Below are 69,325 nucleotides of genomic sequence, written 5' to 3'. Positions count from 1 at the left end.
CTTGTCAGCCAGCAGGTCAGAAGGGTTCTACAGCCAGGGCTTGAAAGTATGGAGAACAGAAGGAGCATTCCACTTCTTCACGGCCTCTGTCGGCCGTAGAGGCCAGCGGTGAGCCGTCTTCCCCTCACCATGCCATTTACAGCTAGAATGAGGCCTGTGGTCATGGGAAGAGCAGAGAACTGGCTGCCAGGAAAAGTACTGATGTCTTCTCAGTCAGTAATATGTCATAAAACCTTAGGCAACTGCCTTCTTTGGGGGACTCTTACAGTGTGAAGCAGGGTTAGGGAAGGGGCTTTAATATTCGATTATTTCAAGTCTGACCCTGATGCTCTAATAATTCCCTCACCGAATATCCCCCACTGTTAACCATGGTAAGCACTTGGACATCTGTCTCATCTGTTTCATTTTCAGTTACTTACCTAAGTGTACCTTACCTTACTCCACAAGAAAAAATAAGACGGCTTGCACTGAAAACATACACAGTGAAAAAATGTGACAGATGAGAATTAGGAAGAATATTGTTGAGTAGGAAATCAGGATCATCGAAAACAAGAACAAATATTCTGGCTGCAAAGACCTACAGAGTTCTTAAAATTAGGTTTCACGTTCGATCCCGAGCTTCCTGACCACCAGGGCAAAAAGAGAGATGGGACCAGGTAAGAGATTCATATCTAAAACAAAGAAAGATAACATTCTTTAGCAAAAGCAAAGATGTTCCTTGCTGTAAGGTTTTGGATACATGGTACCCCTCCAGTGTCATCAAGGTAGATGAAGCAGGTGATACCGTCACCATGAGAAGTCAGGTCTGCCCCCTTCGTTCTAGCCCTGGACTTTTCTCTGAAGGCGATCATCTGGCCTTTCCCACTGTCCTGTACCCAAACACGTCTCAGTGAGACATGCAGGAATTCACTGACAGCACGTGCCCAGCCCCACGTGGAGAGGATTCAAGAGAGCGCTTGTGAATGAGAAGCACCCAGAAGGGAGGCTGGGCTCAGAAAAGGCAGGAGCTCAGCTCTTTTCGTTTCCTGGCTAACCTCTCATTTTGAGGTCACTGCACAGTCCCACCTTGCTGCTCTTCCTCCCATTCATGAAAACCCAAGCATAACTGAAATTTCAGACCAGTCAATGGGTCCCCATTTTCCTGCAGACTTCCATTCTTATTTTGGAAATGTTTCGATCAGTTGCCTTACTGAGCACGTTCCCTTTAAATTTCCCCGCCAGCAGGGCCCATGCGGGTGTAAACAAACACTTTGGTGCTGCCCAAGAGAGCCCCTATCTAATACCCAGCACGATCCCCTTACATCCGGAGCACTCTTAAACATTTTTCCTAGCACTTGCAGCATCTGTCCTCCCAATGATCTTCACAATGACCCTGCAAGGGGAGACAGGAAGAGGGATGGTGATCCCTGTGTTACAGATGGAGACATAGGAGGCCCAGTGAAGTGCAGTGACTTGCCCAAGGTCATGCCATGAATAGGGGTAGAGCTGAAACCAAAACATTGGTCTCCTGACCCCCTGTGCATACATAGTTGCTTTCTGGCCAAAGGTGGTGTGTGTGTGTGTGTGTGTGAGAGAGAGAGACAGGGCTTTATAAATATGAACTGTCTCCTTTCGCTCTGCCTCCCCAGACCCACTGGCCCAGCCTTGAGTATACGTGGAATAAGTAGAGCAGTTAGGTCTGGTCTGTTGACAGCTGGTGGTTGGGATAACTTTCCCAGAAGGCGATGCTGGGGGCTGGAGGCCCCTGGGATTATGAACAGACCACCTGGCCAGCCTCCTTACTGCTTAATTCTGCTGAGGCCACAAGGGGGCAGCATGTAGCACTCGCCCAAATCTGGGAGGTGCCCTGTCCCACCCTTATCCCAACTTCAGACAACTCTAGGAACTATGGGGTATGACTGTCCCCTTTCTCAGTGGGTACTAGATCTTTGGTACTAGATCTTTAACCCCTTTCCTGATAAGACCCTTAACTTTTGAAGGGAGGGGCCTTCCTGGGGCAACAGTGAGGGCTGGAAACACTATCCTCTCCAGAGTATTACATCAGGGTAGGTGGTTAGATTTTAATAAGGAGACTTTTTGACAGCCCTTCTTATCTCCCCAGCTTTGTGTCTTTCCACTCTTCCTCCCCCCTGAAGTCTACATTCTTGTCACACTCAATTACTCACTGGTCCCTGAACTCACCTCCATGTTTTCAACTGGCCCCAACGCCTGGATGTCCTTTTACTTCCTTTTCCACTTATTGATCTCCTATACATACATCAAGGCCCAGTTTAAATGGCCCTTGCTGAGAAACTTCTAACTCCTAGGACAGAGTTAGCAAAGACTTCTTTGATGCTCTCACAGCAACTTCTACAGCCTCTATTATTAGTGCTCATATACACAGTCGTTCAACAAATGTTTCTTTGGCACTTTCTGTGTTTCAGACATTGTTTTGGACATTGTGAAGACAGCTGAAAACCATCCAGATGAGGTTTGTGCTATCATGGAGCTTATACTGGGTTGGGGGCCGGGGGAGAGGTGGGAGTGGGGAGGGGAAAGATAGACAACAAACACAAGACGAGTTAGGCTCTGAACAGTCTGTTAGAACTTTCTGGTTTTGGCTGTCTTCCTCACCGATGGTCCTCCAGTTCAGGGTCATCTCCATGCTTCCAGAGCCCAGCTCAGGGCCTGGCACCAAGAGAATGACAGTGACTGATGACTGAGTTCACAAACACGAACTCTTCCCTGAAGATGGGGCCTCCGACACTGCACACATTCCTACCGCTGCTCATTGGCTGTCGCTGTCACTTTTTTGTTGGGAACAGTTTTCTGCTGAGCACTGACTGATGATATGCTAGGCAGGAGTATTCGATGGAGATGATTCTTTCAAGAAATTTCTGTGTAGGAAAATACATCTAAAGCTAGATGGATTCTCTCATTTCATCTTCACATCTTCATTAGGTAGGTATCCTGCTCATTAATGAGAAACTGAGGCTCAAAGAGTTTAAGAAATTACCCAAGGGCACCAGCTGGTTGAGTGGAGCCAGGTGCTCCAAGAAGTCTCCCGTCCCAGGCGGCTCAGCCCCACTGGTCTCGTCCCCTCTGATAAGTGATTCTTTTCCTACAGAGAATGAAAGTCCTCGCCCCCCAACTCCTGCATAGGGACCTAGCTTTTGTCCCATTGCTCACTGACCTCCCAGGAGGAGAGGGCCCCAGGGCAGAGGGCCAGGCAAAACCTGGTCACATGAGAAACTTGGGCCTGGCCTCCTCAAGGAGGCCTCTGAGCCAGACTGGCAGTGGTACTCCCCAGCTTGGGTGCTGGGCCACTACCATGAGGGGATAAGAGGATAGCAAGGCTGGCACTCAGGAGGGGAGAACCTGAGCTGGGCCCTGGCTGAGCCAGGCTGGGCTGAGCTCCTCAGGCTGGCTGGTGCTGAAGACAGGTCCAAAACAGAGCCCAGCCTCCCTCCGCAGCCCTGAGCCACATTGCCTCTCCAGCTCCCAAGCCCTTGTGCCTCTCTCTTTCAGCGAAGGTCCATGGGACAGAAGTTTCTAAGATATTGAATGTGCCAAAATGTCTTTATTTTGCCCTTTATTTAAATGACAGTTTGGCAATGTGTGGGATCCTACGTTCACAGTTATTTGCCTTCAGCACCCTGAAGATACTATTCCACTGTCTTTTGGCATCTGTTGTTGCTGATGAGACGCTTACTGTCAATTCAATTATTGGACCTTTGTAGATAAGCTATTTTTTCTTTCTGGTGGCTTTTAAATTTCCTCATTATTCTTGTCTTTCTACACTTTGGCTACAGGGTGTCTAGATGTAGTTTTGATTTGTTTTTAAAGCTATCTTACTAGGCACTCTGTGGGCCTTTTAAATCTAGAAATTCATGTCTTCTTTCTGGAAAGAGCTTCGTCTTTCCAGTATCTTTTTCTGGAAGTAACAATATGTATGCTGGAGTTTCTCATTCAATCTTCTTTGTCTCTTTTCTTTCATATGTTTAACTGTTGTATTGTTCTATGCTTCATTCTGGAGGATTTTCTCAGTTATAGCTTCTAATTAACTTATTCTCTCTTCACCTGTATTTACTAACCCATCTACTGATTTTTTTTAAATGTCAGTGACGTTAGTTTTCATTTCCAAAATTTCTAGATAGTTCTGTTCATATCTGTTACATGTTTCTGTCTGATATCTTTCTGTTTTTGTTCTATAGATGTTATTCCTTCCTCTTCTTGAAGATTTTAACTAAAACTTCTTTTCAGATTGGTCCATTATCTCTAGATCTTTAAATATGAATTCTTCCTTGCGAGAGGCGCCTCTTAAATATTGTATTTCTTATATGTTGTGAAGTTTATCCTTGAGATGGTTAGCTTCAGCACAGTTTCCTGCTGTACCCTGGGATATGGAGGCCACCCTTTGGGGCGATTTCTCAGCTGTATCTGCCCAAGCCTTGTAGAAAAGCACCAGCCCCAAACTAGCTCTTATATAAGTGTCTTTTGGGATTTTTATATGTCGTGAATATCAGATTCTGAGTCCGCATTCCATGTGAACGGGCTTAAGGTGTCCTAATCCTATGGGTACTCTTTCTACCCAAAGCCAGGACCAGGCGGCTAGCAGGCAGATATTTTAGTCCTGTTTATGGCAGGCAGCACTTTCCCAGGCCCAGCTTTAAGCAGGGAGCCTACCACAGCCCTTGCCACTAGTGGGGTCTGCAAGTGTACTTCCCATCCTGCTGGAATGCTGAATCCTTCCTCAGAGGTACAGCTGCAACTCCTGCTCACCACCGGAATTTCTGGCCCTTAGAGATTTCTCATTCTTGCCTTTGAACTTGGATAGGTGTTTTTGTTTATGTTTTTAATTATCCAGCATTTATATTGTGTATCTACTATTTTAAGGAGGAGGGACCTTAATAGGTGTTCAATCAAGTTTGACCTGGCAGGGCTTCCCTGGTGGCGCAGTGGTTAAGAATCCACCTGCCAGTGGAGGGGACACGGGTTTGAGACCTGGTCGGGGAAGATCCCACACGCTGCGGAGCAACTAAGCCCATGCACCACAACTACTGAGCCTGCGCTTTAGAGCCTGCGAGCCACAACTACTGAGCCCGTGTGCCACAACTACTGAAGCCCGCGTGCCTAGAGCCCGTGCTCTGCAACAAGAGAAGCCACCACAATGAGAAGCCCATGCACTGCAACGAAGAGTAGCCCCCGCTCTCCACAACTAGAGAAAGCCCGCGCACGGCAACAAAGACCCAACGCAGCCATAAATAAATAAATAAATAAGTAAATTTTATTTTTTAAAAAAGTTTGACCTGGCAGTCCTGCTCACTGGGCCTCCTATCCCTGTCATTGAGCCCCTAGCCTCCCTTCTGAGCCCCCATTCTCCTTTCTGAACCTCTATGTCCCTTACCAAGTCTCATCCCTTTTCAGAGTCCCCTTCCCTGACACTCAATCTGCCATCCCTCCTACTCACGTCCTCTCCCTCCCTGAATCCTCCTCCAGGTTTCTCTGATCATGGGACCAGAGAGAAGGGAAGCTTTTTCCCATTGTACTCTCAGCAACTCAGAAAAGGCCTTCCTCCTCATTTTCCAAGGAACTCCACTGTCCCAGTGGCTCTCACTGAGAACGCGGAGCCCGCCAGCAGAGCTGCAGTAGTATTGTCTTCTACATGGTCTTCCAGGAGTTGGGGTCATAGAGGAAGAATCCTGAAGGCGGAGGAGAAGCGGTGCAAGAAGGGATGGCTTTGACCTTCATTTCCACACCCCCTTCTCCCTCTGTGTCTCCTCCTTGTGGGCCCCCCTCCAGCCCTGAAGATCAATGGGGGTTCACTTTCACTGAGATCAGCGACACTGCTCCCTCCGCTTCCTGTGGCTCTGAGCTGACTGGCCCAGAAGGGTAGCAGGGGCTGGGCTAGGGACAGGTCAGGGGCACACCCAGATATGGGGGAGAAACTCCTTGGGACCCTCTAGCACCTCTACCTGCCAGGTGGCCTCAGTCTCTTGTCCTCTCTGGCCTCATTGGGAAAATGAAGCAGGTTCGATCCTTCTCTCATAATTCCTCCTGCTCTCAGTGGAGGTGGATCTCTGGAGGCAATAACGCACATGATGCCGACACCCATGAGAACCCTCCCTTCCAATCCCCTCCTGCTAGGAAGACGCTCCCAGGGAGAAGAGGTGCTAGGACCAGGGAGTTCTCACAGCATCTCCCAGCGCCATCCGAACGCACACCTGAAGGGCGACAAGATCAATGGGACACATTTGCACCGCTCCCTGCACGCTCGTGACGTTCTCATGTATTATTGCATTTAGTCCTCCCGATAGCCAGGGAAGTTGGGGCAGAGGTGGAGCGGCCAAGGTCACCAACTAGTCCAAAGGTAGAGCCAGGAAGCCCAGGCATAACCTGTGGTTCAGTGATCTTTCTGTCCCCGCCCCCCAACTGCCGACCTCCCTGGGTACTGGCACCTCCAAATCTTCCCGTCCTGAGCTGTCTCGTACAGAGCCCGAGCCTCTGTGGCATGCTCAGTCAGCCCCGGCCAGTCTCCCTGTTTCCCATCAGGCCGAACTGGACCCTCAGCACAGCATTCAAGGTCCCTTTTGTCCCCCTTGTCAAACTGGTTTTTCCTCCCCCATGTTCTGTAACATCCTCCCTATCCCCACACCCCACCTACACACACACACACACACTCACTATAGCACAGGGGTAAAGAGCTACACTAGGCAAGTCTCTTCACTGAGTCTCAGCCTTCTTGTCTGTAAAATGGGGGTGTGAATAGGATTACCTCAGAGGGCTGTTGGGATGCTGAAATAGAAGATGCAGTTAAAGCATCCTACACAAGGTTCTGGGCCTCATTCATGGTAGCTGCAGGCATTATTGGTTGCACTTCTCTGCACCTCTCCAAGTCCTCCCTACTCCTGTCCCCAAGAAGGCTTCCTCCGCCATTGCCAGTGGAGACTTTCCCTCATCTGACTTCTAGCAACACTTAGAGCTATAAGAACACCAAAACAGGGGCTTCCCTGGTGGGGCAGTGGTTAAGAATCCGCCTGCCGGGCTTCCCTGGTGGCGCAGTGGTTGAGAATATTCCTGCCAATGCAGGGGACATGGGTTCGAGCCCTGGTCTCGGAAGATCCCACGTGCCGTGGAGCAACTAGGCCCGTGAGCCACAACTACCGAGCCTATGCATCTGGAGCCTGTGCTCCGCAACAAGAGAGGCCACAACAGTGAGAGGCCCGCGCACCGCGATGAAGAGTGGCCTCCGCTCGCCGCAACTAGAGAAAGCCCTCACACAGAAACTGAGACCCAACACAGCCAAAAATAAATAAATAAATTTATAAAAAAAGGAATCCGCCTGCCAATGCAGGGGACATAGATTCGAGCCCTGGTCCGGGAAGATCCCACATGCCACAGAGCAACTAAGCCCATGCGCCACAACTACTGAGCCTGTGCTCTAGAGCCCGAGAGCCACAACTACTGAAGCCCGCATGCCTAGAGCCTGTGCTCTGCAACAAGAGAATCCACTGCAATGAGAAGCCCGCGTACCGCAGCGAAGAGTAGCCCCAGCTCGCCACAACTAGTGAAAGCCCGCGTGCAGCAATGAAGACCCAACGCAGCCAAAAATAAATAAATAAATTTAAAAGAAAATAAAAAGAGAGAGAAAGTCCAAATAGTTTCTGGGGTGTGGAGAGAAAGGAGGAGGAGGTCTGGTGGGTGGAACCTTGACCTCCTCACCTCAATTCAACCAGAACACCTCTGCTTGAATGCTCTTTACATATTGGGGTGCTACCTTAAGATTCTGTCTGTAGAAAGGATTCCATTGCTAATAAAGTCTGAAAACCACTGACGTAAAACCCCCTTCCCACTCCAAGAAATCTGCATCCTTGGTTGACCTGAAGTCACACTAGCAGGCCGTCAGTCGATGACAGGCTTGAACCTGGCCGCAAGGTCCCCACAGCTTCTAGACCTCAACCCTTTCAGACCTAGGAGTCTCCACCCCTGGCAGGAATAAGTCCTAGAGAACAAAGATTGGGCCATCTGTGGTTCCCCTCAGTACTGATCCCAGTACCCTGTGCACAGTGGGTAGGCACCAGCCAGGGGAGAGGACAGGTCACAGGCAGTTCTGGATACTGGCTGTGTATCCTTAGGTGAGTCCCCACGTGTCTCTGAGCCTCAGTTGGTGCTCAGCAAATGGGAGCTCTCTCCCTCCCCACTCTTCCTCTCAATCAATACTTGCTTCATTGATGGATGAAAGCAACAGTGATGAATTACAGAAGATCTTGGAGCCCCACCCCCTCCTTATGGGCAGATGGGGAAACTGAAGCCCAGAGCCAGGAATGGACTTGCCCAGGTGGGACAGAGTGAGTGAGTCAGGGCAGAGCGGGATGTTTTTTTGGCAATGTTACCTGGGAGAGGTGTGGCGGTGGGGGTGGGTGGGAAGGAAGCTGCTGAGGGTGGGGTGAAGGGAACAGGTGGGAGAGAGGGAAGGAGGGTGGGAAACCATAGCTCCACCCCCCCTCCCCCCAGCAGGGAGAGAGCTGAGACAGCTGTGTGCTCAGAAAAGTGTCTTAGTCACTAAAGGCTATGGTGGGGAAAGGCCTTCCTCCTGGTCACGCTCATGTCCCGGGAATCCGGACGGGACAGGAAGGCCGCCAGATGACCCTCAGAGTGGCCACCTGTCCTCTTGGAACTGGACTTTCTCCTCTGCCTCCTCCACTTTCCCATGCACACACGTACACACACCAACCTAACTTTGCTTACATCCTCCTAGAACCATCCCCCATCCCCCCACCCCTTAGGAAGAGTTCCATGACTCTCCACTTTATTATTTATTTATTTTTGACCGCACCGCGCAGCTTGTGGGATCTCAGTTCCCTGACCAGGGACTGAACCCGGACCACGGCAGTGAAAAACCCAGAATCCTAACCACTAGGCCACCAGGGAACTCCCACAACTCCCCACTTTAAAAAGTGGTGGGCCTGTCCCATTACACATACACCTACAGGAGAAACACGCCTCTGTGCCCCATGAAACTCCCTCCTGAGATCTAACTTCCCTCCCTCTAGCTGCAGCCAGTCTCTTTCTTCCTCTTGCTGCCTTTGAGGGGTGCATCCGGAGCTGGAGTTGGGAAAGGTGAGGAAAGACCCTCTCCTCGCAGCGAGGGCTCCTCACAAGGAGAGGAAGGGACTTTCGCAGCCCCCTAAGTGGGAAGAGAGGCGTGGCATCCGGGGGTGATGCTGAGCCCGATGATCCTCTTTCCCAGAACAGACCCCATTTCCGATATTCTGAGTGTTGATAAAGGGCAACCTGTGTTCAAGTGCCATTTCTGCGCATAAGAAGAGCCTCAAAAAGACCCCCAAGAGGGCTTCCCTGGTGGCGCAGTGGTTGAGAGTCCGCCTGCCGATGCAGGGGACACGGGTTCGTGCCCCGGTCCGGGAAGATCCCACGTGCCGTGGAGCGGCTGGGCCCGTGAGCCATGGCCGCTGAGCCTGCGCGTCCGGAGCCTGTGCTCCGCAACGGGAGAGGCCACAACAGTGAGAGGCCCACGTACCGCAAAAAAAAAAAAAAAAAGAAGACCCCCAAGAAACACCCCCCAGATCCCTTACAACTGCTTTCCTTCCCACCATTTCAAGTCCCCAGGCCTTAGTCCACCCCCCAGGACCCCTGACTGAGGAAGCCCAGTCAGGCAGTCCCATAGCGTCTGGGAGGGCAGTGCTGCCTATCTAGGGAGTGCTAGCTGCAGCTCATGGGGAGACGATGGGTTGACACAGCCGGGGCAGTGCATTCATAGCTGAGCCCCGGGGTCCAGAAACCTTCCCCAGCTACCAGTGAGGACGGGACATAAACTGCCCAGGGGCACCAGGCTCTGGCCCTCCGCACACCTGGGGCCAGGAGCAGCCAGAGGGATTCAGGTCGGACCCCAAAGGCAGCCTCTGCTACGCAGAGGGAAAAGGGTCATTGTTGGGGTAGGGGTGTAAACGGCTGTCAAGCCCAGTTTGGGGTCCCCCAGGTCCCTGCAGCCCCCTCCCAGCACGCCGGCAGCTCTGCCTCCTTCCCTCCCCCACTGGCGCTCAGCAGATCAATGCTGCCTTTGCTGACAGCTGAGAATCGAGCTCGCCTTCCCACCCCGTCCCCCGCCCCTCCCGCTCTGCTTCGTCCCCCGAGATCCTCCCGGAGGAACCGGGAAGAGTTCGCTGCGGAAGCGCTTCACCCTGGGGCAGGGCCTGCGGGGGGAGCGGCTGGTGTGGCCGAAGCTTTCGTCAGGGGACGAGGGAAGGAGGATCGGGAAACCCATATGACCACCGTGGGCTGGGCCAAGAGGGCTAAAGGGAACGAAAAGGCCTCCCCCAAAGCTAGAGAGAGTAGGTCAGGCACCAGGAACTTTCCGGCTGGAGAGGGAGTGCCGTGGGGGAAAGTCTCGCCGCTTTTGGGTGCGATTCTGTGAGCCTTTGGGGAGGAGGCTGTCCGGCCTCCGCGCTGGTTCAGAGCTCACCTCCCAACACCTGTGTGCCCTGAACCTTGCCCTGCCCTGGAAGCGAGGCAAGGGCGCGCTTCAGACTGGGCTGTTGCGGAGCAGGCCCCTCTGATCAGAGGAGACTCTTCTCTGGGGCAGAGTGGCCTAAGCGGAGGCTCTTCCCTCATCCTAAAGAAGGGACGCTCAGAGGCGGGGGTGGGGTGGGCAGAAAAGAAGACACACCTGAGGCCCACGGTGCTGCACACACAGGCCTTTCAGGCACGAGCGCACCCCGCCCCACGCGCACGGGGCACGGCCAGACGGGGCACACCTCCCTGACGCCGCCACCGCCAGAGGCCCGGACCCTGCACGCCCATCCACACCGCACCTCCTCACTCAATCTCACCATCACAGCCACCCACTGCGCCCACACAGCAGGCACTTCTGCATCCACTCACACTTAAACTCCGCGGGACCCGCGTCCCATCCGTGACGGCGGCCGTGACTCCTCGCCCCACTCCCCACAACCGCACATGAGGCATCCCGCCCCCAGCCCGGCCTTCGGGTCCACGCAGCCCCGCGCAGCCCGGCGCTCCGCTCGCACCAGCCGGGGGCCGCCGCCACGCGGTCCGGTCCCCGCCCCGACTCGGCGGCCCGCGCGGCGGGGGCGCCCTCCCGCCGCCTCTCCGCACGTCCCCTCCCTCCGCCCGGCCTCGCCGGCTCGCTCGCTCCCTCCCGATTTGGGAAGGCGGCCGCGGGACGGGCGGGGGCGGCGGGGGAGGGGCGGGGCGGGGGAGGCTGACATGTGAGCGGCGCGCCGGCGGCAGGTGGAAAGGCGAGCGGCATGGAGCGCGTAATAAGAGAGTTGGAGTCGGAAAGAGCCGCCCCAGTCGCCGGGGAAGAGGGCGGTCAGCGCGGGCTCCGGCGGCCCCCCGGCTCTGAGCGCCCGCCCCCGGCCCCGGAGCGGCCCCGGCCCGGCCCCTAGCCCCCGCCGACCGCGCCCGCCTCGGGCCGCCCCGCCGGCCCTGGGTCCGAGACATGCGCCGCTGAGCGCCCCTCGCGCGCCCCAGCCCCGGACCGGACCCGGGCCCCGGCCCCCCCGCCTGGCGCCGCCCATGGCCGAGGCCCCCCCGCGCCGCCTCGGCCTAGCCCCCCTGCCCGCGGACGCCCCCCGCGCCGAGCTGGTGGCGCTCACGGCGGTGCAGAGCGAGCGGGGCGAGGCGGGCGGGGGCGGCTCCCCGCGCCGCCTGGGCCTCCTGGGCAGCCCCCTGCCGCCGGGCGCGCCCCTCCCAGGGCCGGGCTCGGGCTCGGGCTCCGCCTGCGGCCAGCGCTCCTCGGTCGCGTACAAGCGCTACCGACGCCTGCAGAACTGGGTCTACAACGTGCTGGAGCGACCCCGCGGCTGGGCCTTCGTCTACCACGTCTTCATGTGAGTTTGCTACCCCGAGCTCCCGACCGTGCCCTCGCGCTGCCGCCCCGCGTGGCCCCTGCCGGAGCCTGGGCTCCCGGGGGACTGCTGCCCCGCCTTGGCTCCGCCTCCTGCCCCCCAGCCCCCCGGTCGGCCGACCCTCATAGCTCTGCCCCCAGGCCTGAACCCGATTTCCGATCCCCCCTCCCCCCCACAGCCTGCCCCTAAACCCCCCCGCTCTCCAAGTCCTGACCCCAGCTTGACCTGGCTTCTGACCTCCCCCACCTCAACTCCTGATTTCCATCCTGATCTCCAACCCCTGCTTCTCTGTCCCCTGTACGCCCCACGTCCAGCTTCTTGTCCCCCATCTCTCTCCAATCGGCAGCCACTAAAGTGCGGCTCCCTTTTCCTCTTCCTCACTTCTGTCTCCCTGTGTCCCAGACACAGAGGGCCCTTTGGCCCCCGCACACTTTCCGTCACCTTCTCCCCAGCTCTGTAGCTACAGTGGCCTCCCACCTGGACTCCCCTCGGAGATGTCCCTCTCCAGGGACGATCTCCCCCGCAGCCGAGGGCTGGTCCCCAATTATAGGTGTTTGGGGTCCCCTTGAGCCACCAGAGTTCAGACACTGGCGTGTGCTGTCTGACTTTGAGTTTTCACTCAGTCTTGCCATCCACCCTCAACTTCCCAGTGGCAGCAGTGGGCCCTGCCGCCTGCCCTGCAGGCTTGGCCAGCTAGCCTGCCCAGCTTGCTGGCCGCTGCACCAGGCCTGGCTCTGGGCACCCTGGGGAAAAAGAAAGAGGAGAGGAGTAAGTTTGGAAACACTCACGCTGCGGGCCCCCTCCTCCCCCTCGCCAGGCTCCTACAACTTTCAAAAACACTGACCCTTCTTGGATGTAAAGAGCGAATTTTGGCAGCTCAGAGCTCAGTCTTGGGGGACGGCCTGGCCCAGCCGGGAACATGAGAGGCCCCGCAGATATCAGTTGAAGGGCTGGGCCTGGCTCTCAGACGCTCGAAGGTGCCCGGAAGAGAGACCTCTCTGGTCCCTGGGAAATGTGCCGATATTAATCCCTTATTGCTGCCCCCAGAGAGGGCCCTCTAGTCTTGGGGTCTCCTGGGTGGTCCCCTTGCCTGTCCACCTGACTGTCCCACAGTCCTTTTGCCTGTCTGGCTGTCCCTCTGCCGGAGTGAGTTTCTGCCGGTGTGTGAGTTGTCCTGTCTCTGTCTCTCCAGCTATCCAACAGTCTTTCTGCTTGTCTGTTTCCATCCCTCTGTTGGCCTGTCCAGTTATCTGGGTGCCTGTCTGTCCATCTGTCTATCCACCTGTCCACCTGAATCTTACTCTTCTACTTGTCTGCTTCCACCTGTCTTTTGGTCTGTCTTCCTGCCTGACCCTCTGCTGTCTGCTTGCCTGCCTCTGCCCCATCCTAGCTGGCCCACAGAATTTCAGAGCGGAGGGGAGGAAAATGCTGGCAAAGGAGCCCCCTGACCACAGGGAGGGTAGCGGAAGGGAACTCTTTCAGCCTGTTTGCTCCTGAAGGTAGCAGCCACGATTCGGTGCAGAGACCTCCTGTGGCGGGCCGGGGGGGGGCGCGGGGGCAGAGAGTTGAGATGCTCTGGACGTGAGGTCGCACTTAGGGTCAGGGTCAATGGTTAGGAGTAGCCCAACCCCCAATGCCCATTGGCAGGGCCTGGATGAATCTTTTTCTCTGCAGAGAGGGCTGCTGGAGTGCTGCGGGTTCTCTGCTGGGGTAGCAGGGACGGTGGAGTTGGGGATGAGGGGCAGGGGAGTGCTAATGAAGAGCCGCTGCGTTGAGGCGCCCTTGCCCACCCTGCAGCCTGGGTGCCCGTGGAGGCTGAGACACTTCGCAGGGAGCAGCTGCATCCTCCGCGGGCTCCTCTTGGGAGATGACTTTTCCGCGGCAAGGCTGGGCCTGGGGAAGCAATAGAGCTCTGAGGTGGAGGTCCTTAGTCCCCAGGCCTGGCCTCTCAGCCCCTATGAGGGTGAAGGACTTGCCTCGTGTCCTCTGGCCAGCACTGTCTTCACCTCCTCTGGAGGGGCCTCTCCTTCCTCTCCAGGAGCTAAATCCGCTAGTACCTTTGCCCCACATCCTGCCCTTTCTGGATGCCAGGAATGCCCTGGCCAGGGACATGGTTGTTCTGACCACTTGTCACCAGGATCCCAGGGCTGAGGCATCTCTCAGGAACTCTGGGAGAGGAAATGTGGTGTGAAAACGTCCGGACATTTGGGGATCTCGGGTCATTCATCTTAGAGGTCAGAGTGGGCTGAGGGGTCAGGAACCCCACCTCTTGCATGCTGTGCGATCTTGGGTTGATCACTGCGCCTCTCTGAGCTTTAGATCTCTAGGCCATCCAAGTGGGTAGAAACCCCAGCCTTGCGGGCCTCCCTTTTGGACGAGGTAATGGGTGGGAAAGAACTCAGTGAGCCGCAAGGGCCTGTGGGAGTGTGAGGGGTTGGTGTTATGATTGGACCTGGGGGAGGGGGCCGCACAGGAGGCCTCTCCTGTTCGTGAGGAGCTCCAGATGTGGGGCTCTGCAGTCACTCACTGCAGGGTCTTGGGCGAGCCAGGAAGTTCTTCCTGCTGCTGGAATTCTAGCCTGATTATTGCACTTTTGGTCAAATCCTTCCCCAGCCCCAATGACTCTCACAGGCAGCCCAAGTGAGGGGAGTCCAGTGTGCACAGGTAGCTAGGACCCCCTTCCCAGAGACTCAGGCCCTGGTGGGAGGGGCCCCAGAAGAAAAGCCTGCCAGAGAAGGACTCAGCAAGGAGGGAATTGAGGTGAGCCGGGTCCATTCACCCCAGGGGACACCTCCCTCACACCTGCCAGCCATGTCCCTCTGAGCCCCACCCAGAACCTGCACCTTCTCTGGCCCCGAGGTGTGGAACATCACCCAGAGGACCAGCCCCAGTTCTAGCGCTTTTGCCAGCAGCCGCAGGCCTCTGGGAAGTGGGAACCGCTGACTCCTGTCTTCTTCTCATTGAGACCCAGAAGGAAGGATTGCTGTCCCCTCTCCAAGCTCTCCCTCATCTCTTTAGGCCCTTGGTCCTGTCACCAAGCCCCTACTACACCCCCTGTGCCCCAGTTCCTGATTTCAGCCCTCAGCCCTTCACAGTCCCTGCTCCCTGAATTTTGAGAAACACCACATCACTGCCCATCCTGCTTCTGAGCCTTTGGAAGGGATGTTCGCCTCCTTGCTGCACCCTGTCAAAGGCCACCCTGGCCTCCCTTTTGAAGTCAGAGGGCTGAAAGGGGCAGGTACAGACCAAAGCCCCACCTCCCCTCATCTTCCCCACGCTGCCTGCCGCTGCTGTGAGACTCTTGCAGCTCCCAGCCCCCAGCTGCCCCGCGAACTTTCTCTAAGTGAAGGTTTATGCTCTGTAAACATCCTTCGTCAGCCTTGTCCCTGGGGTCAGAAGCTGTGGGAATGGGGAGGGGAGGAGGTAGCAGCAGCTCCTGGGCCCCTCAGGCTCCCAACCCCGGTGCCTCCCACCAAGCTCCCACCCTGACTGTCAGAAAGAACATCACCTGCGTTGGAAATAATCCCAGCAGAAGGTGCCCAGAGCCCCCGGGCAGGCACCCCTGCTAGGTGAGTCCTCACATTTTGACAGCCCCATTTTGTTTACGGGAAAACTGAGGCTCTGGAGACTGACATCACACAGTGGATCAGTGGCAGATGCAGGCTCAGGCCGGAGACTCGTGATGCTCTGTCCAGGGCCTCCCCGCTGCTCCCTGAGGCTGCCTGGGTTGGCCCTTGGAGTTTGAACTGAAATTGCTGGTCACACGTGGAGCATCAGCCATGTGCCGGGCACCGTGCTGATGCCCTTTATAAACCACTCTCACTGTGTCCTTTAGCAGCGTGGTAAGGCAGGTGCTGGGGTCCTCCTCATTTGCAGGTGAGGAAACTGAGGCTCAAGAGAGGTCCCCCCGGTCAGCGTGGAGGAGCCTCAGCCCAGAGCTGGTGCTGCCTCGGTGCTGTCTTCCTCTTGCACCTCAGCTCCGGCCGGCACCCCAACCCTGGGCTGCTCAGGAGCCACACTCCTGCGTCATTGTCCCCCTGTCCCCCCAGGACACGGGCTGTTGGGGGAGTGGGCAGCGGCAGAATTTTGTGGAATCGGGTGGAAACTGCCTAGCCTCACCCAGTGCAGTCACACTTTTGTTGTGCACGGCTTTGCACACGCACATATCCCTGCTACATGCCCATTGGTCTGTCTCATGCACGCACTCCTGGCCACTTGGAAACACCTGCCCAGGGGTGTCACAAGCGCACACACAGCATACATCCAATGCAAAGAAATCTAATGCACAGCTGCTCCCACCTTTTCTCTGCCTTCACAGACGCACACCTGGGCCTGCGCCCCAGGCTAGACCTCTAGGACGGAGCTGAGTCGGCCCCATCTCTTGCGTTTTCTGCCTCCACCTGTTCACAGCTACAGGTCTGCCCTTATGGATCTGTGTGTGTTTGTGCATCCGCCTTGGAGGGCAGCCCTAGACCCTCGTGGGAGTGTGTGGCTGGCTTCCTAGGACTTTGCTGGCCTTTGCTTCTCCTGAAGCTCCCTCCGAGGTCCTCTGTCCAGCCCTGCGGTGCACTGCTGGGTTCACCAAGGCACAGAAAGGGGGCAGATACTCGTCCGAGGTCACATCTGATGAGTCGGTGGTAGAACTATGCCAGTAACCCAGGCCTTCTGCCTCCCAGATCAGGACTTTAGATAGTATTTTTCCTTGCCCAGCCAATAGGGGAGACTGCTCCAAGAACTTGGCTTTGCGATGGAGAAAGTCTTAAGGTGTGACCCAAATTTTTCGTGCCGCTATTTTTCAGTCCTGGTCCTTCTGTTTGGTCTTTGTAAGAAGGGCATAATGGAGAGACCATCCTGCCGGGCTTCTAGCCCTTATTCTATCTCTCTCCCTACCCCTTACACCCCCTTTGCTCCCTCCTTTCCACGTTCTCCTTTGGGGTCACTAGAGCAGGTTGGATTTCTCACTGTCTGCTACCCCACCCCAACTCCATGGTACATTCATTCCTTCCATCGATGAAGCCCTGCTGGTTGTCTAACTTCAATCCCTATTGCTGCAGAAGCCTATATTTTCAGAATGCCGGAGCCAGGAGAGTTTCAAGCGGTGATTATTCTTGGGCTGATGGCAGCAGTTTGAATGGGTGATTAATTTAAGGTTCTCTGAGCCAGTCAGGGGAGCCGAAATTGTCTGGGGAACAAGGAGAGAGGAAGGCTCTGCAGAGCGGGCCAAGGCCGTGTCCCCAGAGGAGGCTGTGCAGGGAACTTCCCCAGACTTGGAGAAGCCAGCTGGAGGTTTTCTCATCCCCCTTCCTCCCCTGCACCCATGTGGGTCTTTGGCCAGGGCCGACCCTCTTGTGGGCTAGGGGGCCCAGAGGGGAATTCTGAGTGTCTGACCTGTAGGCGGCCCCTTTGTTAAAGGCCCCTGTATGGGAGTTGTGGGGCTGAGGTGGAGGAAGAGGGGCTACTTTTCATTCCTCCAGAGGCTGCCTCGCAGGGGGTTAAGAACATGGGATCTGAGTCTGACAGATGTGGGTTCATCTCTGGTTCCACTCTTAGCAGTTATGTGTCCTTGGGCAAGTTATTTAACCTCTCTGAGCTTCCATTTTCTCATCTGAAAAGTAGGACTAATAATACCCGCCTCTGGAATTGTCAGGGCCGAGTTAAAGCACCTGACACCATGCTGGGCGCAAATAGTAGCCGTTATCTTATCACCGTTATTATTATATCGTTATTATCGTTGTTGTGCTCCTTCCTGGAGAGAGGTTTGACGGATGTCCTTGTCAGCACGGTGAGTGTGTCTGGGTGTACCTGGGAGTGACCAAGAGCTGCGTTCGCCTGGGTTACGGGGTGAGCGGCTCTGCGCCGGGAGCCTGAGGACGCGTTTCTGTGGACATCCGAGGAGCGCCTAGGATGCGCCGTGCCCTGCCTCTTCCCGGCATCCTCTCACTTAACCCTCACAGCCATTACATCAGGTGGGCACACAATAGTGGCACATATCCTCACTTCACACTTGAGGAAAGCGGGGCTGCTGAGGGGACATCACCCACTTGCCCGAGGTCACACAGCGAGCGTAATGGTGGCACCGGGACGTCAGCCTGGGTGCCTAGGATCTCACTGACTGTTCCTTCCTTCCCTTGACAAACAGAGTTAAAGAGCATCAACTCCGTACCAGGTCTGGGGAGGCAGAGGGAGAGACAGACCACGCCTGCGCCCCGCCGGGAGTCCGGGGGGGGGGCGGGGGGGGAGGGATGCCCAGTGAGGAGGCTGTAGAGGCTGCCTGGACCACTGGGCTCTCCTGCCTCCTCTCCCAGGGACTCGCAGAGACGGAGTAGGTGTGAGCGTGTCTGTGTGTGTACAGGGAGGATGGCGTATGTGAGGCTGTTGCTGTACGGCTGAGATGTGGGCCTCGTTATCACACTCTGCAGCTAGTCTGGCCCCAGGCAGGTGGAAGTGAAGCCGTGGTGCCCAGGTGGACAGCCAGGGACTCCTGGGAGGGGAGGGCCATCCCCCACTCTCTCCTGAGCTTGTCGTTCTGGGGAATAGGGACGGGGAATCCCACAGGAGACTTAGAGGTCCCAGTCCCGACACTTACTGGGAAGGTGCCCACCCCTGCTCTACCCCAGTCCCTGAGCCTCACTCTCCCCCTCTGTAAAATGGGGCTGAGCAGGAAAGTGGATCCTAAGGGCTGCCTGGCACAGAGGGACTCTGGATGCATGGGAGGAGCCGCTGTCTCAGACCTTGAGTTTTGTAGGGTGGGGGTAGGGGTAGGGTGCGGGGTGGTGGCAGTTCTCCTCCAGTACCTTCTTCCTGAGCTCCTCAGAGGACTGGGCAGCACTTAGAAGGGCACCGGGAAGGCTGCCTGCCCCCAGCGGGGACTCTGAGGGGCCGGGGAGAGGGTGCTGGTCACACTTCTGGGGCATCCGTAAAGCACTCCCCCCAGGACTCTAGGCTTTCTGGGCGACTTGTCCCTAGGGCAGGATCTGCGTGCCCTGGGGGTTGGCACCTGGGGAGGTGAGACGGGGAGGGGCAGCCCCAGGCAGCAGACTAATTGGGCAGTGCCTGAGGGAGGGAGGCAAGGGAGCAGGGAGCTCAGCGATTCCTTCCTCTCAAAGATTTGGGGAACAGTGGGTGGAGCGGGGTCTCCTGCCCAGGGCCCCTCCACAGTCCCTGCAGGGAAGTCTGGGGAACGCTTTCTCCTGAGACTCCTCAGACATCTAGGCCAGGCAGGTGAGACGGGGAGAGCAGCTTGCTGGAGATAAATGGGCCCACTGAAGCAGGCGAGATAGAGGTCAGACAGGAGGAAGGACTGACTGCCCCAAACCAGGAGGTAGAGTGAGATTCCCTGGGGTACTTTTTCCAAAACTTGGGAACCCATGTCTAGCTGGCCTGGACAAGATTTACTCTGCCCATTGTGCCTATCAAGCAGGTGGCACCCAACCCTCCCAGCGTGATGGAAGGAGAGTGGATGGAGCTGCTCCCTTTGAGCCCCTCTGTTGGTGGGGGGGGGCAGGGGGGATCCGATCAGGCACCCTTTCGCTTTTTGTGGGGTGTGTGGTCATCTCCTCCGTCCTTGCTTCCCTGCCACTCCGCCCTGGGAGCCTCGGGCCCGTCCAGGTCACTGCCTTTGGGTTTATTTTTTGCCGGGCTCGGCTGTCCCCTTGGAGGGGAGGGGTAGGTAGGGAGAGAGGAGGGGAGAAGGAACAGCTGTGTCAGCACAATCCTGGCACCTCTGCTTCTGCCCTCCTTGGTCCGGCTGCCACCCTCTTCTGGAGGGACCAGTCCCTGGGGACAATGGGGACCCAGACCCCTGTGGGACCTCCTCCCCTGGGGCAGGACCAGTAGGTCTGGATTAGGTCTTTCTCCCCTCACCCTTCCTCCGTTCGTCCTGCCGCAGAGCATCAGAGGCGGAAGGGCCTCCGAGCTCAGGCAGATTCATGGCTTTGTTTCCCACGTGGGGAAACTGAGGCCAAGAGGAAGGACACAGCACACCTGGGGCCTTCTCCACCTCCCTTCCGCGATAGATGAGACTGGTGCTGGAGCTGCCGAGGACCGAGGAAAGCTGCCTCCCATTCTGCCCTCTACTCTGAGGGCGGGGGGCAGCCCCTGATTTCATTCGCTCATCTATTCTTCTGGCCTCCGGGGACTGGTGCCAGTCTGGTGGGAGAGACCTAGGATGGGGGCCGGGGGAACCTGTGACCCAAGCCTCCCTCCATGCCCTTTATCTTCCTTTTTGTCGAAAAGTAAATTAGCCCCAGGTTACACATAGGGAAATTAAGGCCCAAAGTCAACATAGCTGATAAGTTGTAGAGACAGGATTTGAACCCAGACTGTGGCTCCTGGGATGCTGCTGGGCTGCCTCCCGAGGGGCCCTTCCTTGCTTGCACACACCCTTCCCTTGACTCCTCAACCCGCCCCTGGCTCTTCCCTGGGTTCTGTCAGCAGCTCTGCCCCCTCCTTCTCCCCTTGAATGTTGGGTCTCCTGGGGACTCTGTCCTGGGCCCTCCTCTCCATGCACAGTTTCCATGTGTGTGCACATACTCCTGTGACTTTGGGGGGTCACCTCTGTGATGACAGCCTCCCCCTCTGCAGTTTCATCCCTGAGCTTCCTGTGGACGCCTCACCTGCTCATCCCCTGGGCACCTCAACCTCAGCATCTGTCTCCAAACGTATCCACCTCCCCCCAACAGTGACCCCTTCACCGGCAGTGCCCAAGTCAGGAACCCCTCTCTCGAGCATCCTTTGCTCCTCGCCTAAGAAACAACCTAGAGCGTCCCCAGGTGTGCTTTTAATAGTCCAGATGCTTCTCCTTCCACCCCACCATCCGTCCCCTCTCCCGCCCACCCCATCATCTAGCGACCTCCTATTGATCCTTCAGATCCCAGTTTGAGCACCACCTCTTCTTGGAATCGCTCCCTGCGCCCCCCACCCCTGGCTTGACTGGGGGCCCTTTGGAGCCCCCATATCTCTACTCACCCTCCCTTGTGTATTCTGCGCTCTTCTGTATGGTGGGGTTGAGCACAGTGCGTGGTTGGTAATTAGTGAATGTTTGCCGAGCCAGGGAATGAAGGTGACATTGAGGCTGGTTGTTAGGATGAGAAGGGTTTTGCCGACTAGAGAGAGAAGTGGAAAAATGACCCCTGGGTCCTCTGGGTGCAGGCAGTGAGCTGGAAGCCCTTGTGATTTTTGTCCTGAGTGCGCTCCACGTGGAGGCCACAGCTAGAGCAAAGGCTTTGAGGCAGGACTCTGTTATTCTACTCTCTTTGCCCCAGGATCTGCAGAGTCTGGTGTGTCCAGAGGGTCTGGCTACAGAGGTGGGCTTTACCCTGTGGACGACGGGGAGCCATAGGCAGCGTCAGGACAGGGAGGCGCCGCTGGCTGGGAGCCTGGGCTTGATTGATCTCGTCTCAGAACCAGTGCTCTGCAAACTCTAGACCACTTAGCTCTCCAGGTACCACTGTGTGGCAGCACTATTCATGTTCCCATTTTGTAGATTGGAAACTGAGGCTCAGAAAGGGGAAATAATGTTCACCAAATGACACAACTTGCCCGTGGTGGAATCAGGATTCAAACCCATGTCTGTGTGACTCCCAAACCGAAGCTGCAAAATGGTTCTCACACGCGTCAGCAGACCCGGGCTTTCTTCAGTGGCCTAAGGCAAAACTGAGAGAAATAAGGACAACGTGGTGACTTGGCCACAAAGCTAAATTTATTTCATTTAAAGGACTGTCTTTTAGTCTGAGATTATGTCCTTTCTTTTATGAAATGACGGGCCTGGGAATTTTTTAAAAATGTCCTTACTTGGCGAAATAAAAAGCTGACAACTTCATGCAGTCCCTAAATTGTTTTTGAAAATTTTACCGGTGCGTGAAATCCCTGAGTCTGGGCGCCATCCTGCCTTCTCCCTCCTGAGCTCTGGGGCCAGAGCTGGGAGGAGTCCGGGTGGGGATGAAAGGATTAGAGGGCTGGGGCAGCCATCAGTCTCCCCGGTCTATTCCTCCTGGGCCTCAGGGCCTGCCTGCCCTGGAGTGCGGTGAGGACCAGCCCAGGGCTCTTGCCAAGATTGTTCTCGGGGCAGGGGTTGGGGGTTAGGTCACCCAGAATCAGGGCTTACCCCGCAGTTAAAGGAACATTGAACCAGATGTCAGCAGGCTGGGGTTTGGCTCCCGCCTCTGTTTCTTAAAGGCTGTGTAACCCCAGGCAGGCGACTCAACCTCTCTGAGGCTCCAGCTTCCATTCATGTACAATGACAATTATCATCTCCACCTGCCCACCTCCCAGGGCCGCTGCCTGCATCAGGTGCTTCATGAACTACAAAGTGCTTTGACGAGAAGAGGGCCTGTGGTGCGTTTACTCTCCCTGCTCCCCGGCGCGTGCTCCCTCTTCTCTTGGGTCCTGGACCCCTCATCTCGCCCTGGCCTGCACTGGTTTCAGCCCTGAGGAAGGGATATTGTGGGGGAGGGTGGTTGGTATACAGGTCCTGTAAGAGCATATCGGCCAGACTGGCATTTGCTTTCCTCAGGAGCCCCCTGCACAGCAGCCGGGGCTCTGTGACCACCTTACTGGGGGCTCAGAAGCTCAAGGGTTCTAACGGTTTTCACATAGTAATAAGTTTCATAGTCTAACCTATACGGGGTATGGTGCCAGATCTGGGGTGTTTTCCACATGGTACTTCATCTAATCCTTCTCAGAACCCTAGGAGGTAGGCACTGTCATTACCCCATTGTACAGAAGAGGACACTGAAGTTTAAATGGTCAGCATAAGCCCTGTCCTGCAGCCACTAAGCAGTGAATGTCCAGGAGGATGGAACTGAAGCCTGAGTGTGCAGGGACTCCGTGGAGTGAGCGGGTGGGAGCAGGTTTGCCGGGCCACCGTGGGCGGGCTGGCGTGGGGGGCACTTATAGTGTATGTGGGGTGTGTGGGTTAGGGTGGGAAAGCAAGAGACACCTTCCTGCTGGGTGGCCTTGGGCAGTCACCTCCGTCTCGGACGCTCAGCGTCCCCCGCTGCTATGGCTCTCAATAATAATAAAACAATAACAGGGCTTCCCTGGTGGCGCAGTGGTTGAGAGTCCGCCTGCCGATGCAGGGGACACGGGTTCGTGCCCCGGTCCGAGAAGATCCCACATGCCGCGGAGCAGCTGGGCCCGTGAGCCATGGCCGCTGAGCCTGCGCGTCCGGAGCCTGTGCTCCGTGACGGGAGAGGCCACAGCAGTGAGAGGCACGCGTACCGCAAAAAAAGAAAAATATATAATAATAATAAAGACAATAACAGACGATGCTTATAGAGTGCCTGCCATACGCCAGATGCTGCTCTGAGGACTTGCCCTTTTTCGCTCACTTTTTCCTCTCAACAGCCAGAGGAGGTAGCTACTACGGTTGTGCCCATTTTTCAGATGAGGAGGCTGAGGCACAGAGAGGTTGAGTAATTTGCCTGGGTGTAGGTAGTGGGGCCAGGATTCAAACCCCAGAAGTCCAGCTCTGGAGGCTGTCATCTTTTCCACCATATTATGCCTAACTGGCCCTGATGGGCCTGCCTGCTGGGAGGCTGCTGTGAGGACGAGTTGAGCCTTAAAGTTCAGGTCCTATCTCCACCCCAGTTCTACACTGAGGATTCATTCCTTCTTTCTTCCTCTCTCATTTGGGAAGCCTTGACTGGCAGTCCCTGGGGGCCAGGGCCTATCCCACGTGCTGGGGACAGAGCAATGAATCAGACCCTGCTGTGCTCCCCGGGGTGGGTTGGGGGGGGAGATGCACCAGGAGGCTGGCAGCTGTCTGGGTGGAGTCCTGTGGGGGCCGGCCCAGTCCCAAACTGGCGGTGGCTGGGAAGGCTTCCCAGAGGAAGAGGTTTCAGCTGAGACCTGAAACGTGAGTAGGAGTCAAGGCAAATAGGAGGAGGGAATAGCATTCCGGGCAGAGGGACTAGCATGGGCAGAGCCCAGAGGTGGGTCTGAACATGACATTTGTAAAGAACTGAAAGATGGCAGGAGAGTGGGAGCCTAGACGGGGCAGGAGGTGTGCAGAGAAGGGGCTGGAACGTGAGCAAGGCCAGGCTGAGAACTCCAGGCTGAGGAGCTGTGGCTTCCTGGAGGAGGCTAGAGTTCAGGAAGGAACTGAGGACGGGAGTGCCATGGGCAGATTGGTAATTTAGAAACACCTCTCTGGGTCTGGCAAGGAGGATGGTTGTGGGGAGGCTCTAGCAGGGTGCCCTGGGGATGCCAGCCATTTGGCCTCTTTTTCCCTCCGCCTTCCCCTCACGGCCCAGCCCCCTGAGCGTCTCCTCTGGAGCTGCCCACGAACCCTGCCAGGGCCTGGCCAGACCTGGCCTGAAGCCCTCGGATTTTGCCTGTATGGAAAGTTCAGCTGCTTATGCAAAGCCTGGCTTGGGGGAAGGTGTGTGTGAATGAGCTGAGGGAGGCCTTGGAGGCAGAGGGGGTGGATGCAGGCCCTGAGGCTACCTGCAAAGGGGGTCTGGGGTCTAAGGGGGTCCCCAGAACAGTGACCTTAGAGCAGCCCCATGGAAGCACCGGGTTAGGCCCAGTGGATGGCGGGAGCGCCCTGGGGAGGGGGCAGAGCCCAGGAGGCCCAGCCTGCCAAGCTCCTTGCTCCCTCCCTGTCTGCCAGCTCAATAGGGTGTGCAAATCACCGATCCCACCCGGCCCCCTCACTCTACCGATGGGGAAACTGAGGCCCAGAACAGGGCATAGACCAAACTTAGGTCAGTGGCAGAGCCTAGGCTCAGCCCAAGAGTCTCAATTGTCCCCAACAACAATAAATAACAGTGAAAACCTCTCTGCAGAGCTGGCCTGGGCTCAGGTCCCCTGTGTGTTGTCTTGGGTAGGTCTCTTCACATCCCTGGGCCTCAGCCTCTGGGTCCAAAATGCTGCCTCATACTGGGAAGAACATCGCCTCTCCCACTTGATGCTTTAAGGCATACCTGGCCCATTGTGGGGCTTAATTAATGTTTACTCAATGAATCCCATTGAATTCTCATAACCTGGAGGAAGATATTTATTACACTATTTTATACTGAGGCTCAGAAAGGAGAAATGACTTGCCCAAGGGCATTCAGCTGAGAAGTGGCTGATATGGGACTGGAGCCCAGGTATCTGGGCACCTGTCTAGGACCCCTGATGGACACAGCTCCTATTTTGAGCTCTCAGTGAAAAGCAGCTGGTGTCCCACGCAGGATCCATCAGTCGGTTGGGGGTGTGTGTGTGTGTGTGTGTGTGTGTGTGTGTGTGTGTGTGTGTGTGTGTGTGTGTGTTTTAGGCTGGGCTGGCCTGCAGGCTGGAACTCAGCTCACATCAACCCCTGTGCTTCCGTGCTTGGGCCAGGCTGCAGCTGCTGCCCCATGGGGAAGGGGACCTTTCCACTTGCCCTCCTGCACTGAGGTTTTTTTCTCTTGGCCTGGCTAGCTGGGGAGAGGAGCTGGTCGTGGGATGACCAACAGGCACCTGCCAGCCCCTCCCACGATGGAGTCTGGCCATCTAATGCCCTGCACATGACAGGCATGGCGTGGTCACTGGGCTGGGGAAAGGGATTTGCACTTTCCTAATCTGGGGGCTGCAGCCCTCCTCTGTCTTGGCCAGGGCCGTGGGAGAGGTTTGTCTCTGCCCCCGTGCCCAGTGGCCCCAGCTCAGATCCCTGGCACACACCCAGCTACTCTGCTTGGGGCCTTCCCTTGCCCTGTTCACGCTCCCGCCACCCTCCATCCCCCACACTGATTTAGGCAGAGTTGGGACTTATGGGGCCAAATGCTGGGGCATTTGTGGCTGGTGGAGATGCAGTGCCATGCAGGATTTGGGGCTGAAGGATGGGGGCAATGTCAGGGAGGTTTTGGGCCCATGTTGGGGCAGAGTGAGGGGGAAGACCTCATAGGGGTACAGAGCTGGAGTGTTTGGGGCTAATCCTGGGCCACCCCTTCCTGGAGAAATTTGGCTACAAGTCAGGGAGGCAAATGTGTGGGCTATGCCCCCCCTCGCTGGGCGGTAAACACAGCCGTCGCCCAGGAGACGAGCCCAAACATCTCAGCCCCCCACGGTTATTTATACCAGGACTCCCTCTCCTTCTTGGGCCTGGTCTGGCCTCTCAATCCACTCCTGAGCTGAGCGTCCTGAGTGGAGGGTCCAGCCCCCGTCAAGGCAGGAGTCCCCAGCAGCAGGCCTGCTTAAACCCCACTAGGGACTGGGCACTCACCACCTCCCAATGGCATGTCCATTGGAGGCACTGGGTCTTAGTGATCAGAAATGTGCCCACGGAGGCCAGGGCCTGGCCAGGAAGCGGGAGCCCTGGGATCGAGCACTGGATTTGCTCTAAACTGCTGCATGACTGTGGTCCCTGTAACCTCAGCTTCCCCGTTGTTCAGTAGGAGGGAAGGATCCTGACTGCTGTTTTGCAAGCTTTTAAGCAGTAGATCTGGTTCTCTAAATGAAACGTGACACAGGAGCACAGGAGTGACACAGTATATAAAATACATTAAAGCAGGGCTGCTCCAAGTGAGTCAAAGGTGGGGTTCCAGAATTCTGCCCACTCACTCTATGGCCCTGCATACCACCAACCTGGAGCCTGTGCGCGGCCCTCCTTGTTCTAGAACACCTTCCAGGGGACCCTGGAGTTCCCACCCCATGGCTTGCACAGACCTCTTTGATGGTTCGCCATCCCAAGGGCCACTGTTGTGTGAGTGCTCCTAGGTCGAAGGGCAGCTGTTTGCAGCCAGTGTGGATGAGAGCAGGCTGGGGGCAGCCACAGGAATGTACCCAAGGCCCCCTCTGGTGACGGACGATCCCAGTGTGGGAAGAGAAGAGGGCACACCATGGGCCAGGGACTGGAGGGTAGCAGGGGCTGGCTGTCCCCTCCCTGCCAGATTCCAACATGGGACTCCAAGGGATCCAAGATTTTAAATTCAGGCCTAGCCTTCCAGATCCTTATGAAGCTATATGTGTCAGGAAGGATAGATCATATTTTATTTAACAGCTTGTTAGCTTGATTTAAGCTTTTAAATATTCAGACTTATAGTGTGTGCGTCTCCATTTGTACTCTTTCCCAGCCCCACCAGGTAGGCTTGCATTGGCCCCCCCTCCACCCACCCACCCACCCACCCACCTCTGTAGCAACCCCAAGATGCCCTTGCTGAGAACTCTTGGGCTTCAGAGGACAGTGGGACATTCCTGACTCACTGATGCTTAAGGCCCTGGAGACCTGGACCTTCTTGTTGCCTCCCAGATACTGTCTGAGCATGTACTGGCCAGCCTGCGGGAAGTAGAGGAGTCAGAACTGGCTTTGCCCTTGACGGATGGATCCTAATGAGCTGGTGGGGGGTGGGGAGTGGACAGAGGTAGGAACTGTCTCAGCACAAAGAGGTCCTGGGGTGCCCAGAGAGGGCCAGGAATCCCAGCCAGGGGCTGGGGGAGCACTTCTCCTCAAAGCAGATCAGGGATTCTTGGGGAGGAAGGGGGAACATCCCAAGGAGAGGAGAGAGCACAAAAGTCACCAGGGTGGAAATAGACGGAGTATGGAGGGGTGGAGTGTGGCTGATGCCTAGTGTGTGCACAGCCTCAAGCTCTGGGCTGAGGACCTCAGGTTGTGAGCCATGAGAAGCCACTGTAGGATTGTAAATGGGGGAGGGGTGCACAGACTGCAAGGTAAGTGGGCTGCGGGTGAGGGTGAGGATGGTGCTGGAATCGTGGTGGTCAGTGAAGAGGTGCTGGAGGGAGGAGGAATGGGGCGAGTGCTTGACCGGGCAGGAGTGGGGGGCTGGGAAGAAAGAGCTGCTCTCAACTTTGCCTTTTGGAGCCTCTTCGCTATGTCCTCCTTCGCTCTGTCTTGGTTCCTGCCTCTGTCTCCCACCATTCTGCTGCCCTGGGTCTCCATGCTGGCGAGAGGAGTTCCTCTTCCCAAACCCCCCTCCCCATCTAGGTGGGGAGTGTGAGGCCACTGTATAAGCTGTATAAGAGGGGACCTGCTCATTCATTCATTCACTCAACAAATATTTATTGATAATCTGCTCTTGCACCAAGCCCTGTTTCACGTGTAGGAGGGATAGTGGTGAACAAGATAGATAAGTCACTGCATTCATGGAGCTTACATTATGGGGGGCCAGGGGCCCAGAAACTGTATCTTTCCCTGGTGTCCACCCTCAGGCCCATACCTCTGGATACCCGGGAGCAGGGACTCTCTCCATTACCCACTCGTTCATCCCAGCTGCCCTGATATCAGCACCCATCTTCAGAACATTGAGGAAGGGGGTCCAGTGCTCAGGGTCCCGACCCCAGGGACCACCCATCTCCATAAGACGAGCCCGGGCTTGGGCGCAGGACCTGGGCTCAGGCCCTAGCCCTTTTCATTTCCGTGTGACTCTGAGCCCCTTACAAGAACCTTCCTGGCCTCAGTTTCTTTATCTGTCAAGTGGGGCTTTGGGGAAGCCCAGAGGAAGTGAGGGGAGGGAAAGACCTGTCAACTCCAGTATTCCCCATTGGTAGACAGCTCCTTTGGCTGTGGGTGGAGGTGGAGGTGTGCCCAGGGCTCAATATCATCGTCATTATCAACCCAAGATAATAATAGCTACTATCTATTGTGTTCACTGTGGCCAGCCGCATGCATCTTCTCATTTAATTTATTCCCCACAACCAGCTCTGTGTGGTCGCTGTAGCTTCCCTCCCCATATGCCAGGTGGGGAAACTGAGTCTCAGTAAGGTGAAATGACTTGTTTGAGTTCACATGCGAACCTACCTGACTCTGGGAGCCCTTAAGGACTGTGCAATGAGGGTGTTGCCTGGCACCTGCCCCTCCTGGGCACTCAGCCTCGAGAGTAGTAACCCAGCCCTAGTGCCTCCCCCCGCCTCCCTCGGGGACTGGCACCACCCCGAGTCTGGGCACTGGGTCCTACAACACTGGCCAGGGCAGTACCAGGGGCCGGATCAGGCCAGGACCCGATTTAGGGCCCTTGGCACCTCTGGGTCCGGGAGCGCTCAGTCCCCAGCACGCAGCGTTGATGGGTGGGCGAGCCGCGGGCAGTCGGGGTGTCGCGCCCCCATCTCCGCCCCCGTCCTCGGGGACGCGGCGGCACCTTCACACTTTCCGCTTGGCCCGCTGCTCGCCTTTCAGGCCGCCGCGTTTTCAATTGTTAATTTGGAAACGGAAAAAGAAGCCGGCGGGGCGGGGGAGGCAGCAGGGAGGTAACTGGAGCCGCAGCGCCGCCCGCGCCCCTCCCGCGAGCGGTGCCGGGTGTCGGCGACGCTCCGCCCCTCCCAGGGACAGCCCGGGGCCCCGCCCACCACCGCGTCCCGCCCCTTCCAGTATGTCCCTCCCCTTGCTGACAAGGCGGGGTCAGCCCCGAGGACCCCTGAGCGGGAAGGGGCCCCTGAGGGGGAAGGGGCAGAGGCCGTGCCGGGGGAGGAGTCCCCCAGGAGCCCTCCTCCCCAGGAACGTCTCCCTCTCCCCGAGGAACCCCGACTGGTGTCCACCTCCTCTGCGTCCCGAAGTGAACCCAAGCCTTTCTGCAACCCCTCAGCTCGGGGTTCATCGGGGCCAGACCCCTGCCTCCAGGCTGCCGCACTAGGGATCATTGGCCCCATTGGACAGATGGAGAAACTGAGTCTCAGAGAGGGACAGTTCCCTTGCTCAAGGTCATGCAGCCAAGGCTGAATTCTTGAGCCTGGCAGGGGTCAGGATCGGAGCTGAATTCAAGCCCTGTTCCTTTCGCTCTCAAACGTGTAGGGTTCTGTCTTCCTCAGAAGAGGAGGGGGCGTCAGGACCAGAGGTGCAATTTGTCCCCTTCCCCCGACTTCCAGCACTGTTTCTGTGGTTAATGAGCTATTGGAAGTCCCTCTTTGGTCTACCCTGACTCCTCCTTGCTATGATTATTCAATTATAGGGGAGTTTTGGAGGTAGAAGGAGGTCGCTCTAGACTTTCCACGCACAGGAGTGCCATGCAAATGAAATGTAAAAGACCGTCCACCTCCGGGAGACCCTAGAAGTCCCTCAGGACTGGCAGCTTCAGGAGCTGCCTCCTTCATTTCCCACTGGGAAGTCAAAATCATCAGTCCCAGATGGATCAGCAAAACATGGGGCTCTTGGAGACCCTTACTCAACCCCTTCCTCTCCCTGAGAAGTAAACTGTAACTCAGAGACAGCTTTCCAACCCCTCCTGAGTGGTGGCAGAGTCAGGATAGAGAGCCTGTTGATCCAGGTTCCTAGCTGTGTCCACATCCTGTGCCTCCCCGTCTGCTGCCCCCAACCCTGACACCTTTCTCAGAGCCATGAAGCAGGGCCTTGCCTTTCAAGGGACTCTGAATCAGGCGGAACCTCTCCCCCTAAAGGCCGAGGAAACTTGCGGGCGGAGATGTCTGCAGATGTGCTTCCAGCTTCCAGCCTAAGACCCTCCTCACCACCCCTCCACCTTGGCTGTGGAGCAGGCCAAGGTCACTCAGCAAGCCTTTCCCAGCTGTCAGGGCCCATTGGAGACAGTCTTGCTGAATTCAGTCTGGCTGGTCCTGGATTTGGAATTCCCATGGTGAGCAATGCTCTCAGGGCAGCTGTAGCCAACTGCCCCAGGTGTGGCCTGTGAGTTTGCATGATGCTTTGCTTGTTAATAGCAAATGCATCCAAACGCTCCTCCCCTGTCAATCCCCCTAAACCTCCCCCTGGGTGAGATCCTCAATGGCTGAGTCTGCAGGACTCCCAGGGTGTCCTCCCTAGGGGGCCCGGCCCTCCCCAAGCTCCTGTTCCACCCTGCCAGCTCTTGGTGCCCTCTCTGCTCTGGGAGAACCAAGCTCTTTCCCCTCTTTTGACTCTTCCCTCCCTTCCCCCTTCCCCCTTTGCACAAGTTCTGCTTATTCAGAGGACAGAAGGCTTCTAAGAGGTGACCCTGACCCCTGCCAGGCTCAAGTAGCTGGAGGCCTGGGTAATCCTCGAACCCAGTGCCACCCTGACACATACAGCGAGAAGGGCAGGGGCGGGCCCCATTCTGCCGCCAGGATGAAGGAATTTTCAAGGTGGGCATGAGGGACAGGTGCCTGGGTCCTTCTACAGAAAGAGGAGAAGTCAAAAAACATTACCTTAGGAATAGGGAAATCTGGGTGTCAGTCCCAGCTCTGCCACTGATCTCCTGTATCATCACAGGTAGGTCATGCCCCTCTCTGGGACTCAGTTTCCCAACTATAAAGAGAGGATTCATTGACCCTAAGGGATCTTTCAGTGCCAAAATATAGTCAGTATCTGCTCACCTCTTGCCACCTCTATTCCCGTTGTTCAAGTCACCATCACCTGTCGCTTGGATTAACCATTAGCGTGTCAACTCAAGACAGGGGTGAATGCCACTGCTTTCCCCATCCCCTCTCCGTGCCATAGTCTGTTCTCCACTCAACCTCCTGTGTGATCTTCTGCAAACATAAGTCGGATCGTGTTACTTTCTGCTCAAAACTCCCCATCTCACTTGGACTAAAAGCCCAAATCCTCACGCTAGCCAGTAGACACTCTGCTTCCCACCTCCCTCCACTGCCTACTACTGTCCCCCTTCCTCACTCCGCTCTGGGAGCACTCCTTTCTTTGTTTGTTTGTTGTTTGTTTGTTTGTTTGTTTTTGCGATACGTGGGCCTCTCACTGCTGTGGCCTCTCCCGCCGCGGAGCACAGGCTCCGGACACACAGGCCCAGCGGCCATGACTCACGGGCCCAGCCGCTCTGCGGCATGTGGGACCCTCCCGGACTGGGGCACGAACCCGCGTCCCCTGCATCAGCAGGCGGACTCCCAACCACTGCGCCACCAGGGAAGCCCCGAGCACTCCTTTCTTGCTGGTTCTGGAACACACCAGGCACCCTCTGGCTCAGGTCTCAGGCACCTCTCTCATACCTCATTTCCTTCTGCCCAAATGTCACTTTCTCAATGCTGCTTTCCCTGACCACCCTCTATAGAATAGCTCCCGACTCCCATACCAGTGTTCTTTGTTCCCTTTTCCTGCTTTATTTTTCTCCATCATCATCTGACATTTTGAACATTGTCTTATTTATTGTCCATCTCCCCCCATGAGAACGTAAGCTCCATGAAGGCAGGGATGTTGTCGGTCTTTGTGCCTGGCTCACGGTGAGCACTCAGTAAATACGTACTTACTGAATGAGTGAGTGAATGCTCTGTGGCTCTGGACTGTGGGGTTCCTGGGTGTTGCTGCCCACCCCAGTTCCCTCATAATCCCGTCTGCTGCGGGAAGGGTTGAGGTGTGGAGCTGGGAGCGGCCAGCAGGGTGTGGGCACCCTGGGTACCAGTACCAGTCAGAGGTCCAGTGCTCGGTCGTCCCCTCTTTCAGGAAACTTTTACCCAGCTCCCATCCTGAGTTGGGAACAGGGCATTCCAGGTGAAAAGGACAGGACCTCAAGGAGCTCTTGGTCTGGGGGAGGAGACTGGTACGCAAGCAGTGCTTTTCACATGTTGAGGCAAATGCCATGATGGAGGTGAGTGTAAAGCTGGAGATGAGGGATTAAGGGAGCATCGAGTGGGGCTCCACCTAACCCAGCCATATTGGAGGAGGGGCAGATACAGCGTGAGCAAAGGTGAGGAGCAAAAAACAGAGCAAAAAAGCGCTGTTGGCTTTTTTTGGGGGGAACAGAGCTGTGACAATGGAGTATTTTGTGCCAGGTGGGGCACTGAGTGGTGGAGAGTCAGGTGGCGGGGTGAGTAAGGGCCTGCCTTGCAACCATGCTTAAGGTGCTTGGGCCTGAGCCTGCAAGTCGGTGGATTTCACACTTTAAACAAACAAACAAAAAGCAGCAGAGCTCTTTGTTCAAATGAAATCTTATGCCAAGCTCAGCATGTAAAACTGAGTCACCCAAATCCACACAAGCTGCTCAGGTAGAACCAGGGGGAAGTTTCCACTGGCCATCTTGTTTCAGTCTCCAAAATTCAGGCTGCCTGAATTCCACCCCTTAGTTTGCTTTCACTTTGCTGGCCTCCTGCTTGGGAGGCCACGCTCCCTGTTTATTTGAGGAGTCGGCGCTGCCTGGCCAGCCCTGGACAGATGGATAGCCCCTGCCCCCTCCTCGTTGCCACCCTTGACATGTTGTTCAGCCCACTTACCTGGTGCACCAGGTAGTCTAGCTGTCATGGTACAGGGAAGCAGCAAGAACAAGTAGGAGGGTTTGGAGCTGGTTCAGGTGGGAGAGGACGAGGCTGTGACTCATAAAGCACCTTGTCGAGAAGACACCGCCTTCCGTACCATACTGGGACCAAGACCGTTCACACGGGCTCAAGAAAAATGGGCATGTGGAGGTGGAGAACACCTACCGGAAGGAGAGGGAAGAATTTGTAAGGCTTCGTAGCAGGAAGCACATCTGGGCTTTGTGGAGTCGAGAGGGGGAGATGAGATTCTGGAGCGACAGTCTCATCTCCACTTCTCTCTGCACCTCCGCCAACGTGCTTCTATGGTTCTTTTTCTTCCCTAAGTCATACATAATCTTTTGTTCTTTTTTTTCATTCATTCATGTATTATTTCTTTAAAAAAATTTTTTTTAACTTAAAAAAAATATTTATTTATTTATTTTCGGCCGTGTTGGGTCCTCGTTGCTGCGTGCAGGCTTTCTCTAGTTGCGGCGAGCGGGGGCCACTCTTCGTTGCGGTGCGGGGGCTTCTCATTGCGGTGGCTTCTCTTGTTGCGGAGCACGGGCTCTAGGCATGAGGGCTTCAGTAGTTGTGGCTCGTGGGCTCCAGAGCGTAGGCTCAGTAGTTGTGCCGTGCGGGCTTAGTTGCTCCACGGACTGTGGGGTCTTCCCAGACCAGGGCTTGAACCCGTGTCCTCTGCACTGGCAGGCAGATTCTTAACCACTGCGCCCCCAGGGAAGCCCTAAAAATTTTTAGTGGAATCTAGTTGATTTACAATGCTGTGTTAGTTTCAGGTGTACAGCAAAAGGAATCAGTCCTACATCTACAGATATCCACTGTTTTTTAGATTCTTTCCCTATATAGGCCATTACAGAATATTGAGTAGGTCTCTATGGTAGGCCTTAATTCCATGCCTAAGACAAAGAATCTGATTGTCTCAGCCCAACCTATGTGTGTGTGTGGGTGCTTTCTTGGGTCAGCGTCCATCTCCCGGCAGCCAGGAGAGGGGCACGGAGACACGTGGTACCACAAGGGGTTGGCCCTTCCAGGGCTGTGCTGGCTGTCAGGGCCATCTCCAGGGCTGCCTCATGTCCTGTGTGCCCTGTATGATGCAAAGGGCTGGGCCGAGAGGGTGAGTGGTGCCAAATGCAGCCTGTGCTTGAGGGTGGGTCAGCCCAGGGCAAGGGTTACCTGGTTCTAATGGGGTCATTTGGAAGGGTCAGTTTCTATCATTTTTCATGCTAAAGGGAATGCCTTTTCTAATTGGTCCTCCAGGAGGGCGCATTTTTTTCATAGTTTGTACTATGTACTGGCAGCTGCTGTCCCTCCAGGGACATCCTCAAAGAATCTGGAACTGAGCTGAAGGCCAGCCCTTTCCCTTCTGCCCCACGGCTGGAGAGCTGTAAGGCTAAAGGGACTTTAGCCGTTGCTGAGTTGTCCCCTACCTTCATGTTGCAGATGGGGAAACTGGGACTCCACTGAGACCTCACTCCTAGCCCTGAGCCCCAGCACAGGCCTCTGGCCCAGAGAAACGGCGGCCGCAGCAGCAGCAGCCCTGGTGCGGGGCCCTGGGTCACGTGCTTTTGCTCCCTTTGCCATATTTAGAATCGCTGGATCAGGGGAAACTTCTCATCTCAGCCCCTGAGGATTCTTGGAAAGAGCCTCACTCTGAGGCCTGGCTGAGTGCCCCTACCCTTTATCCCCCTGCAAGAGAAAGTTCGAGCCTGTTCTCCCCAGAGGAGCCTGGGACCCTCTGGGCCACACTGCACCTCTGTCAGGAAGTGCCTCTCAGGTCTAGTTGAAGTTCCTTCGTCAGTATCAGCTCGGGTTTGGGGTTTAAGAAGCCCTTTTCTGCTGGAAGGTGGTGGGGGTCATGGCCTCTGCCCTCCAGGAACCTTGGCTGAATGGGGACAGACTGGCCCCAGGGTTCCATACAAGGGAAGATAGAACCTTGCATTTGGGGTCCTGGTCTGGGAGGCAAAGAAAGAGTCACTCTCCCAAGGCCAGATGCAGAAATGAGAGAGCCGGCTGGTGGCCAGGCCGGGAGCAGACCCTGGCAGGGCTCAGTGTGGGAGGAGGGACACTGGAGAGAAGGAAGGAAGGATGGAGACCCAGTGGGAAGGAAGGGGCAGGGCCTGGAACTGCATTTGCTTTGGCCTTGTGGGGAGCGGGGAGGTCCCCTCATCCCACACAGGCTCCTTCCTCCCTCAGAATCATCATGCTTTAAAAAGCAAAAAAAGCCCAACCCAGCCCAAGCCAAACCAAAAATGCGTGTGTGGAGCACCTGCGATGTCCTAGGTCTTTTCTCCCATCCTCCCCTATGGGGATAACGGTCCTGTGTTCCCATTGGACCCCTCTCCAGGGCCTGGTCAGCTCACTTTCCCATTCTCCACACCTGCGGTTTCAAACCTCTTCAGACCCCCACCCACTCTGCTCCCTACTGAAAAGTAGATCTGGCCTCCTCTTCCCAGAGAAAGTCGAGTCCCCTGATGGGGACTCTCTAGGCTTCTCCCATCTGTCCCCCAATCTCCTCTCCCACCTGGTCTCTCCCTCTTCCCGCCTGTCACCATGGAAACTGCCGGGGTCCTCTCTGCTCAGCACAAGCGCTTCCCCTGCTCTGGATCCCAGCCTCCCAGCTGCCCTGGGGACTTCACTCCACTGATCGCTCTGTCTCTCTCTCACATCTTCAACTTCTCCTTCTCTCCTGGCTCCTTCCACTCTGGCTCTCTCATCTTAAAACAACAACCACAACCACAAAAAGAACAATGGCTTATTCCTTGTGCTCCGTATCCTTCTCCAGCTACGGATCTCAGCCTCTACACTTTAAACTTCTTTAAATAGTTATACCTCCACTCAACTGTCTCCACTTCCTCACGGCCCCTCTCCCTTTCTCATCCCATCTAGACCTGCTCCAGCCCCCTCACCCCCCGTGGCTGGCCTTGCCAAGGTACCCAGTGACCAACGTGTCACCAAATCCAGTGGACATTTTTCAGGCCTTGCTTGACCTCTCGGCAGCATTTGACACTGTCGTCCACACTCCCTCCTTGAAACACTTTCTGCTCCTGGCCTGGCACCTCTCTCTTCTGGTTTCTATCCCATCTCACTGGCTGCTCCTTCCCAGTCTGGGTAGAGGGTCTCTCCACCCTCTGCACCTCTGGGGTTCCATTGGTTCCTCCTCTAAATTTGCCTCATGCTCTCTGGACTGTCTCAGCCGCATCCATGGCCTCAGTCACCACCTCTCCCTCGATGTCCCCCAGATCCACATTTCCGGCTCAGGTTTCTATCTTCATACCCAGAGTGTTTGCCCAGCCCTCTCCATCTCAACACGTCCAAAACGGAGCTCATCACCCCCACACCCGCTCCTCCCCTGGGCTCTCCCATCTCAGTTCAGTCATGGCACCTTCATCCATCCAGTCCCCACACCAGAAATATGAGTTATTCTCTCTCATTGTCCCCATTTCCAATTAACCATCAAGTCCTACTTCCTAACACTTTCTAACACTTTCTCCAGTCCATTCACTTCTCTTTCGCTTTGCACTGTCATCTCTCATCTGAACTATTGTGAAGCTTCCTACTTGCTTTTCCTGATCAGTCTCTAATCCATGGTCCCCACTGCCCCTGAGTTGTGGTCGTGAAACACAAATCAGACCATATCATTCCCTCTGTTAAAACTCTTCAATGGCTCTCCATTGCCTTTAGGTAACGTTCGTAAGGTCTGAGGGTGCCTGATCTGGCCGTCTCTGGTTTCTCCTCTGCCCCTTCATTTTAGGCCCACACTTGCTAGAACTACCGGCTGCCCTGTGCTGCCTCCAGGCTCCCACATCTCTGTTGCTTGCACACACATCCTGCTTCCTCTGCTTGGGGCACCCCACCCCTGTCCTCGTCACCTCCACCTCTTCACTGATCCCTCTACTTTGACTCTGCTAAAGCCATCTTGGGGTTCCCCCCAGCCTCTGGGTACACTGTTATCACTTCAGCCATCATATCACCACTGTGTTACACTTGTTAGTTTCTTGGGGACCTGTATGATTAATTGCTGGCTTTACAATAAAACTGGCTGAGTGTGGATGGCAATGAACAATTTCTTTTTTTATTATTATTATTTATTTATTTTTGGCTGTGTTGGGTCTTCATTGCTGCCCACGGGCTTTCTCTAGTTGCGGTGAGTGGGGGCCACTCTTCCTTGTGGTGTGCGGGCGTCTCATTGCGGTGGCTTCTATTGTTGTGGAGCACGGGTGCTATGCACGCCGGCTTCAGTAGTTGTGGCGTGTGGGCTCAGTAGTTGTGGCTCGCGGGCTCTAGAGCACAGGCTTAGTAGTTGTGGCACACGGGCTTAGTTGTTCCACGGTATGTGGGATCTTCCCGGGCCAGGGATCGAACCCGTACCCCCTGCATTGGCAGGCGGATTCTCAACCACTGCGCCACCAGGGAAGTCCCTGCAATGAACATTTCTTAAGTAAATGTGGCTCAGAGAGGTTAGACGATAACCTCTTTTCTGCTGCCTAATCCACCTTACCCCAGCCCTCTTGTCTTTCATATCCCCATCTCTCCAGCCTTCAAGCATCTGTCTCTCCAGGGACATCCCCAAAGAGTGTGGAGCTGAGCTCATGGCTCACCCTTCCCTTCTACCCCACTGCTGGGTAGTCGTAAGGCTGACACTCCCCACCTCATATTGCAGACAGGGAAACTGAGGCCCAGAGAGGCACTATGCCTTGGTGGTCCAGGTGGACTTGGGTTCAGGTCCTGGCTCTATGGCTTTGGACAACCTAGTATGCCTTTCTTTCTATCTTTTTTTTTTCCGTTTTTTTTTTTTTTTTTTTTTTTGCGGTACGCAGGCCTCTCACTGTTGTGGCCTCTCCCGTTGCGGAGCACAGGCTCTGGACTCGCAGCCCCAGCGGCCATGGCTCACGGGCCCAGCCGCTCCACGGCATGTGGGATCTTCCCGGACCGGGGCACGAACCCGTGTCCCCTGCATCGGCAGGCGAACTCTCAACCACTGCGCCACCAGGGAAGCCCTGGAGTGATTTTAGAGGGCCCAAGCCAGCCAGCTCCTGTGTACCATCTATACTTTGTAGATGGGGAAACTGAAGCCTCAGAAGGGGCCAGAGACAATCCTTAGACAATCCTTATTTGTTGTATGAATGAAGTCACACACTGGTTCTGGCAGACATGACCAGATCCCAGCTCAGGGCTCCTTCTCCCTGTCCCCTCCATCCCTAAGCTCCAGACATGATCTCTCTCTGCTGTCCCAAGAATGGGTGTCTGTGTGAGGACCTCTCAGGAGGGCCAAGGCAGCTTGGGCCCTAGCTCTGCCATGGATTCACTGAGTGATCTGGAGCAAGTCTGCCCCTCCCTGGGCCCATTTCCTCAACTGGAAGATGGGGATAATTATTCAGCTGCCTGGAACACAAGATGTTCTCTGACAAACTAAGTATATCTGTTCAACTGTATTGAGCATCTAACCCCTAGCCAGTGTATGAAGGCTGGAGGAGGCGAAGTTCAGGCGTTTTTTAAACAGTGTCTACCAAATAGAGCTGGTCAGGGTTGGAGACTTGCCTTCTCTTCGCTTCTCAGAAAGGCTGCTGGGGGGCCCAACGGGTCAGGGATGGATGTGCTTGGAACTTTGGGAGCCTCTGCAGTGGGTAAACTGGGGGCTTTGGTGACATGATGTTTTGAGGTTTGTTTAAGGTGAATTTCTGCTCTTCGTTTACTCAGTCTATGAAAAAATAAATAAAGCAGATTCAGGGGAGAGAGAGCGGGGATGGGGCCATTACTTTGGAGAGGGGGTGGCTGGGGAAGGCCTCTCCAAGGAAGTGATGTTTGAACGGAGTTCTGGATGAGTACGGGAGCAATAAATAGGCAGAGGAAACAGCAAAGCAAGTGCAAAGCCTGGAGATGGAAAAACTTTTGATGTGTTCCAGGAATGGCAGGGAGGTAGAATGGCTGGAGCACAATGATGGAGGGGCTGGAGAGAAGCAGATCAAGTTCAAGGGCTGGGTGGGACCGGATCTCACAGGGCCTTGCTGGACATGCTGAGGAATTTGACTGCCGCTCTCTAAGTGCCATAGGAAATCAGAGGAGAGTTCTGTGGAGAGTCCTGGTTTCCAGCTTTGCTTTGTAGGAAAATCACACTGATTGCTTTGAAGAGGGTTCCTGTTGGGCCAGAGTGGAGGCAGGGAGACCAGTCGGGGTGAGATGATGGGGGTTAGTCTGTCCAGGGCTACATTCTGTAGTTAGAGCCAATAGAAATTGCTAAAGGACGGGATGTGGAGGGGGAAGGAAAGGAAGAGTCGAGGGTCACTCTTAGATACTTGGCCTGAGCCCCTGGATGGAAGGGGGCGCCATTCCTGAGATGGGGCAACCGGAGAGGAGAGAGATTTTAGGGCAAATTGAGAGTTTGTTTTCGGACACGTTGGGTTTGAGAGGCCCCTGGACAACCGAGAAGAGATGTTGAGCAGGCCGTTGACAGGTGAACTGGACTCGGGGAGAGGCTGCCACACCCTCACACCTGCTAAATGGCCAAGGCTGGGGGTGTCCCTGGTGGCACAGTGGTTAAGAATCCGCCTGCCAATGCAGGGGACATGGGTTCGAGCCCTGGTCCGGGAAGATCCCACATGCCATGGAGCAACTAAACCCGTACGCCACAACTACTGAGCCCACGTGCCACAACTACTGAAGCCCATGTGCCTAGAGCCCGTGCTCCGCAACAAGAGAAGCCACTGCAATGAGAAGCCTGTGCACCGCAATGAAGAGTAGCCCCCGCTCACCGCAACTAGAGAAAGCCTGCACACAGCAACGAAGACCCAACGCAGCCAAAAATAAATAAATAAATAAACAAACAAATAAGTAAATAAATAAATTTATTTTTAAAAAGTGGCCAGGGCTCTTGTGGTAAAGGGGTGGGGACAGAATTTAAAGGTTTTTCCCCCCCGTTTGTATTTTTAAGGAAATGCATTTTAAAATTGATGTTAGTTTGTTATTACCCAAGCAGCACATGTTTATTCTTTAAAAGTACTAAGAAATGAGCTTCCCTGGTGGCGCAGTGGTTGAGAGTCTGCCTGCCGATGCAGGGGACACGGGTTCGTGCCCCGGTCCGGGAAGATCCCACATGCCGTGGAGCGGCTGGGCCCGTGAGCCATGGCTGCTGAGCCTGCGCATCCGGAGCCTGTGCTCCGCAACGGGAGAGGCCACAACAGTGAGAGGCCCGCGTACTGAAAAAAAAAAAACAAAAAACTAAGAAATGAAGATAAGCAAAAAGCAAAACGAATGCCAAATCATTCTTAATTTTGCCACCCAGAGATCAGCCCTGCTGACTCTTGGTATGTGTACACAAAAAGTCTATATTTTAAAAGTTGGAATCACATTGCTTTAAGGTTTCACAATCTGCTTTTTTCACGTAACCTATTGTGAAGTGGACATTTTAGAGATGTGTACCTATCGACATGGAAAGAATAGTGGTGAGAAAAAAAAAGTCTTGAAACACTCAGCAGGAAGCCCCAAACGTGACCCATTTGCCTGAGGTTCTGAGGTCAGCTGAGCAGTGGGATTAAAGGATTTCTGTCCAGGGCTGGGGTGAAGGCCCATCAGAATTTGGCTGCAGGCCTCCCATAGGAGGGGGCTGGATGGAATAACCTCAGGAGTACCCTCCCGCCCCTGAGCCCTGTGTCGGTGTTGGTCCCCATTCCCGGTGGATGCGGCACTGGCTTCACTGCGTTTGCTGTGGTTAATTATTGAACATGAGGAGCTGGTGTTCTCCCCAACCTCTCCCTGTGCCTTACGTCTTTGCTGACTCAGCTCCTGCCTGGAACTGGCACAGGAGGCCTCCTCTTCCTCACTCATTCAACCAAAACCTTTTACTGACATCTACCACCTACGTCCTCCCCCCCCCCCCCCGCCGCCCCGGGGCATGTGCTGGGCTGCAGCCCTATACCTGCCCTCCACGCAGGCTGGGAGCCCTGTCCAGGGAGGTGTAAGTGGGCCAGGGTGGAGCCACGCCCTTCCCATGTCCCACCCCATCCCCCCGTCAGCCCCCACTTTACGGATGCCGAGACTGGCTCAGAGAAGATAGGTGACTTTTCCAGGGTCACACACACAGCAGGGCCGGAATTTGAACCCGGGTCTCTCTGACTCGGAGCCCATGCCCCTGCCGCGATGAAATGTGAACACAAATAAAGCGCCATAGACAGTGACTGGGGAGGCGAGCACCGGGAGGGGCGTTCTGAGGGAACAGTGGGATGGGGGCATCCCAGCAGGAGCGCTGGGGCGAGGGGAGCGTGAACAGCATCTCATCAGGCTCCAGTGGTGAGTCGTTTCAGGCAGAATGCAGTGTCAGCAGTCCCAGGTGGGGACACTCTGGGAACACTTTGGAGAGGCTGTAGGTCTGTGTGCTTCTGGAGAAGCCCATGCCCTCTGGAGTCTCTTCCAGGAGCAACACCCCCATCAAAAGGAGGAGTGCTTCCGGGAGGCCAGCATCGTTCCCTTTTGCCGCATCTGCAGCTGTGCCCCACATCCTGTCTTCCCTCACATATTCACATTCTCCCTGAGTCCAGCAGCTTCTCTCCTCACGCCCTTTCCCCTCTTCCCATCCACTGGGGAGTTGGAAACCCTGGCTCTAATCTCACCCCTGTCCTGGACATCCTGGGTGACCTTGGGTGAATCCCTTTCCTCCTCTGGGCCTCAGTTTCCTCATGTGTGCAATTAGGGTTGAGGGGAGTGTCAGATGAGTTGGATTATTTCTAACCATCTGGTTCTGAGCCACTCAGTAGCTTTCCACTGCCCTCCGGGAAGTTCCAGGGAAGTTCCAGGCCTCGATGGCATGGCTCCCTGCTGCCTGATTGCCCTCCCACACCCTCTCCCCCTCTGCATGTTCCCTCCCTATCTGTCTTCCCCAATCCCCTTTCCTTCCCTAGCTGTCTCAGTATTTAATTCCATAAGAACTCACGAAGGCAGAGGCAATTGTCCTCATTCTGCACGTGAAACCATGCTTCTGCCATCTTGGAATTCATAGGGAAGGGGGGATTCCTGGGTCCCTCCCTCGGCCAGCCCAGACAGACCTACCACCCACAGCTCAGTGACCACCTCTGTGAGCGGCAGCTGCCTCAAGGGCAACTGAGAGGGCTGTAAGGTGTCTGTGAGCTCAGCAGCCTCCTGGAGCTCGGGGGCTTCTCCCTTTGGTGTCCAGCACCAAGCCACAGCTCCAGGGAACTCTGATTCTTAGTCTGCTTTCCAGATTATTCTTCCCAAATGAAGCTTCCCTCCTCCTCCTTCTCCTCTGACTCTGCAGCCCCCTGCCAGAGGCTCCTTGGCTGCCCTGTCCATCCAGCAGTCTAACCCTCTCCTTCATGCTGCTATTGCAGATTTTTGCTGGTCTTCAGCTGCCTGGTGCTGTCCGTGCTGTCCACTATTCCGGAGCACCAGGAAATTGCCAACGAGTGTCTCCTTATCTTGGTGAGTGCCGGAGTCTGGGTCTGAGGGAGGCTGTGTCGGGGTGGCACCTCTGGTCTGAGGGTGAAGGTGGAGTGAGGCTTCTCATACCATGGCTCAGAGAGTGGCTTGCTGTGCTGTGTTCTCTGACCTGGTGGCTGCCCCTCTCTGGGCTTCATCCCTTGCTTTATAGCAGGTGTTGGGAGAGCTCCTGCCTCTATGCCAGGGCTTATGATGGGCCCAGAGGAGAGCCACTCCTTCTCAGGATCAAAACTGCTAACACCACCCCTGATGTGATGGGGGTTTTCCCCCTAACGGGAAGCACCTTGGAGGGTCACAGTGACAGACAACCAACCACCCCTTATGTCACCTGGTCAGGGTTACAGAGGCTGGGATGGCTGGGAGGGGGAGGGTGGGATGAGGAGAAGAAAAACCCAGACAGCTCATGGGGACAGCAAGGGAGGATAAATTTGGGCTTTCAGTCTCTTTGGAAGACATGGAAGAAGCCACTTCCTTCTGGAATCCTCCTCAGGTCCATCCAGGTGTAAGAACCTCCAGGAGAGGTGGTCTGAGGAAATCCTAGTACCCCTAACCCAGGGACTCCGGGCTGGGTGGGTGCCGTGTGACCTAGACCCCGGTCCTGAAGAGTGGGGACCAGAACTCAGGCCCCTGGTCCCACAGGAATTCGTGATGATCGTGGTGTTTGGTCTGGAGTACATCATCCGCATCTGGTCCGCGGGATGCTGCTGCCGCTACCGAGGATGGCAGGGCCGTTTCCGCTTTGCCAGAAAACCCTTCTGTGTCATCGGTAATGGGCCTACCCAGCCCCGCCTGACTCTTGACCCCCAAGCCCCAGGGTTAACACCCTGACCCCAGGACCCTGGCTGCTGACACAGACTCAACAGACCTTCCCAATCGCCCCCTCGGCCCCAGGAACCCCCAACCTCGGGTCCAGGCACAGGGTAGGTTGGCTCCCCGGCGCTGGCCATGACCTCGCCCGCTCTCCGCCCCTGCAGACTTCATCGTGTTCGTGGCCTCGGTGGCCGTCATCGCCGCCGGCACGCAGGGCAACATCTTTGCCACGTCTGCGTTGCGCAGCATGCGCTTCCTGCAGATCCTGCGCATGGTGCGCATGGACCGTCGCGGCGGCACCTGGAAGCTGCTGGGCTCGGTGGTTCTCGCTCACAGCAAGGTGAGGCCGGGCGTGTCCGGGGGCGCGTCCGGGGCGGAGCTGGTGCGGCAGCTGGAGGGGCGGGGCCGAGCGGAGGCGGGGCCGTGGTAGGGGAGACCAGGGACCCAGCGCGGGCGAGGCCACAGGGGCTACCTCGGGGGGCGGGGCAAGGGCGGGGTCTGGAGGGGAGGTCAGGACCAGGCCAGGAGGCGGGGCCTGAAGGGCAGGGCTTGAGAGTCTCAATTGGAAGCTTCCGGGTTTGGGGGTCTACGCTTACAGGGAAGTGGGGAGCTGGAGCGGGGTCTGAGGGTGGGGCTGGGGCGGGACAGGATGTGGGGCGAGATGGAAGCCTGAAAGTGGGGCTTGGGGGGCGGTGCAAGATGGGCTTGTGGGCGGAGGTCTGAGCGTGGAACCTGGAGGGTCAAGGGCAGGGCCGGGGCGTGCTCTGAGGTTTTGTGAGGGCCTCGCTCTTCCTTGAAGGCGGGGCAGGGTCTCCTTGAAGGGAGTTGCTGAGAAAGAAAGGCAGGCAGAGCCACCTCCAGGGACTTCTGAGAGGTGGGTACTCTTATCCCCTTTCAGAACGCCTCCCATAGGCCATTCTGGGAGCCGTCCACCTCCCCACCTGTGCCAGGTGTATGGTCTCATCCCTTGCTGACCCCACAGGAGCTGATCACCGCCTGGTACATCGGGTTTCTGGTGCTCATCTTCGCCTCCTTCCTGGTCTATCTGGCTGAGAAGGACGCCAACTCCGACTTCTCCTCCTACGCCGACTCGCTCTGGTGGGGGACGGTGCGTGAGGGTCTGTGCAGGGCCGCCCTTCTCCCTGGGACCCTCCCCGGCCTGATCGTCGTGACCCCGACCTAGGGGCCTGTCCCTGTCCTCTCAACTAAGGCTGGGACCTTCGTGACCAGCCTCTGTGTTAGTCCTCCAGTGGACCAGCATGTGACCCCATCTAGTTCCCTACATCAAGCCCTTGTGACCTGTACCCCTCTCCTCCACCAGCAAGGGGGAGGCGGAGAATCCACTTATGCCTCTAACCAGCCCCCGTGACAAGTCCTTGTGACCAGTCCCTGTGGGCAACCATGGAGGCCCCCTCCCTTGTGATCAGGCTCCCACCTGCCTGGGACCCAACAAGCTCCTGTGGGTGGCCCCCGTAACCAGCCCTGCAGGTAACCTGTTTGTGTTCCCAGATTACACTGACGACCATTGGCTATGGTGACAAGACACCACACACGTGGCTGGGCAGGGTCCTGGCTGCTGGCTTCGCCTTACTAGGCGTCTCCTTCTTTGCCTTGCCTGCCGTGAGTCCCCCTCCACTTAGGATGGCCCAGCCCTGGGCGGGGGCGTCCTGGGGACAGATCCTGCTTAAGCCCCGTCCAGCATTTGCATGAGTGGTGGTGGGCACCTCAGAAGGGCAGAGGTGGGGGCACCTTTGCTGCCTTTTGTTGTCCCCACCATCACCATATTCCGCGAACCATGCCTATCCTCCTAGGGCATCCTTGGCTCCGGCTTTGCCCTGAAGGTGCAGGAGCAGCACAGGCAGAAGCACTTTGAGAAGCGGAGGATGCCAGCAGCCAACCTCATCCAGGTACAGGACGCCCAGGAAGCCCCTGAACTGAATTGGTGTGTCAGCTCTGTATGATGACCCTCGTGTCCCAGCTTCACAACTATGACTCCACTTTGAAGCTCAGAGAGATGTGACTTTTCTGGGGTCACATGCCAAGTCAGGGACAGAGCTAGGACGCTGGCTAAGATTGTCAGAAATTTCTCCCTGCACCACATGCCCAGTTCAGGGCTAGCCAGAGCTGTCCCACTGACCCACTGCAACCCCAACTCTACATGGCTTGAAGTGGAGTGGAGACTGGACAAGAGGCCCTAGGTCCCTAGTGGAAACCCAGTCCTGCCACCCATCAGCTGTGCAGTCATCAGTAAGCCTGTTCTACCCCCGACACCTTAATTCACCCCGCAAGCGCTCCCACAAGTGAATGTTGTAGCTACAAACCGAGAGAAACACGTTGAAAGAAAGAAATGGTTCTCTGAAGAGCATTTTACAGGGGACCTGGCCTGATCTGACCTTAAAGGGGAACTCAGGGATGACTACACTGGGAAACTGACACTTGAGCAGAGAGCTGGAGGATGGGTAGGAGTTAACTAGGTGAAGAGGAGAAGGGGGAAGCCTTCGAGGTAAGGGAACAGCGTGTGCAACGGTCCCGTGGTGAAAGGGAGCAGGGTGTGTTTGATGAACAGGAAGGAAGCTAGTTGAGACGGGAACAGAAAGCTCAAGTGGAAGGGTTTGGATAAGTGGGCGAGGCCTAGACCTGAGGGCCAGAGAGAGGAATTTAACAGTTTCCTAAGAACAATGAGGATCCATTAACAGGTACGGGGCAGGAGGAAGGGGTGACATGATCAGATATGTGTTCTGAAAGGTGGGGAGTGGATTGGAGGGTGACCTGGGTGTGTGGAGGGAGCAGATAAGAGGCTCTGGGAACAGTCTGGGTGAGTCCAAGGCGGGTGACTTGGACTAGGGTAGCAACAGATGAGATGGAAGGAAATAGGCAGATGCTGCGTATTTAGGAGGTGAAATTGGTGACATCAGGAGTGAGGGAGAGGGAGATGGCAGGGTGACTGGCTTGCCTGACTGGATGGTGGATGACCCTCCTCACTGGAGGGGAACCAGACTTGGGGGCATGAAGAGTGTGAGTTTGGCTGGGGCACGCAGAGTCTGAGGGGCCTCTGAGCCCCCGAGGGGGGATGTTGAGGAGATCACTGATGTACTGGTGTGCAGCAGAGGTGAGGAATGTGCTGGGCCTTGTGTGCAGATGGTAATGAAGTGCTTGCCCAGTGGGGAGAGGACAGAAGGAGAAGAGAAGATGGTCCAGAGCTGGGCTTTAAGGAACCTCAGCACTTCGTGGCTGGGTGGTCAGAGTTGAGCCAGCCAAGGAGGCAGAGGAGGAACAGCCAGACGGGTGGGAAAAAAGCAGGAGTGTGTGGGCTCAGTTTCCCCCACTGTCTGAGGCATTCCGACGGGGCACGGGCTGAGGCAAGACTCTGATTTTTTTGTGACTCCATGACTCAGCCTTGTGCAAGAGGAACCTCGGCGAGAAATAGTTCAGGGCACCTATGCACAGCCTGCCTCGGCCTGCTCCCCAGCTGGCCATGCTCTGACCCCCCAGCCCAGGTCTGACTCAAGGCCCCCGTATGTTTCCTCCCCAGGGTGGAACCCCCCCTCCCATCTCTACTATCTCCAGCCACCAGCCCAACCTTTCCTTCTTAGCATCCCTTGGGGCACAATGGCTGCTGTTCCCTGGGAGCTGGCCTTCCGAGGGGCATTGTAGGGGCAGGCGGCTGGCACTGGCCGGGCCGAGAGACAGCTGGTATTGTGGTGCCCATAATTAATGAGACAGCTCTGGCAGCTGCTCCCCAGCCCAAGCCAGGGGCCTAGGCAAGCAGGAAGTAAAAATATTCCTGTCTTGGGAGGGTGCCTGGCCAGTGAGGTCAGCAGTGGGCCATCCCTTAAGGACAAGAGGCACCCAAAGAAGGGTCCAGTTCTGCTTCCTCCTGCCCAGCACCTCCCAAGCCTTCTTGCCCTCACTGATTACCCCACTCACAGTCCCTACCTGGCTCTTCTCTTTACCTGGGGGGAGAGGGACTGTCCTTCCTCTTGTCTGATCGTCATCCCTCCTGCCGCAGAGGAAACCCTGCAACTTCATGGGTGCTGAGGGGTTGGTAGGTGATGCTGTTTCCTCCCCTCGTCAATCCCATGGGCAGTGACAGGCAGCTGGGAAGGAGGGGGTGGGGTTATTATTAGTAACAATGGTTTATTCAGTCAGTGTTCATTCCCCAGACACTTGCAGTGCACCCATCAGGTGCCAGAGGATACAGTGCTGACCAAGACACAGCTTACAGTCTAAGGAGAGAGAAAGACGTTAATCAAATACACAATGAATAGATATTTATCAGCTGTGGTAACAGGATAACAGGAGTGTTTAAAGGGGGAACTTGGTCACTTTGTTATAAAGCAGAAACTGGAACTTGGTCACTTTGTTATAAAGCAGAAACTAACACACCATTGTGAAGCAATTATACTCCAATAAAGATGTTTAAAAAAAGGTGGGGAACTAGGTATTAAGTGCCTGCTATGTGCCATGCACTGCGCTTGGCATTTAATATACATTTGCCCATTTAGTCCTCACAACACTCTGTTAGGTAAGTAGTATTATGTCCGTTTCACAGATGAGGAACCTGAGGCTCTGCACATTTACTTAATTTGCCCACATGAGTAGGTGGCAAAGCTGGGATTGGAAACCCACTTCTACCTGATGACAAAACCGCAGCTCTTAACTCCCACGCTCCAAGGCCTCTGGCTCTGATGCTGACTGTGCGTCACCTTGGGGCAGTCTTTTCTCTCCAGGCCTCCTTCTAGCCCTGCTGGTGGCTATGGAGTTGGAACTGGCCTCTGGCTCTGAGTACCCTTCAACTGGCCTGAGGACTGGGTTCTTTTGGGGGCAGAGGGTTGGTGGGGGGCTGAGAGGCCTCTCTGATGCCTTGTCCCCCACCACCTCCTTCCCGTTTCTTCCACACCACCAGGCTGCATGGCGCCTGTACTCCACCGACACGAGCCGGGCCTACCTGACAGCCACTTGGTACTACTATGACAGCATCCTCCCGTCCTTCAAGTAGGTCCTACTGCAGGGGGAAGGGGAGGTGGGTGGCTGGTAGTAATGCCCCTTGGGGACAAATGGCTGGGACTCAACCCTGGTGGAGGGGCAAAGGGGTGACAGCTCCCATGGGAGCATCTGGGGCTGGCCCTGTAGATCCTATGTCACCCAGAGCCTGGAACGTCCTCTCTCCCCCTCTGCTATGCCAGGGAATGCGGTGACGCTGGACACAGGGCATGGGGTGGAACCCTGCCCTGCTGGCTGAGCCCTGGGTCCTGGGGTGTTAGCAGGCCACATGCTCACCCAGAGTTGTTGCCACTCAGGGCAGTGGCCCAGGCAGCTCACTCCCCGCGGTCTGAGTTGGGGGCAGTGTTAGCGCTCGCCAGCCTGGCGTATTGCAGCTGGGTAGAGCACCAGCCCTACCATGTTGGGTACAAGCACCCACCCCAGCACCCCCATGCGTAACTGATTTTACTGTCCCAGGCAGCAGCCTTAGGGCCCAGAAGTGGGTTCGCCCCACTGGCCAAGGCTGGGGTAAGACTGCACGGGGGTGGCTCCACACAGGGGATCATTAATAGCATCACCAAGGTTCGTGTGGCCAGGTGCCTGGCCAGGCCCTGAGGCAGGAATGAAGACCTTGGAGAGCGGCTCAGTCCCGTGGGCAGGCGGGCAGTGAGCAAGGCGGGGCCAGGCTGCTGCGCTCAGCGTTTCTGCCGGTGCCTTTTTTGCCTCATTTGTTCTCCAAGAGCAGCTGTTGCGTGATCCCACTCACCCCTACACCTGGCTGCCCCCATCCCCGCTCCCTCTCAGCCCCAGGGGCCTTCCAGGGGAGGAGCAGGAGAGAAGGGGCTGGGAAGGAGGGGCTCCCAGAATCACACTGGTTCCCCCCATCTCTCCACCTGGCAGAGGCAAGCTCCCACCTTAGAGACAGGGATGCCGGTTAGATTAGAAGGAGTCATCCTTTCTAGAAGCAGTCCTAAGGACTCAAGGCCAGGCCTTGGGGAGTGGGGCAGGGGCTGGTTTGTTAGAAATATGATGTGTGCGATGGGGAGGAAAGATTTGGGAAGGTGGTCTTGGGTCCTCTGGAAAGAGGAACAGAGCTTGGTTTGGAAATTCTGGGTCCACTGATCCTCCTTTTCCCTGGACCTTGGTTTCCTCATCCATACAATAGACAAAGAGGACAAAGAGAGGAGATATCCTTCTCGGGTTATAGAAACAAGAAAGTTTGTTATAGAAACAAGAAAGCCTGAGAGTTAAGAAGAAGCTGAGCCCTCAATCTGGTCTCCAAGAGCCCAGTGGCAAGAGTGAGTGCTGCAGGAGGAGGAAGCTGGGCTGCACTATCAAGTCGCCCTCCTCAGCCTCAGTTTCCCCCTAAAATCCAGTCGGATCTGGAGGGCGAGGATTTCAGGGCTGCTGCTGGCCTCCGGGTGGGCACAGCTCCACGTCCAGGAGCTCGGCTTGCTGAGCAGAGAGTGAGGTGGATTTGAGCTCCCACCTGCCCCCTTGGGAGGGCGCCCTCGAGTGGCGCCCACCCTGCACTGTCATACTTGGCACCCTTGAGGGTTTCCCAGGAGCTGAGTATAGAGAGAGAGGGGGGAAGGCTAGTCTCCCACCCCCACCCCTGCCCACGCGGGCCTGGGGTGTTTGCCGAGCACCTCCAGAGAGGCAGGGCGTGGCAAGATCTGTCAGGAGCTCAGTGCCCTTGGGTGAGGGGGCGGTGCCAGGGCCCTGCCTGCTGCTGACGGTGCCCTGTCCTGCAGAGAGCTGGCCCTCTTGTTTGAGCACGTGCAACGGGCCCGCAACGGGGGCCTACGGCCCCTGGAGGTGCGGCGGGCGCCAGTACCCGACGGAGCGCCCTCCCGTTACCCGCCCGTTGCCACCTGCCACCGGCCGGGCAGCACCTACTTCTGCCCTGGGGAAAGGTAGGGGCCCCCCGGGGCTGCCACCTCCTCTTGCTTCTCCTCCTCCTCTTCCATTCTTTGTCTCATCCTCTCTCAGACCTGCCTCCAGCCACTATGTGGGTGTCTGGGCCTGTGCTGGGGACTCCCAGGCCTTGTCATGAGGCCTGGACCAGTTGTCATCAGAGGGTCAGACAGGTACAGAACGAGGGTCTCTCTGGAGAGGCCAGAGTGGACTCATCGTTTTGTCACCTTGGGTTCCAAGGGTCTGAGTGGGGGAGATGTCCACACCATCCTTTCTCATCACCTCCTCCATTCATTCCATTGTCCTCTTTCTTTCTCTGTTTCCACGTCCCCCTCACTCTTCCATCCCTGCACTCCCATCCCTCCCGGGAAGCTGGAGAGAGGAGGAGGCCGCTGGCCACAGGTGCTTACAGCTCAGGTAATCGTGGACACCATACTGGGGTGTGAGGGCAGGAACCCCCCCCCTCCCCCAGCATGTTCCTCTAGAAGGGGCTTGACGCTGAACTCGCCTCTCGGGAACGAGATGCCACCTGGAAAGAGAGCTCTGTGACTAAGAACTGCTGTAGGGCCTATGTAAACTCAACCAATGACTAATGCTCTTGTCGTGTGCAAGCCTTGTCCACAGCTTTGCTAATCCCAGAGGGTCCTCCTGGGATTCTCCCACAATGTCTTTCTTCCTTACAGAGGGACATTTTGCTGTCCCAACAGTCTCTTTCCCCTTGACCTGCCTCTCCTGGAGCTTTTGCATCTTGAAAGAAGAACAAAGAAAGAACAATGCTTACCCTCACGTAAATGTTCATAAATAGTGGAATTTCAGGCATATTTGGGTAAGGGAGGCCCACTAACTCACAATATGGGAAAGCAGCTTCTCCCGTAGAGGTGTAGTTTTGAGGTCAAGGATTCAATCCCCCCGCCACCACAATCACCCCGTTGCCTACCCATCTCTTTGTTTTGTCTCATCTTTACATATCATCCCTGAATCAGCCAGGTGGACATCTGGTCCTTGAGCCTCAGGTGTGATTCTGAGTCCCAGGCCCAGAACAAGGGAGGGGAGAAGAGGTGAGCCACTCGGGGATCGGAAGGTGGAGGTGCCCTGAAAGCCTCCGCCGCCTGGTGCTGCGTGTCCTTGAGAAAGTCATCAAGCTACTCTGAGCCTCTGGGTTCTGGGCAGAAAATCAGCAGTTTTTAGGCTGATCAGGGGCTCTGGGTTTCTGGGCTAAAAGGGCCTGGGGAACAGGGAGGAGGGGGTTCTGGTGCAGAGGATGCTGGGAGCAGAATTCCTTTTCCGGTCTCAGTGAGGGCACTTCTGGCCAGGGGCTGAACAGGAAGTGGGTAGAGAGGGAGAGCCCCTCCAGGTCTCTGGGAGGAAGGGAAGCGTGATTGGCCAGGGTAGGCTGGGAGTTCACTGGAAGAGGGTCCACGGTGCAGCCCCACTTGTATCCTTTGTCACTATCTGAATGTCCTACAGTGTTATCCCCACACCCACCCAACCACAGCTGACAGGTAGAAACTCAGAAGTTTTGGCATTTGAGCACCACGGCCCACGGCCTGAGCCAGGGCTCTCTGTAGCTTCAGTTCGCTCTCATCTCACTCTGCCTGAGTAGGAAGACACTGAAAATGGAGATTATCCTGGACTCCAGTACTGGTACCACCCCCCGCAGCTGCCCTGGGTCTCTGGCCCCCCGAGGCCTAGGAACAGATGACTGCCGAGAGCTCGGCCATCACTAACTTCCGGCCTGTGTCTGTCCGCCCTGCAGTGTCTGTGTGGCTGGGGCTTATGGTGCTGGTGCTGGAGTGTCCCTTCTTCCCAGGGACGCCAGGGGCTGAGCTGGGATTTCTAGGAGATCAGGCACCAGCCTCAGGCCAAATGGCCATATCCTTAATCTTGGCTCTCTGGGCCCTGTGGGGTGGGTGCCCAAGACAGGACCCCCTTCCCCAACACACACACACCCCTGGTTGGCCACACCTTTGGTGGTGCTTGTGGGTGGATCCAGGCTGAGTACGGTCCCAGGGCTACACGGAGCAGGACTTCCTGAGGGGTGGCATTGCAGGGCCAGCACCTCTCTCTATGGGTTTTGTGATGAGGTGCTAAGACAGTGGTTCTCAAAGCATGGTCCACTGACTCCCTGCGTCTGCATCCCATGGGACATTTGTTCAAAATGCAGAGATACTGGACCTCTCCCCAAGCCCACGGAATGAGCATCTCTGGAAAAGAGGCACAGAATTCTGCACATTTAACGTGCTCCCCATGAGATCCTTATGCAAAGCTGGAGAACCTCTGCATTCTGGGCACGTGGGCTGGAGGATGATTTGAGCTGGGGGGTCCTTCTCTCCCACCAGCCACGGGAGGCCAGCCCCATCCTGGCAGCTCCCCATGCTGTGCCCACCTGCCTCCTTCCCACTAACCTCTGTTTGTGTCTTGTTCTCAACTTTCCAGCCAGATGTTTAGTAATAAACGGAGTTTCTTTCGGATCCACGCCAGCTGGAGACCGAGGTACCCCCTCGCCTTCTCCTGTTGCCGTTCCTCCTTGCCCCACCCAGTTCTGGGGCTGGAGAGGCGGACAGGATGGGCCAGAGACAAGGTGCATGTGCCTGCCGCCTGCCATCTGCCTTGGGGCCCTGATGAGCCCCTCGCCTTCCTGGGGATGCCTCTGCCAGGTCTGGTGCCCAGTCTTCCAGGGCCTGGTGCCCAGTCTGCCAGGTCTGGTGCCCAGTCTGCCAGGAGGGACACGTACAGGAGCCTTGGGATGAGTTCTGGCTCTGCCGCTGACCCCCCTGCGTGATCTTGGCCGAATTGCTTCCCTTCTCTGGACCTCAGTTTCCCATCTATGGAATGGGCAGATTGCGCTAGAGGCTCTCTGAGGGTCCTTCCCACTCTGACCTTTGCCGGGCCTTTAGCTTCCTGGCTCCCCGCTGACCACCTAGATCCTAGCAGACGCCTGAAGGAGCTGGGATTGGCACCTCCTTCGCTAACTCCAGAGCCCAGTTCTTTAGCTGCCTCATTTAGCCCCTACATCCCTGGGTACCTGCCCTGTGCCAGGCCCTGCACTAGGAACACAATGATGAACAAAGCATTGTGCCTAGAGAGTTGCAAAGAGTAACTGCTCTTCGGTGTGATGAGCACAACGGAAGGCAGAAGCAGGGGGCCTGTGGAGCTTGAGTCAGGCATTTCACTGGAGAAGGCCCCCAAAGGAGTGGGTGTGAGGGAGGGCCTTCCAGGCCAAGGAAGCGACGCGCACCAAGGGGAGGGGGTGAGAGAGAGCGCGGCTTTGGCAAAGAACAGGCAGCCCAGCGTGGAGGTCGGGAGCCGAGGCTGGGTCACGAAGAAGCCAAGGGCCCCGTGTGAGCTTTGTACTGTTGGCCCTGCCTGGCAGCTTGGGCTTACAGAGTCCTGGGTTTCCCAAAGTGCATCAGGAGCCTTGTGGATCAGGGGACCCGTGAGGAGGAGATGGGTGACGGAGCTCCTGGCTGCTCTACCAAGAAGCAGTGTTTCTTAGAAACATGGGTCCTGGATCTGAGCCTGGCTAGGGGACCTCGGGCATAAGCCCTCTGTGCCTCCATTTCCTCCCATGTAAAATGCGGACGATCGTAGGGTCTGCTTCCGTTCAGACTGTGCCTGGCTCAGAGGAAGTGCTATATAAATGTCGGCCTCATGCAGTTTGGTATGTTATGATATGAACTTGGAAACCATGGCTGTAGGACAGGGGCACATGCTGGAGGATAAAACCAAGGAGTCTCTGGGTCAGATCTGCCCCTTTGCAAGATTCCTTGGGATGTGTGGGTGTGGTGGGCAGGAAGGGCGAGGCCAGCCATGTACTGTTTCCCAGTCCTGAAGAGAGGGGCTGTATGCAGCACCAGTAGGGGTAGGCTGCCTCCCGCCACGCCTCCACCGCTGAGCTTGGCCTTCGGCAGGCAGATGGAGTCCTTAAAGAAATCCCTGTGGGAGTGAGCACAGGGGTTGGGTCCAGCAGAGCAGTCAGAGGGCAGCCAGTGCCCCGAGCTTACCCTCTCGCACGGGGAAGCCCCAGTCAAGCCCACACATCTATCCCCCAGACACCAACAGACGCTGCAATCAGTTTCTCACTGGCGCCATTGATGTCTTGGGTCAGAAAATTCTTTATTGTTGGGGGCTGTCACATGCATTGTTCAGCATGTTTAGCTGCGTTCCTGGCCTCTACCTGGATGCTAGGAGCACCCCCCAGAGTGACGACAAAAAAATGTCTCCAGCCAAATGTCCCCTGGTGAGCAAAACAGCCCCCACCTGAGCATCACTGCCCGACACCCTATCCTGGCGGCTTGCCCCAGGGAAAGAACATAGTCTCTGCGGTCACAGAAAACTGGGTTCCAGGCCTTGTTCCATCCAGAGGAGCTCTATGACCTGGAAGCCGAGTCACCCCCTTCCATATCTGTAAAATAGGGGAGGTAACACTGGAGCCCGCCACCTGAAGTGGCTGAGAGCTGAAAAGGCTCAGGCAGTCAGAGTGGACCTTGTGTGTTCTGAGGAGCCAGGGAGGGAAGGAGCTCTTTCGATGTCCACTGTGTGCCAGGTTTCTTTCCATTTTCTTTGAGCTTTTAGGCTTCAAAGAGGCTGACATGAGCCGTTTTCTGGGCGCTGCCCAAGGAGCTGGAATCCAGGGCCGCCCCTGGGAAAACAGTGCCTTGTTACCTTGAAGAGGAGTCCAGGGTCTCTGGCTGGCTGGAAGGTTACAGAACCCCACAAACCACGCCGGAAGCTCCTTCAACCATCACAGATCAGAGCTGGAGAGGGACCTTTCAAGACCTCTAGGGCAAGCCCCCACCCCCTTCCTTTATCCGTCCTGCTGAGTGCAAACTCAGTCTTGCACACTTCTCGTGACAGGGAGCTCACCCCCTTCCCCCAGAACACCATTGGAGTGATGTGCCGGTCACAGAGGTCCAGAGTTCTGGGCCCTTGGCTGAGTGTCAGGGCCTTCTCCGCCCCCCTCTCTTCCTCTGCCCCTTGGAAGAGTGGAGGACAGAAGGAGGGGCTGCACGGACGGGGTTGGGGGGTGCTTGCCAGCATGAAGAGAGCCTGAAGTAACAGCTCGGCGGAGGAAAGTTTGGGAGAGCCAACCTCAAACTTTGGTTGGAATCTTTGGGATGTGCTGAGGGGGTCCTGGGCCAGCAAACAGCATGCTGGATTGCAGGGGCCGCCCTGTCCTCATATTGTCAGGGCTCGCATCCTTGACCTGTAACCTCTCCCCTCCGGGCAGAGGTTCCTACCCCTAAGGATGGCCCTACATCCCAGGTGCCTTCCTGAAGGCACCTGCTGAAGGTGCCCCTGGTTTCGAAGTCTCCCGCACCTCAGCACCTCGGCTCTATACTCTGTCCCCCATGCCCTGGGCATGGAGGACCATAGCTCCCACTCTGCCCTGAAACCAGAGTCTGTCCTCTCCTCAACCCTGGATCTGAAAGTCCCAGAGACCAGGTGACACAGTGTCCTCCCCCAGCCCCGGGCCCATCTCAGAATTCCTCCCAGACTGGCTGGTGCTCTCCTGAGCCAGGGCCCTGGACGTCTGGGGTGGAAGGGCCCCAGACGTGTCTGAAGGGGGCCCTTCAAGTGGCAAGCCACAGCAGGGAGGCAGTGGTGACACCACAGGCCATGGGATGGGGATGTTTGCATAGGTCCTATTCAGACAGCGACAACGTGGTCCTTGAACCTCTTGGACACAGAGTTACTCTACCAGGTATTGGTTAAGCAGGGCCTGTCGCGGGGAACCTGAGGCCTCCCCTCACCTGTCTTCCTCCAAGATTTGGGGAATGGGTGAGGAGTTCGGGTGCGGGAAGGGAAGTCTGAGTACACACACAGATACACACGTATGTTCACACGTACATGGAGATGTAGATGCTGTTGAACTGCAGACTCAGGAGGCTGGGGGGGTCACATAAGCAGGACGTCAGTCTGGGTGGGCAGGGCTCAGGCAGGGGAGACCACAGAAGAACAGGTTATAGACCCTCACTGGGAGGAGGGGCACCAGGCATGGCCTGGGCATACTTGTGGGCCCATGCTGGGCCAAGAGCCCCAGCAGGCCAGTGCACTGCACACCTCCAGGGGCACCATTCTCACTGAAGTCTGAGTGATGGAGACTTTGGAATTTTGCAGTGCACTGCCTGTACAACTGTACCATGTCCTAAAGCCCTGACCTGACCAGTGTGGGGTCAGATAGCTCCAGCGGTGGGCAAAGGAGGAAAATATAAATTGACACGTGTATACACATGCCGACGTAGGTATACACACTGGCACCTGTGTGCATGCAAGCACACACCCTACACATGCACATGCCCTCAACTCCACGCAGCCCGCCCCTGTGTACAGGGAGGAGCTGGGGGCCTAACTCAGTGTGCATGGCCAGGTGAGCTTCTCCATCCCTCAGCAGCCTGTCTGTCCCCAGAGGGGTCACCACCTCCACCCACCCACCTGCCTGGGCCAGGCCCAGCTCCCCAGTCCCCCTGTCTGTCTCTGACTCCCTTCTTGGGTTTCTGTCACTCTTTCCACTCTGACATCTGTCTCCTGTGCACCCCTTATCTGTCTGGGCAACAAGGGGTGGGAGGTCGGAGTGGGGAGGGGAGCTGTTCAGACTGACCCTGGATCAGCTTCTCATAGGAGTCAGGGCCTCCCTCACCACACCCTTGTCCCATCCCAGGAAGTCTCCCCTTGGTGGAGAATCAGCCCCAGTACCTGCCCCCAAGCCCTAAGTCAGCAGTGTCCCCACTTGCACTGGCCCCCAGCTCCGGCTAACTTGGCTCTCTCCCCCACCCGACCTGCTGTGCCAGCAGGCGGATGGGTATCAAAGACCGCATCCGCATGGGCAGCTCCCAGCGACGGACAGGCCCCTCCAAGCAGCACCTAGCACCTCCACCGATGCCCACTTCCCCGAGCAGTGAGCAGGAGGGGGAGGCCAGCAGCCCCACCAAGGTGCAGAAGAGCTGGAGCTTCAACGACCGCACCCGCTTCCGGGCCTCCCTGAGACTCAAACCCCGTGCCTCCGCTGAGGGTGAGCCCCTGCGGGTCTGGGGCCAGGACCTGCTGAGGGTGGCAGGGCGGACACAGAGTCTGGGCTGGGGGTGGGAATAACTTGGTTCTAGCCCCAGCTTTGCAGCAGGTTGACTATCTTTGGGCACCAGTCTTCTGGTCTGTAAAATGGGCATCATAATACCTGCTTTGCTGATGCTCCAGACAGTTTGAGAATCAGAGGAGAATGTAGAGGTGGCATTTGGTAGTGGTTAGGAGCACAGACTTTAGAGCCAGGCTGCCTGGGTTTGAATCCTGGCTTTGTCACTTATGTTGGGCAGGTAACCTAATCTCCCTGGGCCTCATTTTCCACATCTATAAAATGGGGACAAGAAGCATATCTACTTCATAGGATTGTTGTGAGGATTAAATGAGATTATCCACAGTAGGTGAGCAGAAGAGTTCTGGAATATAGTAAGTGCCCAACAAAAGCTAGAAGTATTACAAACATGCTCTGGAAGGAGCAGGAAGCCATCCTTGCTGAACTGAGCCCTGACTGTTGGGGGGTGGATTATCTCGTTTACTTCTCTCAACAACCCTGGGAAGTAGGGTCTGTCTCTATCCCCATTTTATGGATGTGGAGACTGAGCTCTCTCAGCTAGTGAGTGGTAGAGCTGGTATCCCCAGCCACGTCTGTCCAGCTCCATGGCCCACACTCCCCACCCTGGCCCTCTTTGCCAGCCCAGCCTGGGGATGTGAGGCTGTGAACCTGGTGGGGTTGCTTTTAACTGGTTAGAGAGGTCACTTTTTTGAGTTCGAGCTCTGCTCCTGACTTGCACTGTGACCTAGGTAGGATACTGCCCCTTTCTGTGCCTCGGTGTCTTCTTCTGGAAAACAGGAGGGTTGGACCAAGTCCCCTGGAAGACTTCTCCCAGCTTTGACCTGCTTCAGGGCCCTGGGTGGGAAAAGGAGTTGGGGGGGTAGACAAGGATGGAGGTTGGGGACGGGAACCTCGGAGGGAGGGGACCCAGCCATGCTGCCTCTGTCCGTGCTGTATCAGCCCCCAGCATGCTGCTGGCTGACCACTCAGACAGCCCTTTCCTGGAAAGTTACAGAACCCCACAAACCAGTCTTTGGGAGGTGCTGGAAGTCTGGGCATGGCTGGTGCCCGGGGCCTCCTCTTCCCTGCCAAGAAGCTGCCTGGCCTCCTGCCCCTCCTGCCCCTGTGAGGCCAGGATAGCATTACCTGTCTGTGCAGCGCAGGGCACCAGCCTCGGAGAAGCTGTTTCTCTCGTGGGGGCGGGAGGGAGAATGACTTGGTTCAGAGGCTGCGTCAGGAGCAGAGCTGGGGGGTGGGACCCAGTCCCTTGATTCGCTCCTGGCTGAAGGATGAGGCTGTGTGCGCAGTTATGTGCAGAGGCCTCAAGCCCCTTGTCTTTGGCGCTCACTGGCCTGCGTGGTGGGACGGGTGGGACTTCCTCTAGGGCTGTGTGCAGTTTACCCCGGGCCAGACCAGATGTGCCCTAAAGCAGCTCCTGCGTGCCAGCCACCAGGCAGATGTTTACACGGGGCAGACGGGCATGCAGCAAACCGAGGTTTTCACTCTGGGCAGGACAGCCAGGGGGGCAGGAACCTGGTCTGCTCTGTGCCCCCAGGAAGGTTCTGGGCCCTTCCTGAGGCTCTGTCTCCCTCTCCGTACCTCTAAGGGTGGTGGTAGGGGTTGGGAATGGCCCCTTCTGCTGCCACCACCTGTCCCCCTGCCCCGGACTTTTCAGAGGGCCCCTCAGAGGAAGTGGCAGAGGAGAAGAGCTACCAGTGTGAACTCACAGTGGACGATGTCATGCCTGCCGTGAAGACGGTCATCCGCTCTGTCAGGTGAGACTGAGGCTGGAGGTGGGCCACCCACTGCTGCTCCCCGTCTGGGGCCCGCCCTCATGGCCAGGCCTGGCCTAGCATCCAGCACGCCAGCTGCCGCCTGCCTGGTCCCCTCAGTGGAAGGCGGGTGGGGGGGAGAGACAGCATATGGCTCCCAGCAGGGTTTTTGCAGACTCATCGTGTCTGGAGGGCTGGCCGGGTGGGGCGGTGGGCACCGCTGCCCATCATGGTCCCTCTGCTCACACCTGCGGTGTCCTCTCTGCTTCTCTCCCCTTCCTCTCTCTTACTTTATGTCAGGCTCTCTTCTCTTTATTTCTCTCTCCCTAGCTGGTATCGGCATCTGCCTGTTTCTCCCTGGGTCTCTGTCTTACAGGCAGTTTTGCTCCATCTCTGTGTCTCAGTCTCATCCTCCTCTTGCCTCTGTGACTCAGACTTACTGTCTCTCCTTGGGTGTCTTGAACTCTGCCTGTCTGTCTTCCCCAGGACTTCCTCCAGAGCAGTATTTTTCAAACCACAGGTCACAACAGTTTGAAATCAACTTAGTGAAATCAATTTAGTGGGCCATGGTCAACATTAAAAAAAAAAGAATAGAAAGTATCAGAGTGCATCCCTCATAGTAAGAATAAAAATGTTGATGAAACTTCTGTTTCAGTTGTGTGTGTGCGTGTGTGTGTGTGTGTGTGTGTGTGTGTGTGTGCGTGTGTGTGCGTATACTAGCTTCTGTAAACTGTATTTCTTATGGTGGGTCTTGGTCAAAAAGTTTGAAGGCCCCTGCCCTACTGGCTTTACTGGCTGTCTCCCTCAACAATTCAGGGGGGGCAGAGTCTCCTGAGCCCTTTAGCCATCCAGCCAGGGATCTGGCCCCACGCTCCTTGGAATGGAGTTCTGGCCTAGTCTCTGTCTCCACACTGCCGCTCCAGCTTCACCCCTAGGCCTTCTAGACTTACCCCCTCTCCTCCCTGCCTCATGCACCTGCCTAACCCTTTTAAATCAGAGTCAGCTGGGCACCCTCCTCCCAGAGAGTCTGAGGCCTCTCCCCACCCGCTTTTTACACATCCTGTCTCTCCCCTCCAAGTGCCCAGCTCCTGGAACACAACGCCCGAGCTGCCCCCTGGCTCAGGTCAGCTCTCCTTGACGCCTCACACGCAGCATGCCCCAATCCTGTTCCTCCTCCCATGTCCCCATGTCAGGCAGTGCCACCGCCATCCACCCGGTGCCCAAGCCATGGGAGTCATGCTGGACTCAGACTCAGAAGCCTTTCGGTCCTCTCTCCTGCACTGCTCAGGGCTGTCCTGTGTCTCCACCCCACTGCCCTCTCCCAGCTCTTCCCCTGCAGTGGGTCTTCCCACCCGGGACTCTGCCCGTCCGGGGCATCCTCCACACAGGCCTGCAGAGGATGGTTATGCTGAAGCAGAGGAAGCCACACGGCCGTCCCCACTGCCCCGACCTCCCAGGGCCCAGTCGCTGCCGGGGATTCAGAGCTCTTCAGAGTACCCCCCTCAGCCCCACCACACATACACACACCTCCCCTGCCTCCCAGGGATTAACCCTTTTCCTTCACATCCTGTTCCAGCTACTCTGAACTGACTCTCACTCACACATCTCCTTGCCTGTCTGTGTCCAGAAAGCCTCCCTTCATTCCCCACCTCTTGCCCTGGGACTGCAAAGTATCACGCTTAAGACTTGTCCCCTGACCTCCCCACCCAAGCTCTCCCTGCTCATGGTCCCCAGTCTTCTTTCTCCATTCCTTGACATGACCCTTGTCACCCCATAATTGTCTGTGTCCTCTCCGTCTCCCACCCCAGACCAGTGTTCCTGAGGCCAGGGATTGGATCTGATGCCCTTTTGGGTGCCCGGGGTCCAGCACAGCAGTGCTAACAGGCATATGCAAAAATGTCTTTCCCTAAACTGTCATCAGCAACAGTGTTCACAGATGCCTACCTTGTGTTCCACCCAGCAGAGAGAAACCAGGCCCAGTCCCTGCCCTCCCAGCTGACTGAAGATACAGGCACATTAAAGAATACCAAACAAACTTAGGGGGCCGGGGCAGGAGCGCGGCGGGTATGTAGGCAGGCTGGACACCCAGCAGTGGCTGTTTGCGGTGGCCCAAGCAGGAGCTGCCCTCGTGCTGGACAAAGTAGCAAAGGACGGAGTGGGGGCTGGAAAAGAATCCCTGTCCTCTGAGACCCCCTCCCCCGACAGGATCCTGAAGTTCCTGGTAGCCAAAAGGAAATTCAAGGAGACGCTACGACCATACGACGTGAAGGACGTCATCGAGCAGTACTCAGCAGGGCACCTGGACATGCTGGGCCGGATCAAGAGTCTGCAGGGCCGGTGGGTGAGCCGGCCTCCGAAGGGGGAGGGGGGCAGGGCGGCCGCGGCACCAACCCCCGCACGAGGTCCGCTGGAGCCTCTCTGCCGGCTCCCGAACGGAGCCCCGAGCGCCCCCTAGGGCCCTCTGCGGGAGCTGGAGTTTCTGGCTTGCAGCGCTCTGCAGCCAGAGCCCGCACCTGTTGTTGAACCTGAAGAAACGCCAAGCCGCAGGTCCTCCCTGTGAACCTACTGACCTGCTTGCCTCGGGAACGTCTTTAGATGACTGTTTTCTCGTCCTGAAGTAACAGGCTTAAGATAATCAGTGACTTCCCATCTCCTAAGGGAATAGGCAAATTGTCCTCAACGCTGCTCACCTCTTGCCTCTGGAATCCTCCAGCACCTCTCCTCTCCACCCAGCGTATAGGTAGATTCTCACGTCAAGACCCCAATCACCTACAACTCGCCCTTTTCCTCTTGTGGCTTGCATTCTCACTGCCCATTCATTTGTTCTCTCGAGAAATAGTTACTGGGTATTTATTTGTTACTTACCAGACAGTGGGGATACGGTAGAAAGCAAATGGCCCCTCCCTCATGGAGCTTTCATGCCAGTTGAAGGAGAACAGATGATAGTAAGTGAAACTAGAATATGTCAGATGATGATAAAGGCTAAGGAGAAAAATAAGGGTTAGGGTGTTGGGATTTGTGATTTTTAAATAGGCGAGAAGGTGACATTTGAGAAAAAAAAAATTGAAGGTGAGGCAAACAGTCCCATGGTTGTTGTTTAAATAGTTTCCAGAGGGAACAGCAGGTGCAAAGGGTTTGAGATGGGCAGGTGCCTGGGGTGATGATTTAGGAACAGCAAGCAGGCCAGTGTGCCTGTCCTGGCATGAGGGAAGCAGGAGATGAGGTTAGAAAGCTAATGGCACTTAGACTATATAAAGCCCTGTAGGCCACTGCAAAGATGTTGGCGTTCATCAGAGTAAGATGCAAGCATTGGAGGGCCTTGAGCAAAGGACTGATGAAATTTGAGGTATATTTTAAAAGGATCACCCTGGATGCTGTGTTGAGAATGGCCTATGAGGGGCTAGGATGGAAGCAGGGAGACCAGTGAGGGAGCTACTTCAGACATCCAGGCAAGAGATGCTGGGGACTTGGACCAGGTGGCAGCAGTTGAGGTGGGGAGAAATGGTCATATTCTCGATATATTTTGAAGGTAGAGCAGACAGGGTTTTTGGAAGGGGTGTAAGAGAAAAAAAGAGAGAGAGAGGGAGAGAATCAAGGATAAAGCTAAGGTTTTGGCTTGAGCAAGAGGAAAAAAGTTGCTGTTTATTGGCATGCGGGAGGTCAATGAGTGGAGCAAGTTTTTTTTTTTTTTTTTTTTTTGCGGTACACGGGCCTCTCACTGTTGTGGCCTCTCCCGTTGCGGAGCACAGGCTCCGGACGCGCAGACTCAACAGCCATGGCTCACGGGCCCAGCCGCTCCGCGGCATGTGGGATCTTCCCAGACCGGGGCATGAACCCGTTTCCCCTGCATCAGCAGGCGGACTCTCAACCACTGTGCCACCAGGGAAGCCCTAGTGGAGCAAGTTTTGCTCAGGAGAGTTGGGGCATGTTGGGTTTGTGATGTCCATCAGACATCTAAATGCAGTGTTGATCTGGCCGCGGAGTGTGGAGTTGGGAGGAGAGGTGTAGGCTGGAGATGCAGATTTGGTGTCAACAGTGTATAGAGGAATTGAAAATCTGGAACTGAAGACATCAGTTAGCGAGTGAGCATAAATAGAAATAAAGAAGTCCCAGGAATGAGCCTTGGGTCCTGCAATGTTTAGAGATTGTGGAGATAAAGGAGGAACCAGAAAAGGAGACTGAGAAGGAGCAGTGAGTGAGGTAGGAGCAGTGAGTGAGGTAGGAGGAGAACTGGGCGAGGCTGATGTTTGGGAGTCCAGATGAAGAACATGCAGGAAGAAGGGGTGATCAGATGTGCTGAGCACTGCTAATAGGTCAAGTATAATGAGAATCAAATTTAACAACGTGGAGGTCATTTGGGAACTTGACAACAGTAGTTTTGGTGAAATGGTGGGAATGAAAGCCTGATTGGGGAGGTTTTGGAGAGGAAGGGCGGAGAGAAACTGAAGATAGAGGGTAGAGATAACGCTTTCAAGAATTTTGCTATATAGAGGAGTAGAAAAACAACGTGCATCCAGTTCCAGCCTTGTCCTCCTTATAACTCACATTCCCACTTTTGTCTCTCCCTCTACCCAGTCCACCGTTGCCTGCCTGTCCTCCCATCAGGCAGCTGTTTTACTTGTCATGCTTGCGTGTGGTGCCTTTGCTCTCCTGTTTGGAAAACCCTCAAAGCAGCGGCCGGGTACCTCCGTTTAACTCGGCCTCCATTTGGCAGATCAAACGGGCCCCGCCCTCAGATTGCCTGCTCCCACCTTGCAGGATGTCTCTCTCCCCTTTCAGCAGGCAAACTCAAATTCTTGTAGGAGAGAGTTGTGGCGAGTGCCTGGGCCCTTTGACAGTTCCCTTTCCCCACAGGGTGGACCAGATTGTCGGCCGGGGCCCCGGGGACCGGAAGTCCCGGGAGAAGGGCGACAAAGGGCCCTCCGACACGGAGGCGGTGGATGAAATCAGTATGATGGGACGCGTGGTCAAGGTGGAGAAGCAGGTGAGTGTCGGAGGGAGTTTCGCTGGTGTGGTGGAGCTAGTCGTCGACCGAGAAGCTCTGGAAGGCCCCCGGGTCAAGCCCAAAGGGAGGGTGCGTTTCTCAGAGCAGCCCAGAGCACCCGCGGGGCAGGCATCCCCTGCCCGACCGACCCCGCCCCACAGATAAGCCCCGCCTCCCAGGAGGCCCGCCCACTCCTGCTAAACGACCCCGATAAACCCACCCTCTCCAGCCAAGCCCCGCCCTAGGTTGCTAGCGTCTCAGATAAGCCCGTCGAAGTCCCACCTGCTTCATTTGACCCCCTCCTCACTTGTCTCTGTCGATCACCCGGACTATCCCAACCAATCACAACTAAATTTCGTTCGTGGGGGGCGGGGCGGGGAATAAACCCCAGGTTCCCAGCTTCGTTCCGCCCTCCGGCCAAGCTCCGCCTTTCCTGTCGCACCCCCCTCCCGGAGGAGCCGCGTCTCCCAGACGTGACCCTCCCCGGGAAAGCCCCGCCTCCCAGCCGCGTCCCGCCCCCAAGTCCCGCCTCCAGTCCCGGCCAGGCCCCGCTTCCAGCCGCGCCCCGCCCCCAGGTGCAGTCCATCGAGCACAAGCTGGACCTGCTGTTGGGCTTCTACTCGCGCTGCCTGCGCTCTGGCACCTCGGCCAGCCTGGGCACCGTGCAAGTGCCGCTCTTCGACCCCGACATCACCTCCGACTACCATAGCCCTGTGGACCACGAGGACATCTCCGTCTCCGCACAGACTCTCAGCACCTCCCGCTCGGTCAGCACCAACATGGACTGAGGGGCTTCTCAGGGGCGGGGTAGCACACGGCCAGCCCCTCGGCCTGGCACTCGGACCCGCCCTCTGAGGCCTCCGGACTCCTCTCTTACTTGAACTCGCTCCCTCGTGGGGAGAGAGGCCACACGCAGTATTGAGCTGCCTGGGTGGGCGAGATACCCGATGTGGGTGCCAGCGACCCGCCCCACCTCAGGAGCGTGAGATGCCAGGCCGTACGGAGGGCAGCAGCGGCGGCTGTCCCGCGGCCTCTGGGACCCCCCAGTGCCCTGCCCGTTCCATCAAGGCCCGACACGGCCCGCCGGGCAGGGGCACTGCTCCGGGAGTGGGAGTGGGGCGCTGGGGCCCTGAGCCCTGAGTCAGCTTCCAGCTATGCAAGGTGAGGTCTTTGGCCTGCCCTTTGGACAGAGCAGGGAAGCCTTCCGGCCAAGTCCCCGCCCCACTTGGGGGTGGGCCCACGGTGCCCATACAGGTACCCACAAGCACAGGACCCTGCCGCAAGGCAGGTGGGCACCATATATGCAAACTATGTTAAATATGCAACTTTGGGGACCCCCGTGGGGTCCCTCTGCCCCTCCCCCACTGGGAGATGGGCCCCCAGCAGTAGCTGGTCTCAGGCTGCTTGGCTATGACCCCCATCCCTGTTCTTTGGCTTATCAACTGCTCACCTCCCAGCATGGGGCCTCTTTCTCCCTTGCCTCCCAAAGGGCAGTGTCTGGGCCTTTCTTCCCATTTGCAGGTGTCCCCTCCCAGGGGCTCCCTCTTCCTGCCAATGTTCACTACCCTCTGGCCCTAGACACCTTTGACAACACAAGTTTCTGTGTTCTCCCCCCAACCTCCCATAGACAATGCTCCCACCATCACACAAACATGTCCCTACAGTTTCCCCAGACGTGCAGGAAGTCTCTCACACTCGCGCTGACACACACAGTCACCCACACTTGGAGACTTGAGCACAGAGCCACTCAGCCTTTCCTGGGCCTCTGTAGCTGAGGCCAGTGGACTGGCCTTGCAGGGCAATGTCCACTCCTACCAACTACATCCAGGCAGGAGAGGGAGCTCTGACGTGACTCCAGGTCTCCAGAACTTTACCAGCTCCCCTTTCTCAAGAAGATCTACTCCGCACAGGTCCAGGAGCCCTAACTGCTGCCTCTGCCTGCCCCCGAGGGCCCTCCTTAGCGTCCCCACAGCACAACTCAGGCCTAGGCCTCTGGGGCCTGGACAGCACTGGAAAGACCACAGGCCCTTCCGCAGGGTGGTTATCAGGCCCACTTCCATCTAGGCTTGCCCTCTTCCTAGTTACTCTAACTCACTCCCAGAGAGAATTATAAGGCATCTAGTGAGTACCATTTGTCAGGCACCAACTGCATATGGCGCTCACATGCACTGTTTCCCCTCCTTCCATACTCCACTTTTCACTTCAGTTGGCAGCCCCCATACCGCATAAGCCCCCATCCGCTCCAGGCCCCCAGCACCTCTTTGGTATCCCTACCCCTTTGTCCCTCTTCTGCAAAGCCAGTGCAGGTGGCAGGAGGGTGATGGGTAGTGGACCAATGGTGACCCTTTGTGGGGCACCAGGGAGTAAGGGGTTCAGGCCCAGCTGCCTGCATCTCATGACTGGGGACCTGCATGCACCAGCGCCAGGGCTGGGGTTGGATCTTGCTCAGCCCCATGGTGCCCAGCCTCTGCCCCCACGTGCCCTCTGCATGTGACCGTCATGCCCTGGATGGAGCCTATCCTGGCTCACCTCACCTGCACTGCACTGTCCCCAGAGAGCCACACCTCCGCCCCCTGAGAGACAGAGCTGTGGAGAGGGGCAGGAGAATGGGATTACCCTATGACCAAAGGAGACTTGGGAAGAAGCCCTTCCTGCTTCCACGATCAAGGTTCCCCACCAACCCGGTTCTCGGATATGCAAGTACCTCACTTTGTTAACTTATTAACTTATTGATTTCATTAAAGTTTTCAGCAGGAGGTGGTTGGTCTTGGTTGTTCAGTGCCTGTGGAGTGGGGCATCTGGTCTGGGGGTGGGGATGAGGAGATTTGGAAGGCAGCTATGCTCACCACTGTACCACCAACGCTGCACAGGAGGACGAGGAGATTTGGATTAGTCAGGACTCTTTTGGTTGTAAACAACAGAAATGAAACACGATATGCCTTAAGTGGAAGGAAGGAAGGAAGGAAGGAAGGAAGGAAGGAAGGAAGGGGAGGGAGGGAGAAATTTATTGGCCCAGATAACTAAAAAGTCCAGGGGATAGATTTGGCTTCATGCACAGCTAGATCTAGGTGCTTAAATGTGTCAGGGATCTCTCTTCTGTCTCAGCTCTCCTCTTAGGCAGGCTGACCTCTCAAGGTGACCTCCGGCACTTCCAAATTTACTTTCTTTTGGTTTAGTGCCCCAGTGAAAAGTGAGTACCACTTTTCTAATAGTTTGCATCAGCCAGGGTCCAGTCAGAAAAACAGAAACTACACTAGGTTTTTCAACACAAAGGCTTTACTATAGGGAATGGGTTACACTGATGTAGGTAGACGGTAAGAACAAACAGAACCACTGCAGGAAGCAGCTCCCACTCCTAAGGCAGGAGTACAGGGAAGAGGTTGGGACTAACAGAACCTACAGGCTTGATTGGGGGAACCCTAAAGTGCTAGGGCTCAGAGGTCTGGAGAGGGGGTGCTGTCTGGCTGATGCTAGTACCTCCTAGGGGACACAGTGAAGCTTGTCTGGGAGTACAGAAAAGTAGCTGAGGGCTGGGAGCGGCTGTGGCTACCAGGCTGTTGCCGATGAGGTTAGTAAGCAAAGAAGGAAAATCTCCACTCCTTCTGCCTTCCAGTGTTTCCCCGGTGTCCCTAGTTGTCAAAACTAGCTGACAAAGCTGATGTGGTTTGCAGAGTCCCAGCTCCAGCTTCACAGAGCAGATTACAGAAGGCTGAATCTGGAACGAAAAGACAGTAGCTTCATAACTCGCACCGCCCACCCCTTTGGACACTCAGTATCCACACACGTCAATCCACACGTTTGAACGTCCATCTAACAACTATCCTGCATACAAATGAAGAGACTCTAACTCACTCCCCGGAAAGAGAAAAACAAGTAGTCCCGACATCCAATAGATGTATCCAGCTCCAGGAGTTAGTCACTGAATCCATATTAGAGTGACGTTAATTACTCTAATTCAGTCACAGTTGCACCTACAACTGAAGAGTAAAGTTAGCAATTGCTTACAATCTTAAACTAATAAGGGAAGGGCTTCCCTGGTGACGCAGTGGTTGAGAGTCCGCCTGCCGATGCAGGGGACACGGGTTCGTGCCCCGGTCCGGGAAGATCCCACATGCCGCGGAGCGGCTGGGCCCGTGAGCCATGGCCGCTGAGCCTGCGCGTCTGGAGCCTGTGCTCCGCAATGGAGAGGCCACAACAGTGAGAGGCCCGCATACTGCAAAAAAAAAAAATAATAATAATAATAAGGGAAAAGGAGAGGAGAGGGAAAAAAATCACTTAATATCACACACACATACACACACACACACCACACACACACACACACCAAGCAAAGAACATATACGTAGCTGCAGTAGACCTCCTTCTGGTAACTGATCACAGTGCCATAGTTGTTAGATGCATAGATAGATACATAGATACATTTAATTGAGTAAATGTTTCTCTTTATATATCATATATATTTCACTAATTGAGTGAATAAACTTCTTTCTTCCACAGTCATTCTATGTTCCCTTTGCCCTCGCCAGGATCTCAGCTAGTTGGAGTTTGTTACATGGTGGAGTGACCCAAATAATCATTCCTGAAGGGTCTGAAGCTTCAGTGGTCCTGCACAGTTTTGGGTGCCATAGCTTTTTTTTTTTTTTTTTTTTTTTTTGCGGTACGCGGGCCTCTCACTGTTGTGGCCTCTCCCCTTGCGGAGCACAGGCTCCGGACGCGCAGGCTGAGCGGCCATGGCTCACGGGCCCAGCCGCTCCGCGGCATGTGGGATCTTCCCGGACCGGGGCACGAACCCGTGTCCCCTGCATCGGCAGGCGGACTCTCAACCACTGCGCCACCAGGGAAGCCCTGGGTGCCATAGCTTTTTAAAATTATTATTAATTAATTAATAAGGTTACTTTTGGCTGCGTTGGGTCTTCGTTTCTGTGCGAGGGCTTTCTCTAGTTGTGGCGAGCGGGGGCCACTCTTAATCGCGGTGCGTGGGCCTCTCACTGTCGCGGCCTCTCTTGTTGCAGAGCACAGGCTCCAGACGCGGAGGCTCAGTAGTTATGGCACGCAGGCTCAGTAGTTGTGGCTCGTGGGCTCTAGAGCGCAGGCTCAGTAGTTGTGGCACACGGGCCTAGTTGCTCCACGGCATGTGGGATCTTCCCAGACCAAGGCTCGAACCCGTGGTCCCCTGCATTGGCAGGCAGATTCTCAACCACTGTGCCACCAGGGAAGCCCCAAGTGCCATTGCTTTTTGTTAACTTCTGTACATGGAAGTACTAAGAGGACCCACAAGAATCCCCTGGGTCCCTTCCTTGCCCTTGCTGTATATCGGCACCCTAATTTCCCTTTGGCAGTGAGGATCAGTCTGGCAAGCCAGCATGTTAACTCTTTCTTT

General features: G+C 56.1%; 1 protein-coding gene across 5 annotated transcripts; it reads left to right on the top strand.

The window, feature by feature from the left end:
• Window positions 1–11,535: 11,535 nt before the first annotated feature.
• Window positions 11,536–66,641, top strand: KCNQ4 (potassium voltage-gated channel subfamily Q member 4; the record flags this gene model as incomplete). 5 transcript variants are annotated; one of them, XM_082663893.1, is made up of 15 exons in its annotated part: window positions 11,536–11,849; window positions 42,302–42,392; window positions 43,050–43,176; window positions 43,385–43,560; window positions 44,203–44,328; window positions 44,730–44,840; window positions 45,032–45,127; window positions 48,127–48,215; window positions 49,958–50,119; window positions 50,493–50,537; window positions 56,912–57,132; window positions 58,865–58,964; window positions 61,167–61,298; window positions 63,816–63,945; window positions 64,521–66,641. In XM_082663893.1, the coding sequence occupies 15 exons, from the start codon at window positions 11,536–11,538 to the stop codon at window positions 64,731–64,733; spliced, it is 2,133 nt and encodes a 710-aa protein (XP_082520019.1). In that variant the 3' UTR covers window positions 64,734–66,641. The 5 variants fall into 5 exon arrangements, with proteins under 5 accessions (XP_082520019.1, XP_082520021.1, XP_082520020.1 ...); XM_082663895.1 differs by lacking the exons at window positions 49,958–50,119; window positions 50,493–50,537 and adding an exon at window positions 52,557–52,613; XM_082663894.1 differs by lacking the exon at window positions 50,493–50,537.
• Window positions 66,642–69,325: the final 2,684 nt, after the last annotated feature.

The sequence above is a fragment of the Grampus griseus genome, assembly GCF_964374135.1.
Source record: "Grampus griseus genome assembly, chromosome: 1".
Taxonomy (NCBI): domain Eukaryota; kingdom Metazoa; phylum Chordata; class Mammalia; order Artiodactyla; family Delphinidae; genus Grampus; species Grampus griseus.
This window is presented reverse-complemented; position numbering and strand designations above follow the sequence as displayed.